Source organism: Clarias gariepinus, chromosome 2 (assembly GCF_024256425.1).
Source record: "Clarias gariepinus isolate MV-2021 ecotype Netherlands chromosome 2, CGAR_prim_01v2, whole genome shotgun sequence".
Lineage (NCBI taxonomy): Eukaryota > Metazoa > Chordata > Actinopteri > Siluriformes > Clariidae > Clarias > Clarias gariepinus.
In genome coordinates, this window is record NC_071101.1 from 20,895,131 (window position 1) to 20,967,219 (window position 72,089).

At 37.4% G+C, this 72,089-nt stretch overlaps 3 protein-coding genes across 4 annotated transcripts; 2 read left to right on the forward strand and 1 right to left on the reverse strand.

The window, feature by feature from the left end:
* Positions 1–17,243: 17,243 nt before the first annotated feature.
* On the forward strand, positions 17,244–23,832 carry rag1 (recombination activating 1). Of its 2 annotated transcripts, none has more exons than XM_053515093.1 (4): positions 17,244–17,375; positions 18,414–18,761; positions 18,982–20,102; positions 20,816–23,832. In XM_053515093.1, the coding sequence occupies exons 2-4, from the start codon at positions 18,433–18,435 to the stop codon at positions 22,561–22,563; spliced, it is 3,198 nt and encodes a 1,065-aa protein (XP_053371068.1). In that variant the 5' UTR covers positions 17,244–17,375; positions 18,414–18,432; the 3' UTR covers positions 22,564–23,832. The 2 variants fall into 2 exon arrangements, with proteins under 2 accessions (XP_053371068.1, XP_053371058.1); XM_053515083.1 differs by having other exon boundaries at positions 18,417–18,761.
* Positions 23,833–28,371: 4,539 nt separating this feature from the next.
* Positions 28,372–30,984, reverse strand: rag2 (recombination activating gene 2). Its single transcript, XM_053512710.1, has 2 exons — positions 30,828–30,984; positions 28,372–30,123 (listed from the first exon to the last, which is right to left on the reverse strand). Exon 2 carries the CDS (start codon positions 30,107–30,109, stop codon positions 28,517–28,519), a length of 1,593 nt encoding a protein of 530 aa, XP_053368685.1. The 5' UTR covers positions 30,110–30,123; positions 30,828–30,984; the 3' UTR covers positions 28,372–28,516.
* On the forward strand, positions 30,374–46,981 carry iftap (intraflagellar transport associated protein). Its single transcript, XM_053512721.1, has 6 exons — positions 30,374–30,410; positions 35,809–35,945; positions 36,050–36,144; positions 40,672–40,714; positions 45,848–45,987; positions 46,265–46,981. Exons 2-6 carry the CDS (start codon positions 35,819–35,821, stop codon positions 46,373–46,375), a joined length of 516 nt encoding a protein of 171 aa, XP_053368696.1. The 5' UTR covers positions 30,374–30,410; positions 35,809–35,818; the 3' UTR covers positions 46,376–46,981.
* The last annotated feature ends 25,108 nt before the right edge of the window (positions 46,982–72,089 follow it).

The window sequence follows — 72,089 nt, forward strand, 5'->3', positions numbered from 1 at the left end:
CTTCAAAGTTGTATAAACTAGAACTTCAATGTAGAATTCGTGCAGGCAGGTTCAGGTTTAGAAAAATATGAGACATTTGCTTCTATTTAGCATTCTTTTATCATTTCATACAACTATATTTATTATGGCAGTGTAGTGATTTAGTGGTTAGCGCTGGCACCTTGCACCTTCAGGGTTGGGATCTGAATCTCACCCGTGCTGTGCTTAGAGATTGCATCTTCTCCCAGTGGATGGTTTAAATGTTTTTCTCCTGAAAGCTCACACAGTACAAAAAACATGCACAGTAGGTTGACTGGCATTTCCAAGTTATGTGTAGCGTGTGCGCATGTGTGTGCATGTGTGCAAAGATTAACAACATGAATAAAAAGTATATTTCTTTAAATATTTGCATGAATTGCAGAGGTCTTTATATGATAGAGAATTTTATATGCCTTCTTTTTGCTTTAATTACAGTGTGCACTGGAACTGGCATGGACTTGAAGTTGAAGTTGAGCAAAACCCTGTGATCCATTTTAGATCAAATCCCATTGGCGTGTACTCTGAACATGTCTCAATAAAAGAGATTAAGCATGAAGAAGATCTAACCTTTTGTAAAAAAAAAAAAAAGCAGTTAACATCAAAATCACAATTTTGCTTGTGATATCTCAAATAATCTCAAATATTAAATATTCAAGATATTGTACATTAGCATTCCTTGTGTTAAATATTTAAAAAAATGTGTGTCTCTATGTGTGCGTGTATAGTGGTTCTTTGAGAGAAATCTTTCTGTACTCTGTTCTTACTACAGCTACAAATAGATGATGCAACTAATGGTAAAATGTTTAATCAATATTTTAAAAAGCACCACATTCATGCGGTCAATCAGACAAGACATGCCATTGCAGCCAATGTGCCTTGTAAATTTGCATCAATTATGTTCTGTATTTTAATAACTATTATAAAAGCTGTCCTTCCTGGGTTTAAACCCTAGAAATTTTAATTTTCAATTTATGATAATAATTTGAGACAGACACTGAATTAAATTCATCCATTATAATAACCTTTCGACTCTATAAATGAAAATTCCTCTAGAAAATGTTACAAAAAATAAACAAACACATCAGCTGATACACCTCAAACATAAGCAAAATAGCTACCTGTTCTATCTGGGCAAATCTCAGCTATCTTAGACTTTCAGTTAAATAGCATTCTGGCCAAGAAAGATGAGCATGTGCTTTACATTATTGGTTTAAGGAGCCGACACATAGGCTCATACTGCATCTGAATGATTTCTATTGATAAATTAATTAATTGACAAATTAATACGTATGAAACAATCGAGTCACTGATATAATATTTCATAGTCAAAAATAATAGATCATGATGTGTCTAATTAGGCTGAGTCTTTGTTGTTTTAATGATTAAACCACAGAGCTGTAGAATTCTCAGTCCTGCACACCTCTCACAGTACTGCAGGCTATGATACAAATCACAGGTTTTTATTCATGGACTTATCCTAATACATTATGGTTTCTATAGTAACAGCTCAATCACAGAGGCTTGCATGGTGAATGTAATCCACATAATCTTACACTGGTAATAATTATTTTAAAAAGGTCTTGTGAATCTTTTTGTAAAAATCTGCCCTACCTTCAAGACCTTCTGAATAACATAATGTTGTACTTTTCAAGATAATGGAACCAACTTAAAGGAATAAAAGTATAGCATGTGCTGTGATCTTTAATAAATTAAACATTGTAATTGTTTGCTGTCAAAAATATACAGTACTGTGTAAAAGACCTTTTTGTTTGTTAAGCCACACAGTGACCTGGGAATCATTCAAGCATTAAAAAGTATACTTTTTAGTATACTGGTAATGCTGAATTCTGAAGGGGAAAGGGTTCCCTGTTAAGAGGATGGATTCCTGTGGGAAGGTGGCCTCCCTGTCTGGTTCCTCTCAACGTTTCTTCCTATTGTCATCTCAGGGCGTTTTTCCTTGCCACTGTTGCCCTCAGCTTGCTCATCAGAGACAAACTTATCGTTTTAGACAAGATTCTTTTCATACATGTTCTATTCCTTTTAATTCTGTAAAGATGATTTGCGAGAGACCATTGTTGAAAGTTCTATACAAATTAAATTGAACTGAATTGATTTGGAAGGGATAAAAGGAAAAATAAGGCTGCTGCTGAAGATGTTATACTGTATAAACAGCCAGCCACAGTACAACATTTCTTCTAATTTCTTTTAATTTAATCTTCATAATTCCATTCAATTTAAAATGAAACAATGATAGGTTTCACAGTACTGAAGGTATTTAATTCTGTGAGTCTGTCTTTATTCATTATTATCTACAGTATCTACTATGCTAGTGATGTAAATGACATGTCTCTTTTGCTGGTCCAAGGTCAGTTATATCGTTCCTTGTGATCCGTTAAAAAAAGAGGCAGATGTAGCCAGGGGCACACTTTTGTCCTCTGCTAACTCCCTTTTATTCTTGGGATTGTTACAGCTCTGCGTGTTCTTTTTAGGAATCTTAAATGTGCCTTTGCTCGTTAAAATAGGCTACAGCACTCAGTTCAGACTACCCTGCTGATTAGTTTTTCACACACACAAAAGACAGAAAAAAATGTTTCAAATGATTCAGAATCATGGGTCAGTTTGAAATCTATGGTCTATAATATGCTCTCCTTATTACTTTGGATCATTTTGACTTTTCATCAATATCATCGACTTGATGTCCGACTAAATTTTTATGTAGCGAGTGCGTATAAACATACCCAGTGTTAAATTAACTACGCCTGAGTGTTGATTTGATACTTTCAGAGTAAATTTGCGGCCATTTGGTCATAAAATATACACCCTGGACATTACTTACTGACTGGACAACATTGAGGATTTTGCTGTGCATGTATATTTATAAGCTTTAATACACGTGTGTGTCCAGGCATTCTCTCTGTGTGCGCTGCTGTCCGATTCAGGTCTCTGTCCCTTACAATAAAGCTATGTGTATCTCATTTTTGCTTCCCCATTCATGCTTGGACCCAGACAACCACAGCTGGTCTTCTCTCTTATCTCTGCCTCTTGTGACCAGTAAAATTAAATTACAAATATAATCACTGCAGACCAGGCTCTATTGTCATCACTAGTTTGCATATAGAGTAGCTTGTCTTTAGAGACATGCACTTGTATTGGTAGATAGCTCTGCTCAAATGTCCAGCCTGTACAATAGAGCCGGTTCTACCTTAAGCAAAGGCACTGCGGGTTTTACCATGCTGATGAATAGCAGCAAGAGGGAATGATTGTCGGGGGAGGTGGAGTAGGAGACAAAAATACACTAGTGCCAACTCGCTCATATACGCGGCTCAAACAGTCAGCCTGCATCCATCTTCTGGATTTGTGTGCCTGTGTGTGTTGGGATGTATCTTACATAGGCTTTCCTGTCTGACTAAAGCATATGATCAAACCTGATATTTTTTTTACCCTTTTTTCATCAACATTATTCTCCAGTAGCTCACAGTGCAAATGGCGGTGCTGTTTATCTCATCTCATCTCATCTCTCTCTCTCTCTCTCTCTCTCTCTCTCTCTCTATCTATCTCATCTAGGGTGTCCATGTTATGGAATAAAATGATTTTATGTGACTAGTGTTGCCACAGAGCGGCTGAGCCAGAGATTAAATGGTCCCTTAACAAAGACAAGCAGATGTCAATGCATGCTTATACACGTACACACTGTGTGAAAAATCTAGTGCTTGTTTCGGTTTACAATGACTGCTTAGGAAGCGTACCTAAAATCAAATTTACAATTATTACCTTTATGCTGAAGAACTGTCTATGTGGACTGTCTATTTTCTAGCATACCATACATTCGTAATGTACCTAATTTTATTTAAGGAGTTTAATGTTTTTGGCTTTTTCCCTTTTAAAAACAAAGAAAGAATAATTTGACATACTGTGTAATAGACTTTAAATAATTAGACACACATCAACAGGATAATAGACAGCAGGATGAAACAAATCAGCAATTTATGCAGCAATGACTATTCCCCAGGCTTGACATTGGCACTAAGCATGCACTGCATCTCAGTGGCTGGGTGTTATACTGTATATGGACATAGGGTTAAGATCCTTGCCAGCAGTGACAACTCAACAGTGGCAGAGCTCGAGTCCCTGATCCTCTGAAAAGCAACCTAGAGCCTCAATGGCCTGAGTCACCACTGCCGCATTCAACGAGTTAAACTTAAACGGGCTAGATTTTACCATTATTTATTTTTGTTCAACTTTCATAATTTACTTGCGTGGAACTGAAATATGCTGATACATGATTTTTTTTTTAGTGATGCTGCACTTTTTTACTAAGGGAGAATGAAAGTCTATTGAGGTTATATGTCTCCTGTGGAATTAGAATGGGCAAGAAAACTCACACATGGCTGCTCCTGTGATCATTATAATATACCTTATTATAAAAAGAAATAGAAGTATTCATATAAAGGCCTTCCAGTCCTCCCACAATCTTCATTTCATCTAGACATTTCAGTCCAACTCATAGCCAAATGTTAGTGTGCTTGTTCACTTAAACATTTTGTAAATAATGGAGTTTGTTTTACTCTTATGCCACTTTTCCTTACAATTAATCAAGTAAGAAACAATGATCATCCTTTTTCATCAAAGCCATGTGCACTAAAATGATTTATGTATCAGCATATTTAATTTAGAGGGAGACTTTTCATTCATGTAAATGATGTAAGCTGAACACAAATAATAAAATAAGCAATGGTAAATAATGGTAGAATTCGGCATGTTTAAGTCAAACTTGTATAATAGAAGGAAGTGCAGTACAGACATAAAAGATTTAGTTAAATTTACATAACCTCAATATGTAAAAGCTTTTATAAAAATTTTATACTTGTAACTTGGAAATGTGTAAATGTGTAATATTCTTTACAGATATTCAAATACCATTGAAGCGTTCTCTATGGGTAGAAAAGTAATGTATAATGTAATTTATAATGTGTTTGTAATTTATATTGTTTCCTGTCCTGTGACTTCTGCATTCATAAAACTTTAACATTAAAAAGCATACATATTTTTTATAATGTCTAACACAAGGTTGTATAAATGCATAAAATGCATAAGGCCCTTTTAAACATGAGCACACAACTTTACAATTTAGGTTTCAAAAAATGACAAGTGAGCTAGTTTGTCACAGAATTTATGTAAACCTCTGACCCGATACTTTAGTACATGTGCAGTGTAGTACAATGTTTATTGCAAAGAATTATTTACTGTCTGGGCAAAAGACCCACAAAACAAGTCGCGCTAATATTTAGTTGGACCGCCTTTTGCTTTGAATACTTTTTCCAATGCTCTATTGTTTATGATCCATATCAAATTAAGCATATTTTCCTTATTATCCTCACAAATGAGTGGTTTTCTTAAGGCTATACAGGTGTTCAATCCCAAGCCCTTTAGTTCTCTTCACATTGTGTGTGCATATGGAAATGCTCTAACTTTCACTATTAAACATAGCCACGAGTTCTGACATGGTTTTTTAAGATGTTATGGTTCAGTTAGGGTTAAATAACATTTTGCTAGCTGAACAATATTTATCTCTGCGGTAACTGTTCAATGGAAGGCTCTCAACTCACTCACTCATCTTCTACACCGCTTTGTCCTGTAATCAGGGTTACAGGGACCTGGATAACCCAGGAGACTTAGGGTACACCCTGGACAGGGTACCAAACCTCACAGACCAGCCTAACCTGGACTATGGGAGGAAACCGGAGTACCTGGAGGTAACCCACCAAGCATGGGTAGAACATGCAAACTCCATGCACACAGAGACGGGACTCGAGCCTAGCCGGGAATCAAACCTGGACCCTGGAGGTGCAAGGCGATAGTGCTAACCACTACACCACCCTGTCGCCAGGCTCTCAACTATTCTAGTTAAATCCATGTGGTAATTTTTTTTTTTTTTTTTTTTTTGCTGGGCAGTGTCTAATGACTAATTCTGCTTTAAGGAGTGCTCGTGGAGAGTGGAGTACACTGTAGATGAAGATAAAGAATGGTGCTAGGGTTGTAGATTAGTCTAAAAGTGTGTAATCTGTAGTCCCTAATGTAATTTGTATTCATCTGATTGTGCTCCACTTGTTCTTATCTTACATGTGTTTCTTTACTTCTAATTTATGTAAGCCTGAGCATTGTTTATGGCACAATATTGTTCATGTGTATATAAATGCAATAGACAATAAAAATTGACAAAACCAATATGCCAAAGTTAAATATATTCTGCTAAAGACATTTCAGGTGACCTTTTGAGTTGATCTCCTACTTACTCTCATCTCATAGAAAATTATTTCTGACTCAGTCAGTGATTTGACTGGTGGCCTAGTGTACTCTCACTATCATAAGCCAACCCTGCTTCAATGAAAGAAGTGATAGATGCTTTTAGGGCTCTATAGTGGCTGTTTTAGGGACTGGCTCTATATTCAAAATCCAGAAGCCTTTCCTATCCCTCTATTAAAAGTACAAGATGAACTGATTTAAAGATCAGTCTGCTTAAGTGCAGCTAGACTCCATATCAGTGTCAGGACCTCTATTGTTCCCATGGCAGAGGTATGACACACACACTATTGAAAAGGCCATAACTGCTCTGGCATTTCATATAATGGAATTTTAGTCAAAGGACAGAGAAATAATAAGCAGATCTATGCCAGAGATAGGCGTCCGTTTGTTCTGTAAGTCAACAGTGACCATTGAACAATTGAGCATTGCCGTGATGGAAATCACTGTTGCTCTTTTCACCAACGGACACACCGGGTCATATTTTGCGCTCTGCTAAACCACCCACAAAGCACTTGTACAAAAAAGAGATAAGGAAACTGGTGAATGTGGGTGTGATAATAATGCTCATTAATAGTGGGAAAATAGCTGGCTTTGTGATTGTCTCTTTTTAAGCATTTCTCTTCTATCGTTGCAACAGATGTGTAGGCTAAGACCAATGTACAAAAAAATCTCCTGATGGAAAGATACAAAGCTGATGATTAAACAGAACACAAATCCAATGAGGAAGCATTGCAGTGTGATGCATCTCCAGGCTTTAGCAAGCCTGAGACTCGCTGGGGGGAAACGGCAATTTAATTACCACAGAATTAAAGTGCATTGTTATTTTGATTAAAGACACACAGCTCCATTTCCCCTGGATCTGGCATGCACTTTTCATTTCGTACAGTTTACTCAGAGTGCATAAGACCCATCTGGAGATCATTTCCCTTCTTTACACACATGCTTCTTAATGTCGGTTTATTCCAGGGAAGACAAACAAAGCCATTAGGAAGGCTTTCTTTGCAATAAAGACATGTTTCCTATTCTCCATTACCTTTGGAACATGCGCAATCTATAGTATTTTTCAGTGCATAAGAAGCATCATATCTCTGAGAATTGTTTTTAGTATTACAGTAAACAGGGAGTATGCAATAAAACATAAAGATATTTCCTATATTTTATGATGATAAGTTTACTGGACTGAGGTGCATTGTGTGAGGGTGTGCTTATGGGAAAAAATAGAAAGAGGCCCCTGGCAACACATCGGTTAGGGTTTATGCTTTATCGCATCAGTGACACATGATTATTAATAATAAAATGGGAAAGTAAAATTAAAATACTACTATCAGTAACTATTGGAATTCATAATAGTGATTCAAACACATTGTCATTTCTCATTTTAAACATTTTATCGAATGGAATTAATAGCAAGAGCTAATTAGTATTTAATCAACTCTCCTGACAAAACCTTAACAGCTTGGTTCATACCAGTGACCTACTGTATATTCTCAATGTGAAATTGTGTACACTTAAAATTACCATGAAAAGTAAGATAAAACATGTGTTCTTCATTTCATACATCATTTAAGCTTACTATTTAAAATCTACATATGAACCACAACCATAATCCTATGCATACGTTTTTTAGAACTTGGTCAGCTTTTATGTCAATGTTGATCAGAGCACATTTCTAGCTTTTTTTTTTTTACATATAGCTTATCTTGTGAGTTAGCAGGTAATAAGTATCCTATAAATGGGAAATAGTAAACAAGTGAAAAAATGTACGAGCTTTTGAAAATAAAAAGTGACCTGATGTATGTAAGATTCAGTCGGGAGAAAAACCAGCATTGAGTCTGGCCTTGCATGTACTGCGATTCATCTGGTGGGGTAATCAGAGTTTTATAGTGGTGATGTATCAGTAACATGCAACCCCTCCCCATAAAAAAAATGGAATCAATCTCTCATGCTTTTGCTTGCTCACTCATTTGCTATGTGGTTGAATGTGTTACACCTAGACATTAAAGGCATGTAATACAGTAAAGGCAGTTCTTGTGCATACTATAAAATATAATAATGCTGGTTCCCGTGTTCTACAGCATCTACTTAGACTATCATTGACTTAGTTCATTGGTGCCAAAGACACCTGACCATCTCACCCACATAGCCTTTTTTACATTCCATTCCAGGTTTAGAGGATTTTTTGTTGCTGTTGTAGTGTAACAATAACCTTCACTTTTCTGGAAAGACTTTCCACTGGGGAGGCTTAGATTTTGAAGTGTTACTGTGGGAATTATGTGTCCATTCAGCTGCAAAAGCAGGTCAGGCACTGATGTTAGGTGAGGAGACCTGGGGTCTTTTCACCATCCCAATTCATCACTAAGGTGTTTAATGAGGTTGAATCAAGGTCGAATCAGGCCACTCAAGTTTTTTCACTTCAAGCTCAGCAAACCATGTTTTAATGGACCTTGCTTTGTGCACAGGGCATTGTTGTGCAGTAACAGGTTTGGGTCTCTGGTTGGAGAAATTGGGAATGGAAAATTGTAGTGCTACAGAATAAAAATACACCCTATATAATTATGTGCAAAGTAGACTGCACAGCAAAAAGGAGAAGGGAGTATACATTGGTACAGTGCACTGTGGTACAGACTGCAGGAATCCGGCAATCCGGTGCTCTTCCTGTGATATCCTGGATGTGTTTAATAAGTCTGTTTAATTTTGGCAACCTGAATTTGTGAGGTTGAAAAATAATAAATTTATTTTCCACATTCTAGAACAATACTGGATCTTTTTAAAACTATGAAATAACACATGTGGCATTAACAACAACAGCAACAAAAATAGTCAATTGCTATTTTAGGACACAAAAGTCAGCTATATTGGCAGAGGTTCTTCAGGAACAGTATTGTCAAGTCCATTTGCAGAACCCATCAAGCAGCATGATGAAACTGGCTCTCATGAAGACCATCCCAGGAAAGCAAAACCAAAACTTATCTTTGCTGCAGAGCTAAAGTTCGATTAAAGTTACCAGCCTTAAAACTCACCAATTAACAGCAATATATAAAGGCTTTCTTAATTCTTAATTCTGTTCAAATTTATCTATGTTAATTATTGACATTATTGCATATATTGAATACATTCAGTGTTGTTTTACAATGTACAGTAGGAAGAGGTAAAAATCAGGTAAGACCATGGAATTCGAAGATGTAGTGTGTATACTGAATATGTATGTACAAATGTATGTATGAATGTATTTATTTACAGTACTATATGTGTGTGGGTGTGTGATCAGTATGCATGCAATTTACATTTAGTTGAGAAAAAGAAGCATTTACCACCAAGGAATGTCATTACTCATTAGTAGATTCAAACCTATATTTCTCATCCTGGTCAATTATTCTTACTCATTTCATTGTACATACTAAATAATGCACAATCTTAGTCAATCTAGTGACTATTATGAATAACTACAGTATTCAGCTGCAATAAATTTTCCAGTGGGTAGTGAAATTATAGGGCCTATAAAACCAATTTACTTGAATAAAAATAAAACCTAAAGAAAAATAAAGACTACTTTGTTTACCATTTTGTTTTGCTGAGCTATATTTCATTTCCACGAAAATATTCTTCACATCTTTCAAAACTTCAGAAAGTAACCAACAAACAATGAAGAGATGAAGAAGACATGTATTGTAGTTTAGTGTGTTTAAGAGTGCTGACTGAATAGTTTGATCCTAAGCTCAAATGGACTGACTGTGTTGGGTTTCTCACTGTCGTCCATGTCCATGTGAATTTCCTTTGGATTCTCTGATTTTCTTCTACCTCACAAAAACATACCAGTATGTGAACACAGTTGGCAACACGAGGACTGCTACTGAAAGATTTCCCTAAGTGATCATCTTGACAGATAGCTGACAGAACACATAATAAGAATATAATGATATACTGTACATAAAAGCAGGCTTTCTGATATGTAGCACAACATTAATTGAAAGTCTGAAAATAGAGAAGGGAGAAACTTAGATACTGACCTCAGGGAAGAAAGAAGCATAAGCAATAGAGATAAGAGTACTGCAACAACGTGTGTCTGTTCTAGAACATTCCCCATCTGTCAAAGACAAGACAGATCAGCCCTGGACCACCAAAACTAATACTTCACATCACATCAGTCAGCAGCGCTGTCCTGTAAGAGTGAGAGAGAGAGAGAGAAACACAGAAAGAGAGATGGAGAAAGGATGAAAACCTAGCAGATTATCTCAGGAGGAGGACATGCAGCAGCTGTTGCTACAGAGTAACTTACAGCGAGTCATAGCCTGAGGAACAGAAATGTTTTTTGTCTTGAATTTATTTTTTAAAATATTGCAAATATTGCAAGTCATTGTATCTAATACCAGTGCCTTTGTTTAGTGCCTTTGTTTAGCTGTACCAGGAGGAAATTAATATAAGATGATGAAAAAGGGTAAATAAAATAGTCTTTGTTATTTGTCATTTATTTGTCATCTTTTTGTTTGGTTGTAGGTTTGTTACTTTTGGCAAACCTGCAAAGGAAGGCATCAGACCAAACACTCGAACACCTTTCGAAAAAAAATGAAAAATTAAAATGTAGGACAAGTGATGAGAGTGCAAGAAAGAAACAAATTTGAATTGTAGATCTGAGCTATAATTAATCAGGCAGAGCTTAATCGGATCAGGGAGGAGGCTTTTGCATTCACATCAGTCATTCTAGAGAGACATAGAATAGCAATTTACTGCAGCTGCAGGCAGAGTACTGACACAGACAGACGCAGGACTGGTGACAACAAGTGAAAAGAAGTGAGGGACGTGAGAAACTGTCTTTAAGTGCAGAGGATCATGAAGAAAAGATAAGGTTGAGGTGTGGGTTAGGCACGGGCCAGTAGCTCGATGCGGCAGAGGCAGGGCTGGGCTTCTTTCAAGGACAATGGGGTTGGGTGATCTGAAGTATCCCATGCTGCAGGGGAAGAACATTGCTTGTCTTTGCTGTCTATGGGAGAGCCGTGCCCGAAAGAATGGGTTCTACTGCTCAGTCCTCCTCGAGGTAGTAGTCAAGTCAAGTGTCATGAAGCCAGGTAGTAGCTGCCTTGCTCAGGTTGCAATGGGCCAGCAGTTTGTCAGTGGCTGCCCACGTCAAGTAGATGTTTTAGAATAGGGTCCATGGAGACAAATAGGTCTGAATCTAGGGTCATATCTGCATTCTCCATGAGCAAAGAAACTTGCTGCAGCAGCAGGTAGAACACAGACACGGACATCCACAAGACTGGTGATAACAAAGGCTTTTTATTTTCATGTCTCTTCCTTGCCCTACAGCCATGTGCTTCATGCTGGTCCACAACAGTAGTGCTGAAACAGCGGCAGTAGTGTGAGGAGTGTGCATTGGCTTGTGGGTAAGGTTCAGAGGCTTGCTGTCACACTATGAATAGATGCAGAGAGAGAGAGAGAGAGAGGGAGAGGGCGAGAGAGAGATGGATACAGACAGACAGGGCGGGTAATGAATCGCCTGCATCCTGATAATGGCATTAATGATTATTAGACAGGGCCAAAGGGAGGGTGATGTGAGGTAAAGGAAAGTGGGAGTGAGAAAGATGGATGAGCAACCTAAAAGTGGATAGGACAGCGAAAGAGGCATTCCTGCAGCTCCTTTTGACAAATAGCATGGCACTAGGGGCCGCAGTTTTGAATGGTAATTTACAAAATAAACTTTGAGTGTAGACAAAGACCAGAGAGAGAGAGAGAGAGAGAGAGAGAGAGTGAGAGAGAGGGAAAGAGAGAGAGAAAGAGAGAGAGAGAGAGAGAGAGAGAGAGAGAGAGAGAAGAGAACATGCAAGAATAATGAGGCACTGAACGTGTTTAATCTGCTGGAGTCTGCCATTCTTTTCCCCTCTAGAACAATTATTCATGATTTAAAGTGATGAAACCTTCATCGATACGCTGTAACATTAAGGGAGATATGATCCTGTTCCAGACCTGCTGAAAAGATAAAAGGTACATAAGTTAAAACATGACAGGCAAGAGTCTATGAGAGTAATTATTAAAAACACAGAGATAGCCGACCTGTCCAGTGCATGAACTCTTAGCACACACACAAAAAAGATATATTTACAGTATAATATAAAAGATTAAAGATTCCCCTAGAGATACCAAGAGGTTCCACATTTTACCACTTTTCTAACAATGCTTGATCTCACTGAATGTTTGATTCCCACTAATTGTTGAGAATGTCGATTTTCTGAAATTGCAGTAGGATTAATATGCTTATTTAATTTAATTTGTTAATATTGGCCATTTTTCTGTAAGTACAGTATATAGTCTTTAGCATCAGTGTTTAAAACAATGTAAAGCTATTTCTTTAAATTTTTCAATCAAAATGACCTCAGGACAGATGTCTGTTTCTTTGTAATATGACAAGCTGCATTTTTTCTTATTAACTGAGAGAGAGAGAGAGAGAGAGAGAGGGAGAGAGAGAGAGAGAGATTTTCATTTGTATGTTCTTGCCCTGTAATAACATGCTTTTTTTTTTTGTTGCACATAATATTTTTGCACGTACGCCATAATTTTCCTATCACAGCACACCATAATCTTTTGTTCCTTACTTATTACTTATACTGTATATGCAAGAAAAAGAGAAACATGTATTTGCCAGTGGTTTACATTTGATCCCTCAGATTTTTTTTCACCCAACAGCACTCACATTATATACTGACTAAAGCCATTACAACTCAGTGGCTTTTATCTTAAGACTACGTGTTGATTTACTCAAGACCCCTTTTATATTTAGGGAAAAATTTACTGTTCTCATTGCTTGACTTTGGGAAACTTGCGTGTAGTTTCTCTCCCAGTATGTATCAGGTATCATTGCTTATGTCTTTTTTGTTTTTGCTTATCTAAGCCTTGGCTGAATCCATTACAAGGAAAAAACATAAACCTGGCCTCAGATCAGTGAAAGAGTGCATTGTTGAGGAGCTCCACTATCACTCAGCAGGTGTGCTGTTCAGCTGGTGATAACTGTAACAAAGCCACCTAACCAACGGCACTCCCCACCCTTCCCTCCCATCTACATAGAAATTCAACCACTACACAATAACTCTCCATGTTATGCCAGGTGGCTGTCAACAACAGACACTTTTCCTCTAAATCAAACTGCCACTGTGTTTATCAATAACAAGTCAATTAGTGGATAGGAATGCTGTGATGAGGTCTCTGGGGGTCATTGCCAGTTTGTTACAGACATCTGTAGCTTCATCCTGTACAGGTCAACATGAAGCCACTTCAGGAGTGAGGAATCTGTTACTATATCTGCACCGACCATTTCAAACAAGCACATGCTTTGCCTTTAATAATCACCAAGTCCTCATTATAGTCTTTGTTTTAATCAATATCTTTTAAATTGAAGTTCAATTTTGATTTACTGTATGGGGTAGGGACACTAAAATGCTTAATGTATAAATACTAAGAATGTGGTAAAGTGTTACATTCTCTCTAAATACAGAATTCCCATATACTGTACAGTATGTGTCTATACTAAGGATTGCATTAACTCTAATTAGATAGCATGCTAAAATGTATTATATTAACTATTAATTACATAAAAGGTATAAGATTATTACTAGACAACATGTACATATTGGGTGCAAATAGCTAAGGTACAAGACAATATATACAGTATGTGCAAGTAGACCTCTCTCTTTATGTAGTGTTTCCCTATTAGTGGCAAATTCCTTAACATTTAATCATTTATGGAAATCTTATAAATAATATAATAAAATGTTCTCAGAACAGCCAGAAAACTTAACAATGTTGTAGGATCTAACATGTTACAACCTATTTTTAAAAATGTAGGATATAAGACAGATTTTGCTATATTCAATTTGTTAATGCTATTCTCTCAGTTTCTCTAATACTGTAGATGTGACTCTCTCTCATTTGCATCTGATTCAGCATCCGTCTTAGCTCCACAAATATCTCTGAGGCATCTTTTAGATGTCTGACTTGTCATTAATCCCCGCTCCTCATGTACAATAGTAATCATGTGTGGCAGTAGCTGACACTAAAGGAACGAACTGTACCCGACGACTGGGCATTTAATAAGTGGACTGACAGATCTAGTGCAGCAGAGCATGGTCCTGCAGAGAGCAGACCAGATTAATCCAGAGCTCAAATTCAAACAAGGCTGATTCTTACGCAAATACGCTGTCGATCTATAGAGACAAACTATCAAGCCATTCTCATTAGCGCTCATCCCTGCCTATCTCAACACAGACTATTCCACAAGGGGCTGAAACTGAGCCTCTCACGAATGAAATTTGACTTCAAGGAGCCCATAACAAAGATAACAAAGGCAGAACTACATCAGCTCACTGAGTGCTGGGAGACACTCAAATAATCTCTCAGATGGAAAAAACTTGAACAGGTCATTAGAGTGCTGACAGTCTTTCGGGACTTAACCCATCCTTTGTGAACAGGCCTAGAAACCTGACTGCTGTATGTAGGGCAAAGCTGTGTGAACATAATTGTTGTAACTCCAGGAGCTCTTTCTAGTACTTGTCTCACTTGCAGTGCAGCAGTTCTGTTTTTGTTCAGGTACAGAGCTGAAAAATGGTTGATCGTTTCTAGACGACTGGTGTAGTATTGTGCCTCTGCAAACTAATTTGCCAAAAGGTCAGGTGTTCTTGTATGCATTTATGTTGCTATGCATATTTCAGGACCAGAAAATATGTATTCCACAAACACAGTGTGGACAAATATGTGAAATATCAGCACATAATCATACAACATATATGACATTTACAAATACATCACATGCCATATACAGTATATAGTATATAGATACAATGTTACTCTGGGCACTGTTTTGGATGTAGGGACCACTTTAAAAATCCTAATCCAAATAATGTTAGGATACCAGGACATTGTAAAACAATGCTGTATTTTTTTTATTCACAAAGTGTTTTTAGACTTTTCACCCATTCAAAACATTAAATTAAAATTAGCATAAAAAAAAAAACATTGCAAGAATTAGATGTTTTGTTCCCAATCAAGACTTGGAGAAACTCGTCCATGCCTTTATCACCAGCAGGGTGGATTATTGTAATGGTCTCCTCACCGGCCTTCCCAAGAAGACCATTAGACAGCTGCAGCTTATCCAGAATGCTGCTGGCAGAATTCTGACTAGAACCAGAAAATCTGAGCACATCACACCAATCCTCAGGTCCCTACACTGGCTCCCCGTAACATATAGGATCGATTTTAAAGTACTTTTACTCAAGTATAAGTCACTCAATGGCCTTTGGACCTGAATACATTGCAGACATGCTCAATGAATATAACCCTAACAGACCACTCGGATCATTAGGATCAAGTCAGTTAGAAATACCAAGGGTTCACACAAAACAAGGGGCGTTCGCCTTTAGCTATTATGTTGCCCGCAGTTAGAACCAGCTTCCAGAATAAATCAGATGTGCTAAAACATTAGTTACATTTAAATCTAAACTTAAAACTCGTCTGTTTAGCTGTGCATTTATGAAATGAGCACTGTGCTATGTCCACTGACTGCACTGTATTTTATGTTTCTTATACTTGCAACTGTTTTATTTTGATTCTAAATCAAATTTTAAGTAGTTTTAAAAGTTCCACTACAAACTGTTTTTATGTTTATTTTAAATCAAATTTAAATAATTTTAAATTTTAGTGCTATTATATTTCTTTTTATGATTATTTTCTTATATTTTATGTAAAGCACTTTGAATTACTATTGTGTATGAAATGTGCTATACAAATAAACTTGCTTTGCCTTGCTTTGCTTTGCTGATAAATATGATTAGATGCTCAATGTTATTTATAGACATTACTGTTACAGCTCTGGAAAAAAGGTAAATAATTAGTTACTTATGTGTTTTTTTCTTTCAGATGCATGTATTGGTAATATGTTTTGTTTTATTTTGTGAACTGCTGACAATATTTCTCCTAAAATAAAAATATAACTATTGTTATTTAGAGTGTATTTTTTTTTAATGGGAAACGACATCACAACACATAAAAAATAACCCAAGATCATGCCATATTTGCAAAGCTTTAATAACTCAAAACAAAACAAAACAAAACAAAAAACAAAATGCAAAACAAATTGTGTTAATGCTTTGGCTAAATAACGTTAAGAAATCAGTATGTGGTGAAATAACCCCCATTTGCAGTTACAGCTTTCATGCATTTTTGACATGCTCTCCACCAGTTTTTCACATTGCTGTTGGGTAACAGCTCAGCTTTGCCTGATGGTTTATGACAATCTATCGTCCTCTTAATGAGATTACAGAAGTTTTCTGGAGTAAATTAAGGTAAAATTCTTTTTTTTTCAGAACTGTATATTACTGTGAGTTGTGATTTATTCAATTGTAAAAAACAAACAAACAAACAAAAAACATCATAGCCTTACTGAAAATGCCTAATTGATTCGTGAAGGTCTTCAGACTTTGAGAACCATGAGCAAAATATACCATGTTTGTTTGTTCAGTTTTGTTTGTTCGTTCATTCATTTATTTGTTTAATCATTCATCTTCAGTTAATGCTTTAAACATTTTCACATGCTTATTTAGCCAGTCCACTTACAAGTTTTTTGGGTGGAGGAATAAAACTAGATAACATAAAGAATAACATCAAGATTGAAGCAGGGACTGGAGTTGTCTGGTGGTATTGATTCACACGATATACAGAATACATCTATGTTGACAATAACTGTGAGGATCTGTATGCGTGTGTGTATGTGTATGTGTGTGTATGTGTTTGTGTGTGTTGTGGTTAGTGCTCTAGCACTCTCCCTCCTCCCCATTTACCCCATACCATTTGGGTGGCATGGGGTGTCAGTTATGGACTCCCCAGGTGTGGTATAAATAGGAGTTTCTCCCTCCTATGGAGAGACGCAATTCTTGGTAGGAGTCCTGAGATCCAAACAGACATAGTGAGAGAAGAGCAGAGACACTCGAACATCCAAATACACTCATCTCCGCATCTGTGCTCCCATGCAGAAAAGACCCCAGGGGACACGACGCCAGCTGAGCCTCAAAAACAAGGTAGGAGAACGCAGCTGACTGCAGAGTGAATCTGCCCAGCTGTTTGTGTGTGTATGCTTGTTTTTGTGAGCCAATGTGTATTAGTGTGAGCTTTAAAGGATGCTAAAAGTTAAAGAGACACAGGACGCAGACAAAATCTTTTGAGAAGTGACAGAGATACTGCCAATATGTGGCTACTACAGGACTGCTATGGTAAGCTCTAGTTCATTTATTGATAGAGATTTTGATTGAAAGCCTTATAGTAGGAGATAAAAGATTCATGTCAAAGTTGTTTTGGAAGACTGTCAGTATTTGATGCCTCATGGAATTCCTGTGGTTTAATATGGTTGTAATCCTTGATTATTTCTATCATTCTGTATTTATTTAATTTACAACTCTAGTCACTTTTCCTTGACATTTTATTTACGTACAACCATAGCCCTTAAAACTTTTTCGGTGAACTCTTTTCTTCCTTCAATCAATAACCAAGTATCATAGTTTCATTATTCTGCTGTTTGTGCCTTAAAATGCCATTGTAGTGCCCCTAAGGCCTTGACTCTAGTTCTACTTGAGAAAATGTCTAATATGAGAGATTGATGGATCTTAAAGGATAAAGGTGCCCATTTAGCAAACTTGCCATGAACAATAAAAAGAGACACGCTAGAAAAAAAACAGACACACTTACTCTTAGAGCAGAAGCTTAAAGAAGGGATGAAATGAAGTTTTCAGCAGCCAATCGATTCCTGAATGCTTGTCTCATGAATTTTACAGAGAAGCTAAATGCCACTTACGGAATAATGCAGCACTGTGGGTCAGAGCTTAACACTTCATTGTGTGCTGGGATTTCAGGACACTCAGTACAAAACATTCTCAAAATTGCTTGAGTTTGTTGCAAAACCTAAAGCAGAGATCTGTTTAAACCATTTGGATGGGTTATGGGTGTAAAACATTTAAATAATTTGTGAAATTAGAAATAACAATAATTCACAGTATTCAAAATGCATATTTTCACCTTCTTATTTACAAAGTGAACATTCTGCATTTACTCCCTTACAAAAGCAGAGACTGTGCTGATACCATGGATACCATGGAGACAGAGCTGTATATTCCACCAGATTCGCCGAGAGCCTCCATGCCTGATGAGTTGTGTCATCCTTATTCCAACTTCTCAAATTGGAAGTTTAAGCTCTTTCGAGTCCGTTCTTTGGAGAAGGCCCCCTTGCCTAGTAAACCTCCTCTTGATACAGAGGCTGAGATGAAGGTGGTTGAACAGGGGGACAGCCTGAGTGTTTCTGGCAGCATTATGAAGCTCTGTCTGGGGGGCAAAAATAAGGAGAATGTGGAGGGTGCTGGCAGACAAGTGGATCTCAAACTTCAGGAGATTGACACACACATGAACCATCTCAGGTAAATAGAGGATGCTGTGGTGAGATCTTGAAATTATTTTGTTTAATTTTATATTTATTAGAATTCAATGACTGTAAGATTAAAAATGACTTTTAAAGAAGACATGACGTAATGTTTTTTAACACAATATATTCAGTAGTATATAAGTGACATATCGATAACAATAAAAAATATCAATTATAAACTTACCAGTTTATACCACTTTACACTTCATCTTCAGGTCTTTATGTCGCTTATGTGGCATACTTCTGAGAAAAGTAAAGGGCCCAGAGCATGAAGTCCAGGGAGACCTGGATCAATCCAGCCGATATGCATTGCGCAAGATGGGTTGCAAGGCTTCTAGATGGCCTGATGTCATCCTAAAGGTATTTAAAGTAGATGTGAGTGGAGACATGGAATCCATTCACCCTTCCATGTTCTGTCATCGTTGCTGGACCGTGGCCATGAGAGGAGGAGGGATATGTAGTTTCTCAAGGACCAGGGTCCCTATATGGAAGCCCCACAACTCACACTGTCTGCACTGCTACCCCAAGAGACGCACACTTCAGAGAAGAGGAAGGAAGAGAGGCAAACCACTATACAGTCTTCCCAAAAGGGCAAAGAAAGAAACATCTACAGGGGGCAATAGAGTGTGGAGACAGAGTGCAGAAAACCCACCAGCAATGGGTTTAAGAGGTTGGGTGAAGCCAGCCACTCAGAAAAGCCTATGGGTAAAGAATATAACTCACTGTCAGAAGGACCACCTAACCTCCAACCTACTCCCTGGTGATTTCCCAAAAGACTTTGTGAGTGCTATTGTGTGCCAAGTATGTGATCATTTATTGTCTGACCCAGTCCAGTCCCCATGCCAGCACCTCTTCTGCCGCACCTGCATCCAAAAGTACAGCCATGTCATGGGTCCCCGGTGTCCAGCCTGTGGCCTGCTATTTAACCCATGTGAACTAAACAGCCCTGCCAAAACCTTTCTGTCTATTCTCCACTCTCTTCCTCTGCTTTGCCCAAGAGAAGGCTGTGGGGAGTTGGTAAGATTAGATTCATTTGCAGACCACTGTTTAAACCACTGTTTTGAGACAGATGGCATGAAGGAGCAGAATTTTCTTGAGCAGAATGTGGACGGCTACTTACCTGTGAACAAAGGTGGGCGCCCTCGCCAGCACCTGCTCTCACTGACAAGAAGGGCGCAGAAGCACAGACTGAGAGAGCTGAAGAATCAGGTGAAGGCGTTTGCTGATAAAGAGGAAGGTGGAGATGTGAAGTCTGTGTGTTTGACACTGTTCCTGCTTGCACTGAGGGCAGGAAATGAACACAAACAGGCTGATGAACTGGAGGCCATGATGCAAGGTAGGGCCAAGAGGCACATCATCTGTGCTAATTATCATTTCATCATTTTTTAAAAATAAAAATCTGATTGACAATAAGAGTTTGTGAAAAAAAAAAAAAAATGACACAATGTCTGAATTATATTTGATCTAAATAAAAGGTAGTATGCATGTAGGATTTTGCTAAAAAAAGGAAATTAATTATTTATCAGCTATACTGATATTTCACAATGCTTTTACAAAAAACTATAATGAGGTCTTAAAATAACCTGGGTACACATCTGACATTTGCTTGTCTGCCACCGTGTTAGTGTGACTTCATATTATGAATCATGTATGTATGTATGTATGTTAGCATCCAGTTCCTCTCTGCCCTCTCAATTACACAGCTTTAAAAAAAAAACTGTTACAATGAAACAAACATCAGCATCATTGGTATTTATGAGTGACACTAACTATGGTATTCCCTTTTTTGAGGACTGGGAAAAGCTGGTATCTGTTTTCCTCACTAACCAATACATATTTTTTGTCCATCCCATACATTACCCTTTATCATCATACAATTCAGATATGCTGTAGGGGTAAGCTTTGCTGTCAAAGAGTCTGGTCATTTTCCATATCTCTAGACCTCGTCCATAGCCTATACTGTAAATCTCTATAAATTTATTATTTGTACAATACCTGTGTATTTTTTTGTACCCTGTAGTAAATTTTCTCTTTTCTCTACTCTTACAGGCAGGGGTCTTGGCCTGCATCCAGCTGTATGCCTGGCCATACGGGTCAATACCTTCCTCAGTTGTAGTCAGTACCACAAAATGTACCGAACTGTCAAAGCTACAAGTGGACGCCAGATCTTCCAGCCTTTGCACACACTCCGTAATGCTGAAAAGGAGCTTCTTCCTGGCTTCCATCTTTTTGAGTGGCAACCAGCTCTCAAAAATGTCTCCAACTCTTGCAATGTAGGGATCATTGATGGACTTTCTGGGTGGACAGTCTCTGTTGATGATGTACCTGCAGACACCATTACTAGAAGATTCCGCTATGATGTGGCACTAGTATCAGCTTTAAAGGACTTGGAGGAAGATATCATGGAGGGACTTAGGGAAAGAGGATTGGATGACAGCACCTGTACCTCAGGTTTTACTGTAGTGATTAAGGAGTCATGTGATGGCATGGGAGATGTAAGTGAGAAGCATGGTGGAGGGCCAGCTGTTCCAGAGAAGGCAGTGAGGTTTTCTTTTACAGTGATGTCCATCACTATTCAAGCTGAAGGTGAAAAGGAAGCAGTCACTATCTTCCAGGAGCAAAAACCCAACTCTGAGCTTTCCTGTAGGCCCCTGTGTCTCATGTTCGTGGATGAGTCTGATCATGAGATGCTGACGGCTGTCTTGGGACCTGTGGTGGCAGAGCGTAAAGCTATGAAGGAGAGTCGTCTTATTCTCTCTATAGGTGGGCTCCAACGTTCCTTCCGTTTTTATTTTCGGAGCACAGGCTATGATGAAAAGATGGTGAGAGACATGGAAGGTTTGGAGGCTTCGGGCTCCACTTACATCTGTACGCTATGTGACTCCACACGAGGTGAAGCCTCTCAGAACATGGTGCTCCACTCCATTACTAGAAGCCATGATGAAAATCTTGAGCGCTATGAGATATGGAGAACTAATCCTTTTTCAGAGTCTGCAGATGAGCTGAGAGATCGAGTTAAAGGAGTCTCAGCCAAGCCTTTCATGGAGACCCAGCCCACCTTAGATGCCTTGCACTGTGACATTGGCAATGCTACCGAATTCTATAAGATATTTCAGGATGAGATTGGTGAATTGTACTTGAAAAGCAACCCAGCTCGAGAAGAACGCAGACGCTGGCGGTCAGCACTTGACAAGCAGCTGAGAATGAAGATGAAGCTAAAACCAGTGATGAGAATGAACGGAAACTATGCCCGACGACTTATGACAACTGAGGCTGTTGAGGCGGTGTGTGAATTGATTCCTTCAGAGGAGCGCCGTGAAGCTCTGAAAGAACTAATGGCATTGTACCTCCAGATGAAACCTGTATGGCGTTCTACCTGTCCAGCTCGAGATTGTCCTGATCAGCTTTGCCGCTATAGCTTCAACTCACAACGTTTTGCAGATCTCCTCTCCACCACATTCAAGTATCGCTATGATGGCAAGATTACTAACTATTTACACAAGACTTTAGCTCATGTACCAGAAATTGTTGAGCGGGATGGGTCAATTGGTGCTTGGGCCAGCGAAGGAAATGAATCTGGCAACAAACTTTTCCGCCGCTTCCGTAAAATGAATGCTAGGCAGTCCAAGACATTTGAGTTAGAAGACATTTTAAAGCATCACTGGTTGTACACTTCCAAGTATCTGCAAAAATTCATGGAGGCTCATAGGAATTCAGCAAAAGCAATGCAGGCCACCATCAACCCAGAGGAATGCCCAGATGACTTTGATATATCTCTTGACGTGACAGATTTTTAAAAATATGAAATTTAAGTACATTTACTTGAATATACTTGGACATTTTATTGCTTTACTTTTTATGATTACACCCTTGATATGACTCTTTTTTCACATAACTGCTTTTTTCTTTAGATATGCATCACCACCATATTGAATTAGTTTATTGTTAACCTTTTTATGTTCTATATATCTGTCTGCAGCTTTGACTTTATGACATAGATAAGATTGGGAGGGAATGGCTATATATTTTTTTGTCTCAGTCTCAGCTGCAGACAAGCATTTTTTCATTCATTGCTGCTGGTGAAATATGGGAGAATTTATTGTATTGCCAGGTTATGACACATTCATGAATTTATACAGAAGGATTATTTATGGAATCAAATGGAAGCACAGTAAGTCACAGAGGGGGGATTGCTTTAAAAGAGACCACTTTTACGATCTCTGTATTAATTTATCACAGACAAGGGCAGAGACAAAATGGAATTAGGGAAACTCAAATTGCCTCAGTTTCAGAAGAGATAATAAAAGACAACACTGCTGCTGAACACCAGGGACTTTGTGGGAAATAGCTTCAGGGCCACACGTTTGCACATCCGCCTCCCACCCCCCCTAAAAAAAAACACTTTCATCCTACCTTTATTTTCACGTTTCAAGGCTTTGCACAACATCTAACACTTCACATTTGTTTTATTAATTTTGCACCAAACGATACACCTCAGTATTTTAAAACATTACACAGTCAGCGTAGCCATAATGCTATATTACTTTTTGTATAAATGTGTTAATGTTTATTATAACTGTTTTAACTGTTGTGTTAACTGGGCAGGATGGACTGTGCTTTAATTGATTGATTAGTTAATTTACTTTATGTACTGTTTATAGTTGATTGATTTATTGACTAAGTTGTTATATTTCCTTAAAACGTGTGGTTTTACTTTAATAGATTACTTGATTAATACATTGATTACATTGTTATGTCTTTGATTGATTGCTTGATTGATTGCTTGACTTGATACATTAATACCCATCATGCTGTAACAATTATAATATGTCAGTAGAAACCAAAAGCAAATAGGTGTTCTCTTTTTATTGTTTATTTTTTTTTGGTATCCTATTGACATTTTACATTGTTTGTACTTTTGGGAATATGTGTCATTGAAGGCTAAAGCCCTCAAAGGATACAGAAACCTTCTACCTCCACAGATACAATGTTGCTAAGTCCATAACTGTTGTACCTGCATTTGTGCCTTTGTAAAATTTTACCAATTTCATTTTACTTTAAATAGAACTGCAATTACTCATTAAAATAAATATTTAAATAAATGAAGTAAACGACTACATATTGTTTTTTTTTTTACTAGTAAATCAGTGGCTGTTTGCACACGGAGCCCAGCACTGTGGGAAAATATTAAATGAATGCCAATTAACAACAATTTTCTTTAATGAGTTTCCTGGGGTAAATTTAGCTTCCATTCCACTCCTGATGAGTAAATTCCATGAGAACAACTCTTTCCCACCAGTCTCTAGCAAACTAGTAGAATGTTAATAGTTTCAAATTAAAACATTCTTAATAAACACAAATTGATTACAGTCATGTCAATATTTCTTGCACCCAATTGAAATAATTCTGATTTGTGGTTCCACTTTATCTGTTTTTATCTGCACTAAGGATTTAATTAGATTTAAACATTTTTGATGTGTGCAATGTGGTTCTGCCTGCCCACTTTTTTTCCTGATAAGTCCAATTAAAATAATTCAGACTCATTTGTGATTGGTTAGTATGTTGTAATACATATGATGGAAAATAAAAAGATAATTAGTGTGCCTTCCTCAGCCAGAGACCCATGGATAAAAGTAGAGACTAGTGGGAGTGAGTTGTTCTCATGGCATTTACTTATCAGGAATGGATGCAAAATTCTCCCCAGGAAACTCACACTGCTGTAGTCAGCCCAAAATTTTTTATAAACAGTTGAGGAAAAGAAAAAATAGTATATATAATGATAATATAATATTTAAAAATATTATCATATAATCATTATAATATTATTATAGTGTATATATTAATAAATAACTAATATTAAGTATAATGTCTGCATTTTATGTAAAAAAAATAAGTCACTTTTCCTGTTTCCAAACACAACGTAATAAATAAATAACATTACAAAAGAATATCTGCATGCCTCTAAAGAAAGCAACATATTACATAAGTGTGCTAAAGTTACCAGTGTAACTCTGCCATATTCTCCAGCACCCTCAGTAAAGTCTCCCAGCTGTTTTACCTAACAAATCTGTTTCTAGCATTGCTAATTATTTTATTAAGGTTTTTTTTTATTTTTTTTATTTTTTACATAAAATACTGTAAAATTCAAATATATTAAACTGATTCATTGAGTTGATTTAACAAATCTAAATAAATCTAGACTTTAACAAATGTGACTGCAAGTGTTTGAGTGCTTCCATGGAGCCTAATATTCCGGAATGAGAGGGTTGTGTAAAACATGGATAATCAATTTAATGGTGGTGTGAAAAACAGTGGTGTGAAAAACTATTTGCCCCCTTCCTGATTGCTTATTCTTTTGCATGGTTGTCACACTTAAATGTTTCTGCTCATCAAAAACCGTTAACTATTAGTCAAAGATAACATAATTGAACACAAAATGCAGTTTTTAAATGAAGGTTTACGTAATTTTTTTTACATTTTATTTATTTATTTTTTCCCGGCCTGTCAGTAACACAGATAACACATGACAATGCGTATGTTTAGCTATGCTATCATCATTCACAGCCTTTTTTTATTAATTAATTAATTAATCAATTAATTAAATTTTATATACCCTTTTATTTAACCATACTTGACAGACAAGACCAGGGAAAAACAGGAAAGAAGAAGAAGAAGAAGAAGAGAAAAAGTAATTATATATATATATATATATATATATATATATATATATACATACATACACACAATAATAATGTAGAAAGATAGAAAGAAAAATAAATAAATAAATAAATAAATAAAATAAATAAATAAATAAAATAAAGAAATTGAATTTGCTTCCATACTTGCTGAGAAAAAGAGAAAACACCAGAGGACACAACATCAGAAAAACTGCAGCAACAATCAACATCTGTATGACTCACGGTAAATACTAAATGTTAAATGTTTTTAAGCAACACACATAACTAATATAAAAAAAAATAAGTTTTGAAGCAACAGCAGATCAAGACAGTGTGTCCCTGTGCACCACATTTTTACACCAATGTGAATGCTTGCACACCTGTGTGTATGAGCGCGCTTATGTTCATAAGGTTCCTTCATGTAAATGTTTGATAGTGTGTGTAGGGAACAACCGCTCCGTCCCGCAAAGCATGAAGCAGACATGGAAAAGACATCCGGAGGCCCCCCAGGGCCCGAGACCCCCAGGAGAATCTCCGCAGGGACAACCGCGACCCCCACCCACACCAGGGCAGACCAGCTCTTGGGCCCGGACATCCAACGGAGCCCCACCCCCCAACCGGGGCCCAGCAAAGCCAGGAGGGCCAGGATCCGGCAAGCGATCACCGAGAGTGGGCCGGCACTCACCCGAGTATCCCGCCCCGGCAAGAGAAACCACCAACGCACCGGTTGCCAGGGGCATCCTCCACCGGCAGGGCATGGTGGTGGGGTGGGGGGCAATAAGATGATGAGTGAGGCGGAGTCTATGGCCCGACCTGACACATAGACGTAGACGAACAAGCACACACATACACAAGCATACGTTCCCGCCCTCATGTACGCAAACAAATATTCACATCCTCGCCCCACATATAGACACACAAAAATGGATACGGTAACCACACCCCCAAATCTACATGGCCCTGTGTGAAAAAGTGATTGCCCCCCTTGTTAAAAAATAACTTAACTGTGGTTTATCACACCTGAGTTTAATTTCTGTAGTCACCCCCAGGCCTAATTACTGCCACACCTGTTTCAATCAAGAAATCACTTAAATAGGAGCTACCTGACACAGAGAAGTAGACCAAAAGCACCTCAAAAGCTAGACATCATGCCAAGATCCAAAGAAATTTAGGAACAAATGAAAACAAAAGTAATTGAGATCTATCAGTCTGGTAAAGGTTATAAAGCCATTTCTAAAGCTTTAGGACTCCAGCGAACCACAGTGAGAGCCATTATCCACAAATGGCAAAAACATGGAACAGTGGTGAACCTTCCCAGGAGTGGCCGGCCGACCAAAATTACCCCAAGAGCGCAGAGACAACTCATCCGAGAGGCCACAAAAGACCCCAGGACAACATCTAAAGAACTGCAGGCCTCACTTGCCTCAATTAAGGTCAGTGTTCACGACTCCACCATAAGAAAGAGACTGGGCAAAAACAGCCTGCATGGCAGATTTCCAAGGCGCAAACCACTTTAAAGCAAAAAGAACATTAAGGCTTGTCTCAATTTTGCTAAAAAACATTTCAATGATTGCCAAGACTTTTGGGAAAATACCTTGTGGACCGACGAGACAAAAGTTGAACTTTTTGGAAGGTGCGTGTCCCGTTACATCTGGCGTAAAAGTAACACAGCATTTCAGAAAAAGAGCATCATACGAACAGTAAAATATGGTGGTGGTAGTGTGATGGTCTGGGGTTGTTTTGCTGCTTCAGGACCTGGAAGGCTTGCTGTAATGGATGGAACCATGAATTCTACAGTCTACCAAAAAATCCTGAAGGAGAATGTCCGACCATCTGTTCGTCAACTCAAGCTGAAGCGATCTTGGGTGCTGCAGCAGGACAATGACCCAAAACACACCAGCAAATCCACCTCTGAATGGCTAAAGAAAAACAAAATGAAGACTTTGGAGTGGCCTAGTTAAAGTCCTGACCTGAATCCTATTGAGATGTTGTGGCATGACCTTAAAAAGGCGGTTCATGCTAGAAAACCCTCAAATAACGCTGAATTACAACAATTCTGCAAAGATGAGTGGGCCAAAATTCCTTCAGAGTGCTGTAAAAGACTCGTTGCAAGTTATCACAAACGCTTGATTGCAGTTATTGCTGCTACGGGTGGCCCAACCAGTTATTAGGTTCAGGGGGCAATTACTTTTTCTCACAGTTTGGATTTTTTTTTCTCCCTAAATAATAAAAACCATCAGTTAAAAACTGCATTTTGTGTTTACTTGTGTTATCTTTGACTAATAGTTAAATGTGTTTGATGATCAGAAACATTTTGTGTGACAAACATGCAAAAGAATAAGAAATCAGGAAGGGGCAAATAGTTTTTCACACCACTGTATTTGACATGCAAATCATTTATATAACTTTTTCTTTCTTGTTTATTTGATTGTTTATTATAGTGATTAGTATATATTTGTATTTTGAAATCTATTAAGGCCAAAGGATTTATGTAAAAAAAAAAATCAAGTAAAGTAACTAATAATAAGTGGACAGAAAATGTAAGTATAGTGAGAAAATTACTAGCCTTAAACAATGTTGGATATAAATGTAATATGATGATGTGGATGGTGATGTAATATCTAGATTTAATGGCTGTGCCTTAGGGTTTAACAGTATTTAGCTTTTATTTATATGTTATAATATGACTCAAAACAATTCTATTCTTAATGTACTTTACACTTGGTTGCAATTCTATTGCATCATTGATCTTGCTTGTAATTTTAGAGATGTGTTGCTTTTCAGCTGTTATAATTTAGCTTAATGTAATACAATTTTGAGATATCATTCTTTGATCTTAATACTATTAAATGTGACAAGGATGCAAAATAATTGTTTTTTTTTATTATAAACAACTTTTTTGTGAACAACTTAATATATTTCTGAGGTATTCATTTTCATAAAACACTTATTTATACAAAGAAAACTTTCCAGTACATTACAAAAGTATAAACGTATGCATCATGTAAAATGTATCAACTATGTATTAAACACTTAGCATTAACGATAAAACAATCAATTTAGTATGAACAGCTCAGTCGAACAGCCTTCTGAAGAAGCTTTTCTTAACAGGAGTCAGTTTCAGGGTTACGGGGGCTTTGCGGTGCATTGTCTTCATTGGAACCTTTTTCAAAGGCATTATCTTGCGTGGAGGAGTCATCTCCTGCCTGGCAAGGCCTCCATGGTCCAGGCAATAGTACTTGCTGTTATCCTGAGAAAGGCGTACTAGTAGACTCTCTGAGAGCTCCATACATTGAGCATGGACCCAGTGTCCACCTTCACCTCTGGAACAGAAGATCATGGCTGGTCTGGTAAGCTCGGTGGAATAGAAGGGCTCCCATGTGTTGACATCTACCTGACATGTGAGGCAACACTTGATCCAGTAACCGGTCTGAGATTCATCCTCCTCATCCTCTTCATTGTAAGTGTCTCCCTCTCCATCACTGTACTCCATTTCATGGGGTTCTCGCCCAAAATACAGTTCTTCTGAATCTTCTAAAGGTGCTGAATCCTCAAAATCAGTGGACTCTTGGCTGCATGTCTGGGTTGGATCCTCTCTATCTACCTCCTGCTGGAAGCTTAACTGGTAGAAGTAATAGGCATCTGTAGGTGTGGGATTTGTCCCTGATGGTATAACAATTAATGCACTCCCTTTTTCCAGGCGTCCACCAAACCAGGTGCGACTTTGGCTGATTTCACTGCTCCATTCAGGAGGATCTCTGGGCTCTATGCGTATCCCGACATCATCTAGTGCAACATAGGTGCACAGCATTCTCTTCTGGGAATCTGACTGGTAACCACCAAGAATAATGTATTCGTGAGCAGGGCCTATGGGAGTCGCAATGGCACTTGTGATGGAGAAACCATCATTAAGAATCTCACAGGAGAGTAATGGACTGCCTAAAAGAAGCTCTACACGCACTCTAAACAGACGAGGTGGTCGACAGTCAGTAGAAGCAATGTGGCCACCCAAGAAATAAACACAATCCTCTCTTGCCAGTGCCATGTGAAATGACTGGCCATCAGTAAGCTCTGGGAGGGTGTGTGCTGAACAGCAGCCAAACTCCAGGTCAATGAGGAAAATCTGAGGTGGACAGTCCACCATGCAGTTCCAGTTTTCTGTGGTTCTCTCTGCAGCAGACATGTAGGATCTGCCACCAAAAAGAACACAGGCAGTTTTCCCTCTGCTGTGGACTACACTAAGTGTGTGGCCATATCGTGCTTCTGGACGATCTCCGACCAACTCTTTCTCGTGGCATCTCAGTGTGACCTTTCGATTACATCCACGATTGTCAACACTAAGTATGTAGAGGCTTGAAGACAGCTCATTGTTGGGTGTTCGCCCTCCATGAATGAGGTAACACTCAGGGTTTTCATTGTGAGGCTCTAAGTGAGCAACTGCAGGATAACGCAGAGGTGGAAGATAGCAGGAATTGTTAGAAAATGAGATAGCACGCAATTTGAATTCCCCGTGTTTGATGCGTACACCAAAGAGGCCTGTGGGGCAGGAACGTTTGGGCCATCCTTTCTGACCAAAAAGATAAGCATCGCCTTCTAGATGCAACAATGAACAGCCGGGCTGCAGAAGACTCGCACAGTTTACGGCAGTCAGGTGCTGCAAGGACATTTCTCTGCACAGACCTGCGGGATTTAAAGAGAAAATCCATTTGAGTTAATCTGCAATCTTTTAAAATGTATTTGAAAGGGGTTTGAAAAAGAACGAGCATTTGCTTGTACATTCTATAGGAAACGGTGGAACTTTTCTTTCAAAATTGTTTTTTCCCGGGACACTAAAACTGGGCGCACCATCCTGACTCAAATGTTGTAGTTCTTTCCGCCATCTTTGCTTCGAAGCAGAAATTTAGACGCATCATTACCCAGCATGCTTTGCACAACGCGGTTGCCCGAGGAACGTATGCTTGTTCGTGGTAGGTAGACTGGTCTTCCAGTACCGTTTATTGATTTAGTTATTACGCCAGGAATTCCAATATATAGAAACAGCGTACATTACGTATTTACGGAATTAGATGAATTAGATTCCGTTCGAGCCAGAGCGTGGTTAGAGCGTAGTTTGCGTAAATACGGTCTACTGATAAACATACTTTCGAAGTACATACGTACTTTCGTCAGTTAACTTTATTATTTACAGCGATTAGTTGTCAGCATCATAAAGCACAAGACACTTATCACGTACCTTTTGGTCATTTAAGCTATTAGTCAGAGTGTTAACAAACGTCCAGAGTACTGTATATTTAAAATCTACATTAATAGATCTACTCGTATTTCTCTTAAATATATACAATGATAGTGTATATAATAGTTCACGCCTGGTATCGTGTTCTTACCTCTCCTAGTGTAATCCTTAAAGAAACTCTCCAAAGTGTTCTTGCAGTAGTAGTAATTTGTAAACTAAGTTTAAAGTAAAGAGTATAGTCACAAAGTATAGAGTATAGCTGTCTAGCTAATAGTTTTGAATGATGAAGAGCTGTAGAGGTTGTGAAGCTCGGCTGATTCTGATCAGACTTTAATATTGAGGTCAACCGCCTGTGACTGTTAACTTCAGCAGGTGGCTGAGCAAAACATCATCACAGCAGGAGCATGTTTGAATGAAAACAAGCTTGAAGCTAGTTATACACAAGGGAATGAAAATGTACAAATATAACTGTGGAGGCAATAAAACTGATAAAAAAAAAAGAATACAAATAAGAACACGTTTGAAATGAGATGAGAACTTCATAGGCAATAAGACGAATGTACTTACAGGCAACTCATTTCATAGCAAACCCACGTAGATGTGTATCTTAACACAATTTTAGTGTTATCAACACTATTGAATTATGAAAAGTCTGTGAGTGTATTATACACACATTTCATATTAGATTAAATCTAGATTCTACAGTGAGACTTGCATATCACTATGCAGCCTCGACAATGTGGAAAAAAAAAACTAAATTGGTAAATGAGTCAGTTTAGTCATGTTACATTTAGATAAGATTGAACAAACCTTGATTAATCTATTATTGGGGAAATCATTAGAGCTGTATGATAAGAATAAAATGTGAAAAGCTACATACAAATTTAAATTATCAGTACTATTATAATGACAAGAAAATAAAGAAATAATATTAGAAGGATGATATGTCGGTAAAATTTAGAAGTGATGAGCTTGATAATCTTGTTGAAAAATACAAATAAATGACTGCATCCTGAAACAGGCCTATGGCGTCATCCCTGCTGCTGGAGGACATCTTGTCCCGCACATTTAAGTGTTTTCCCCTCTCTATCATGCCGACTTCAACTTAGAAAAGGCTGTTAATTATCTGATAAGTTAAATCAGGTGCGCTGGGGCATAAGTAAGAAAACATCTAAACGTGCAGGGTAGGGGGGTCCTTTAGCAGGGTGGCGGACCACTGCACTAAAGTACAAAATAAAAGTGTAATATACACTCATCATCATACAGTCCCATCTTAACGGTCATGAGTCGTCATTGTACTCGATTCTATGCTGAACTTTTGCATTGTTCATATAATGTGTGATCCCAACATAAAATGTTATCAAGTCATTGTATTCTAGGTCTTCCTTTGCTTCTTTTCCCTCGAATTTGTCCTTCTAATACTTTTATTTGAAAATTTTCATGTTGTATATTTTGGATAGGTGTCAAAAATTTTTTTTTTTCCTTTTAATGATGTTTATACACTGATGTAATATACACTGATCAGATAAAAAAAAAAGATCCGATTGGAAGGTGGGACGGTGGCCTCTGGCTCTTTACGTGCTGGGCCCCATTGCGTGAAAGGCTGTGGTGCATTAAGTCTTCTAGTTTCTTCCTGCCATGGCCCTGTACGGGGCATTTCCTTTTTCACAGTTTCAATACTTCAACAAAGTATATTGAAATAGCAGGGTAGGAGAGGGTTAAAGTGGAAAATAGGAAAAGAATGAAATTTTTATATAACTGCATCAGACCTGCCAACCTTTATGCATTTTAACATCACAATACACTGGAATGCGTAAAAGAGCTGTCTGCTTTTTTTTTGCCTGAATAAAGTGGGCAAATGAGCTAGTCGACATATGAGTTTTGAATGACTGACAGTTAAGCATTTTTCGATTCTCCGAGCAACAATTTGGAGGAAAAAATAAAGTCAGCTTCACTTAGTTAGCAACAAGCCTACTAGCTGTCATGAAAGATGCATGATTTCATGGTCTTGAATCTCTGAACTGTATAATGGATATATATATATATATATATATATATATATATATATATATATATATATAATTATGGCAAGTCGATTAGGAAAATATTTATGAAAGAATCGAATGAAAACTCTATATATATTGAAAGGATTCTGAATATATTGAATGGATTCCAATTATAATGAATGAAACTCTATATATATTGAATGGATTCTGAATATATTGAATGAAACTCTATTGAATGGCTTCTGAATATATTAAATGAAACTTTATATATATTGAAAGGATTCTGAATATATTGAATGGATTCCGAATTTACAGTATTGAATAAAAAGTCTGAATATATTAAATGAAACATGACGTCATCGAAACACAGCGCCATCTTTAGGAGGAATGAGCGAGTCCCCAAAAAACTTGGTTGCTGCGATTCTGAGAAATGAAGAGATGGTCAACACCACGGTCAACACGTTAATGAGCGCGTGTACGGCCCAAAGTCCATTTCATCCTCTTTTCCCCATCCGAGTACTTACACTAGTGTTGTATAAAGTGATGTTTGGTAGCGAGAGTGAAGACGGTTACACCAACTGATTCGTATTCAAACCAAAAACAAAGGCAATCAAGCCGAAGCAGTTAAGAGTCCAGTTAATTTGCAAACAACAAAATTAGGCATAAGGCGTACTCGTAGCCAAGAACATTCACAGAGGGCGAAATTAATTGGAGTAAGCCACGAAGAAAATGACCGTAACAGCCTACCTCACGACGAAACGCTGGGCTTAAATAAATACAATGCAAATTAACTAGGAAAACCAAATGCAGCTGTGACACATTAGGGAGGAAAAAGTAATAACAGCTTGTGGCGGGTTTAAACGTATTCAAATGTGGAAATCTGATATTGAGTGCAGGTTACGGGCCGTACACGCACTCACTAACGTGTTGACCATCTCTTCATTTCTCAGAATCGCAGCAACCAAGTTTCTTGCTGACACACTCTCCTTTCTAAAGACGGCACTGTTTCCATGACGTCATGGTTCAATCAATATATTCAGACTTTTCATTCAATATATTCAGAATTCATTCAATATATTCAGAATCCATTTAATATATATATAGAGTTTAATTCAATATATTTGAAATTCATTCAGTATATTCAAAATTCATTCAATATATATAGAGTTTCATTAAATATATTTAGACTTTTCATTCAATATATTCAGACTTTCCATTCAATATATTCAGAATCCATTCAATATAAATAGAGTTTCATTCAATATATTTAGACTTTTCATTCAAAATATATATAGATTTTTTTATTCGATTCACTCATGAATATTTTCCTAAATGGCTTGCCATATTATACTCAGCAAAAAAAGAAACGTCCCGTTTTCAGGACTGTGTATTTTAACAATAATGTTGTAAAAATCCCCAAAACTTTACAGATCTTTATTGTAAAGGGTTTAAACAATGTTTTCCATGCATGTTCAATTAACCATAATCAATTAATTAACATGCACCTGTGAATTGTGCGTTAAGACCTTATCAGATTACAGAAAGTAGGCATTTAAGGTCACAGTTCTAAAAACGCAGGACACTAAAGAGACTTGTCTACCGACTGTGAAAAACACCCAAAGAAAGATGCCCAGGGTCTCTGCTCATCTGCGTGAACGTGCATTAAGCATGCTGCAGGGAGGCATGAGGACTGCTGATGTGGCTAGGGCAATAAATTTACATTTACATTTAGGCATTTGGCAGACGCTCTTATCCAGAGCGACTTACATTTTTATCTCATTATACATCAGAGCAGTTGGGTGTGACTTAATTTTGCTCAATGTTTTAAGTTAAAGAATATTATAGGTATAGTCTTATAGTGTATATTATTTTCCAATAATACAAGTATACAGTTAACACTATGTAACTATTTTATGTTTTTTTTCCATGGTAAAAAATATGCTTTATTTGAGTTTGGGATTTGGTGTGGAATATGGAGGAAAATTTTGGAAAACTGGGATTCAAACGGAAAAAGTTTTAATGCAAAATGTCATAGTTTTCATGGAGTGTATCAGTGACTATGCAGTTATAATATTGAAGGAATGTAGGTACAGTGGCTGAATTACTCATTTTTCATTACTCATTTTTCCTTGAATGAGCAGAAAAGTAATGAGAGAGCGTGAAATGATCAAGAGAGAATAAAAGACTTTGAGAAAGTGGCTAACAGCTGTTTTGAAATCATTAGCATAATGTTTGAGTATTTAGCGGCTGCCTGTATATGTGTTTGCCTGAATATAAGTGTGAGTGTGTGCGTGTGTTTGGGGAATGAGTATGTGCAAAACAAAGTGCTGTAACCACTAGTGCCTGGAAGAGCGTTAGTGCAAAAACACAAACACTTGAGCACCTGCGTCTCAGAGCTGCTGCTAAGTCGCAGGGCAAAAGAGAGAGGCTTAATTGACTCCTCAGTGCCAGACTCGGTAAAACATGATGCCTCTGGCTTTTTAATCAGCTGTGGAGATATATAAATGTGTTAAAATGCATATATTATCATCACTTATTCTAGCTGTGTAGCCTAAGCTTGTATTCATCTATACTCGAAGCAGGAAGGCATACTGCCATCCTGAAGGTGACAAACGTTCAGTGAGTGGGATGTAGAACAGTATAGCGCAGGCCTGAGGCCATGCTGGTGAATTTATTAATTGATAGCACAAGGTAATTACACTGTAGTGTGCCACCTGTTTCCTTTCCTTGGAATGGTATTCTAGCCTCCACTGGAGGAAGAGTTTGATAAACGACAGGGTGACAGCTCAGATGTTCGGATGATCATTTTGCGTGGTCATTCATTACACTTTAATGCCATTGTAATCATCACTTCTCTCTACTAATTGTAATTGAACTGAACTTCGAAATAATAAGTTCACCTTAATCAGGGCTAATGTGACCATAATGTGTATTATGTGATTAAGTATCCTAACAAGTAGTGCAGTCTTAGTCTCTAATCATCTATCTCACTTCTTTATTGTCTCTGCACTCACATCTGCTGCCCTTCATCCAAATTGCCACCGAGTTGGTTTATTGTATTTAGTTTTTTTAAGGTATTGATTTTGCTTTCTCTTGGGTGCAGTAATTCCCTTTCTTTCTTTGTAGGTTTGGCGAGATGCCTGGTTTACCGGATGATTCAGGAGATGTTCCTCAATCCATGGTGGAAACACTTGAGCTGTTTTGCGACTTACCAGAGCAGTCATATGAGCAGTTCCTGTCCACCTTCATACACATGAGCACAGGTCAGTCCCTATAGATATCGCTTGTGCACAACAAAACACAACAAATTGTACAGTGTACATTTTACACAATAACTCTTCTTGTTTTTTTTTCTTCTGTGCTGCAGATAACGTGACTATTGGTTGCTTGGAGGCACCTAAAGAAGAAAACAAAACCTGTTTTGTAGAGCTGAAAAAAGACGGTGTAAAAATGGATAGAAAGGTACATGTTGTGACTGTGAAAGCAGCGATCAGGAGACGGTTTCATGACGAACTATTAAAATATTTAGGTGTCCAGCCAAATATGTCAAAACAATTATAATACTTTTATTATACACTACCTCGCCAAAAAATACACAAGGGTCAAATTATTGGCTGGCATCAAACGGAGAAAACTCTAAAATTACTGGAATTAAGAAATGTCTAACAAATTACAAGGGGCATTCAAGTCCAACCGGGACTTTTGATTGTGCAAAACACGGTTATGAGGTTATGATCTTTATTTCTCTATGTAATCCCTTGCTACATTAATACACTTAGCATGTGTGGATACCATCAAGGTAGAAAGTTCTCTTAATACACCTGAGCCATGATTAGACTGCCTGCTTGATATCTGCAACTGGCCTCCCAGGAACTCCTCTAGAAACACCCAAACATGTGGAAATTGCTTGTGGCATAGTGATCAGAGGTCACTTAAATGCTTGGTAAAATTGGATCATTAAAAAACACAGTATATTGTAAATCATAGCTATGTTTAATAGTGGAATTATAAGGATGTGCGAATGCACAGAAGTGCATGAAGTGATGCACCCATCATACATAGTGACCACTGTACAAACCTCTGGAGGCAGTATTATGATATTATGATATGGGGTTGCTTCAGTTGGCCAGATCTAAACATTTTGCACCAATAAAATGAAATCAGCTGACTACCTGAATGTGCTGAATGACCAAGTTATCATAAGTTTTTTTTTTTTTTTTTTTTTTACACAATAACTAACGCTAAAGGTGGTTAAACGGAATGTTAGAGTGTGCACATTTTTAGCCATGCAGTGTATATTTATTCTATAAAAGTATTTAACAAGGACAATTATGGGAAACCTTATTAAATATACAATGCTATATTTTAGCCTAAATCCAATGAGTATACTTAAATATACTTATAATTAAATCTCATAAAATGCTTATAATATATGCAATCATGTCCAGTTATACAGTAAGGAAGGATTTAACAGTGTTGTGGTTACCAGCCCATAATTAATATTTCTCCGATCATATCTAACTTTGAAATGTTTAATTTTTTTGACAACCCCTTATATAATTTGACTGAAGCACTCACTCACTCACTCACTCACTCACTCATATTCTATACCGTTTTATCCTATATTCCGGGTCATGGGGATCTGGAGCCTATCCCTGTGGGCTTAGGGCACGAGGCAGGAAATATCTTGGTTGTTGGTTGTTGGATACCATTTTTATGTGGTGTGACTAAAAAATAAGTAATTGGACTAAATGTTTCTCAGTGTTTTTGGATAAATTATAAAGCATTGTAGAAGACTGATGATAAATCATGTTGTTCACCTGCCAGCCAACATAAGTAATTTTGGCTATGTAATGACTGCAGTATTGGTTAGCTAGCCTCAGTCTTTAATAATGGGGAATTTATCTGCTAAGATATTTATTTTAATAGTCTTATTGGCTGTTGCATGGTCTAACAGTAGGCAGTATGGAAACAGCATTGGACAGTATAGAATCATGACAAGCAATACATAGACAATAGTATGGGTAATACCGAGACATGAAACATTGCTTACTTTTATTTATTTATTTTCCTTTATCATATAAGCAAAGAGGACATGCAAAACTTGGAAAGTACATACACAGGAACTCAAGCTAAGAAATGAACCGGGCACCATGGAGTTATCAGGCGTCAGTGGTATTTGTGGTACCTATTAAAATTGCACAGTGCAAATGGCTTGTTGAATGTATGTACACTTGTGGTTAAGAAAATGAATAACTCTGTACTAGTTTAATAATGGGTTAAAAATGATCCTACTATGCATAAAGTAGCTGTTCTTGTACCACTGGCTAAACAGCATCAACTTAGAGAACTACTGCTTGGGCTGCTCATGATATGTCTTTTACTGCCATACTGAGGACACTTTTTACAGTAGCTGTAGAAGCAATGAAAGGTTCAGGAAGACAGATTAGCTTATTGAATCTTTCTAGGTAGTACCGTATATGGACAAGGTAAGGTCCTTCGAGATATAAATCTGCTACTTGAAGTTGGCAGCCTTCTCAGTGGCAGACCTGCAAAAGCAGGGAATAGTCTGTCTGCTTTCTCCTAAAGTCAACAACACATTAATTGGATTTCTGAACATTTAAGGAGAGAATGTTGTCTGTGTGCCAGGCGGTAAGAAGGTCAAGTTTGTCCTTGTAAGCTGAATATCAGCACCATGACAGCAGTGTCCTAAGAGAATCTCATGAAAACATTTTCACTGTCTGTAAAAGCATCGTAGTAAGTGAATAGAAAGTACAAGAGCTACAAGTTTAAGTTGATGTGTGTGTGATAAAACAGCAGGCTATTTGCAGCATGCAAAGATTCGATAGGATTTAGGGTTAAGTAAATTTGCTGGATGGATAAATGAACAAACAAGCAAAAAAAAAAAAACAGACTATAAAGGCTACAGAACTACAGTTCTACTTAAAGAACCTCAGTCAAATCCTGTTCTAATTCAAAATCAAATTTTCTCTTTCCTGCTCTGTCTTTATGTACACACATGTACCAACATGCTCAAGCACAAGCACGAGCAAATGGACCACCTCCAGCAACTAATGACTTCCCGCCGATGTGTGTTTGGTTCTTGTGTGCCTGAAAGGTACCCAAGACCCCCTGCTATGTTACATATTGATCCCTCCAGGGCTCTGGTTAGCAGGACATCAATTGATGTCGATACCATCCGGTACTTACAGTGCTAGACATGTCAATGCAGAGAGCGCTGGTGCCATATTTATCTGAATGGAATAAAACTGTTCAATAAGATCAACAGTCCCAGTGTTATAGGGCTGTCAAGTTTAAATATATAAAAAAATCAAAAGACTGCTTCTGATTATAGCTTCAAATTTAGCTCTGAATTAATTGCTTTAAGCTTTTTGTACAGATAAATTTGACCACACATAATGTGATCATGTAAAGATATAATGTAATCTTTAAATTGTGCAACGCGTCTTTGTCAAGTGTCAACAGCTTCTTTGTTGTATTTTCTTTGGTGTCTTTTTTTGTTGTCAGATTAAATGGATCAAATGCTTTTTAAAATGCAACGTGAAGATCTAATCTATTTTCCTCAAACATTTTCACTGTGATCACTAACTGTTAAGTGTCTGTTAATATCTTCCTAGACTGTGAATTATCACACAAGTGGCTTGATCTATTTGGAAATATTTGATGCAGATATGGTTCTTGTTAACTAGATTAATAAAATGCTGTGTTATTGTTTTGTAGCACATACATCAATGCAATGGAATTAGCACAGGACCACAATTGCCCAGATATTTTTTAGATGGTGGTCTATTCTCAGCACAGCAGTGACACTTACATGGGAGTAACATTATAGTGTGTGCTGCTGTACATACTCACATTGATCTGCCATATCATTAAAACCACCTGCCTAATATCGAACATATCTGCCTCAACAATATGACAAATAAGCACATTCAGACTTACTATTCATGTATCAAGAGCCTCTGATAGCTGTAATTAAAATATGGCTATTGTCTGATTTTAGAGCAGTCTGGTAAAGCCACCTGGATGTAATCAGAATACTGCATGTAAACCGTTAAACAGAAACACTGCCTGGCACAAAAAAGGTCATCGTTTGGATTTAAATAAGCAAATGCTTAAGATCTTTTGATTTGCTAATTACTGCAGTAATTGATATGTGTCAGCTGGCATCAATTATATTAACAGATGCACCCATCATTTCAGCACTGCATCCATCCTGCATAGTGCCCTTTGTCCAAACCTTTGCTGTGATCTACTAAGTACTTATACTGTAGCAAGGATTATGATGTATTTCAATTTTAAAATTGTGTGGTTATCAAGTTTCCAGTAACATTGTTCATATTTATATGCAGTGTTTGTCTTATAAAATAAAAGTGAGAGTCTGCTGTTTAAGGTAGTTTTACTCTTACAGATAATTGAAAAAAATGTCGAGCCCTACTTTGCTTCTCTCTGCACAACACTTTTTTAGCTTGCACACCAATCGCAGACTGATCTTGTTGCTACGGTTTCACCATTTCTACCCATACGAATGAACAGATATTACACAAAAGATAAACTAGATGAACCAAAGCTGCAGTAGGTTGGTAAAGACCTAGATAAAGTGCAGTGCCATTGCTATTACAACATTTTGACACCATGTGTAAAAAAGAGAGGCATGGGACAATAAAACACCTGTATGATGATGATGATGATGATAATAATTCTCCTTCTTCATCATCTAATTATTTAAAGTTTTACTTCTGAATTAAATTTACAGTGTTCTTAAAATGGCAAGAAAACTTTTAAAGATACACAGGCGAATAAAGACTTCCTATATTTATGGTTAAAGGATAGAATGGGAAATGTAAGATTTACAGTCAGGAACTGTGAAGGATCTTGAAAGCTCAGCCCTTGAATGGTCAGGTTTTAAATAATTATGGAAAAATGCATGGTAAAGAATTAAAAATGTTTAATTCTCATTTTCAACAGGTTGAAACAGAGGAAGAGAGTGAAGGCTTGCGTTACATTGAAGGTAAATTGTGGTTTATTTTAAATCTTGTGTTCAGGACAGTTTGACCCAATAAAATGTCTTATGTAAAAAATAATATAATGAATATTTATTTCACACCTCTGTGTCCTTGGCTTTTTCTTTGAAGATCATGTAAATGAACTAATTTTTATTTGATGCTCATTCCACACCCCCTACCTATTTACAGCATCTGTATTGTGCTCTAGTCAACTTGACCCACTTAAGTTGTGGGAAATCGTCAAAACAAAGGTTATCAAACAGATACAGACAGACAGACAGACAGACAGACAGACAGACGGACACACACACACACACACACACACACACACACACACACACACACACACACACACACACATTCAAAATATCTCAAATGCAAATTGGGGTGAGTTGTCAAAACCACTTTGTGCGGGGTGGTTTTTACACTTGCATTGTTGTCTCTGTGGTACCCAACAGGCCTTTGAGCTAATATATCAGTATGTATCAGAATAAGAGAATCATGTAGAATTGAATTTTGAATATAAGAGTACAATAAAATATATCCTGTGATTTAGAGCACAGACAGAGAGACAAGCCACAATAAGAAGAGGATTGCTTAAGTCCAATAAGGGTCATTATCATAAATGACTGAACCACATTGATATGCTTGTTTTATATTACTGAAGATGTGTTTCCAGTGAGCACTGGAAAGACATGGACACACACATTTGCATACCTACTTTGGGATTTTTTGAAAATTTTTGTACATTTTTGGGAAATAGTATTTTTGTAAAGTAGAGCATGTAAAAACATGATTTAAGCTGAATATAGTGAATAATAGACACTTTGAACTGTTAAAAGTGATATAGCAGGTTAAAAACTCAATTTAAAATAAATATATTTGTATGGTGTGGAAGGCTTCGAGAGACCCCAATTATATTTCTGTATTGCTAAGATACGACAGATATGATTCCTTAATATTTTCACCCAATAAAAACACTACCAATAGGTAGAAAAATTTAAACACAGTACAAGGGTTAAATGTGTGAAATACTTCACAACATTGTATTAAAAGTAGGAGTGTTACTTTACCCAAGAACCAGAGATAGGTACACATTGATGTCTTAATTGTGGGTGAAAATACAGTATATCATTAAGTTATGCGTCTTTTATTGTTAGTCAGGAAATTCTATTTGGATATTTACAGATATTCTGCTTGGCACTGCAGTAGAGTGTCATACAGTAACAGCATAGTCAGTAATGTGCACATACTGTATAAAAAGTATTAATGGGTTAAACTTAGATTTGATATGGCTTATTGAGAATCATGTGAGCACTGTTTTTGTAATTAGGGCCTCCAGCAATCCAATTTAAATGCATTACTGTTTATTATGCATATTCAGTCTCTGCAAATTACGAGTGACTGGCTTGTTCTTAAGAGAAGAGGTAGCAGCTTTACTGGCATACTTTAATATGCTCACCGAGCAGGTCTATAATGAGAGAGGACATGCATCAGCCCTGCTATTCATCTCCATGAGCCTCTGTTTTGGTGCTAACGACCTCTAATTAAAGAAGACTGGGCCCCCGAACTCTCCACAGAAACCATGCATGTAAAGAGTAAGCTCATAGCAAGCATGCCGCTCAGTGCACACAGAGGTAGGCTTCTCTAAGATGTTTAGTTGAATGATAGGGATGAGTGTCAGGGAATATTAAAAGATGATATCAATTTGTGTGAAAGCCATAAGGTGTGGCATTTTGGATGTCATACAGAGGCAGTGAATATCAGGTAAATATTCTGAACTCCGCACTAATTAGTTAGAGTAATTATGCAGCTACTGTGATATGTAAATGTGAAAAAGAGAGTGAGAGAAAGAGAGAAAATGAATGAATGCAGAGCTCAGGCTGACACAGAACACTGTGTAATTGCCCTGATAGCAGGGTTCAGTGACACATGGCTGGCATACAGATCCTAAACCAGGTTGGGAAAAAGGTGCCCTGACAAGCTTCTGGACCAACTGGAACAAGGCTCACAGGAATGCCTGGGCTACATTTGTTTCTTACAGCTGTTTATGGGCAGTGAAGTCTTTATGAGATGAGCTAACAGAAGCTTTTCCGTTTCATTAGTAGAATGTAGATTTTTCCTTGGGTGCTTTATTGTGTTTGTTAATGGCTTTGCTTTTGTGATTTTGCATTTTCAATACAAGCAGAGAAGAAAAATGTGGATATAACCAACTAGTGTTTATGTACCCACGGGTCACACATACAGACACGCTTACAGACAGATGCTTGTTTCTCTCTCAGTAAAAGAAAAAAAATAATAAAATGACATTCACTGGGTGAGTAATTAGCTTTAATTACGCTTTAAGATCAGCCTTGTCTACACTCCTGCCAAGTGTTCTCACACAGCAGCGCACACAGATACAGACACATATAGATGTGCTATGAGGGGGTGCAACAGGATAAGATGAAGATGGCATGTGTATTTCATGTGTCAGCGAGAAATTTTCATTGCTGGTTAATGTAGAAACATTCCTTACAGAACATTCTGAATACTGATTTAACAGTGGTTGTTAGCATCTAAGTTGGCCTGTTATATACAATGAGGTCAATAAGTATTTAATCACCCTGTGATTTTGCAAGTTCTCTTACTTAGAAATCATGGAGGGGTCTACAATTTTCAGCATAGGTGCATTTCCACTGTGAAAGACAGAATCTAAAAAGAAAAATCCGGAAATCACATTGTATGATTTTTTTAACAATTTATTTGTGAATTACTGTGTCAAATAGGTATTTGATCACTTGCTTATTAGCCAGATTTCTGAACCTCAAAGACCTGTTATTTTGCTTTTAAATAGTCCACATGCTTCTTACGGAGCCACTCCTTGGTTTTCCTGGCTGTGTGCTTTGGGTCATTGTCATGTTGGAAGACCCAGCCACGACCCATCTTTAATGCTCTGACTAAAGGAAGGAGGTTTTTGCCCATTGTGTCACAATACATAGCCCCGTTCATCCTCTCCTTTATACAGTGCAGTCGTCCTGTCCCCTGCACAGGGACCAGATCATGAATGCTTTCAGCCCCATGCTTCACTGTAAGTATGGTATTATTGGGATGAAACTCATCATTCTTCTTCCTCCAAACACGGCGAATGGAGTTAAGACCAAAAAGTTCTACTTTGGTCTCATCTGACCACAGGACTTTCTCCCATGACTCCTCTGGATCATCCAGATGGTCCCTGGCTAACTTCAGATGGGCCTGGGCTGACTTAAGCAGGGGAACCTTCCGTGCGATGCAAGATTTTAAACCATGACATCTTAGTGTATTACTGATAGTAGCCATGGAAACGATGGTCCCAGCTCTCTTCATGGCATTGACCAGCTCCTTCCGTGTAGTTCTGGGCAGATTCTTCACCATTCTTAGCATCATTGATTCCCCATGTTTCTACTTAGACTTTGACTGATTGTGGGTTAACAACAGCTAACAACCTCAAACAGGTGCTACTAATTTAGAATCATGAGCAGAGTGTAGCTGGACTATTTAAAAGCAAAATAACAGGTCTTTGAGGGTCAAAAATCTGGCTGATAAGCAAGTGATCAAATACTTATTTGACACAGTAATTCACAAATCAATTGTTAAAAAATCATACAATGTGATTTCCGGATTTTTCTTTTTACATTCTGTCTCTCACATTGGAAATGCACCGAAATGCACTGAAAATTGTAGACCCCTCCATGATTTCAAAGTAAGAAAACTTGCAAAATCACAGGTTGTTTAAATACTTATTGACCTCACTGTATACAGTATGCAAACACATATATATGTATAAATAGACACACACTAATATTTTGTTTGACTGCCTTTAGCTTTAATTCCAACATGCAATGTGGTGTAAAATTCATGTGTGAAAATGATTTCTTATGCTCCCATAACGAATTTCACAATTTCAGTTTTGGAATCCACTATCAGGAAAGAAAAACTCAATTGATAGAATACCCTGGTCATTCAGTACATCCACATAGTCAGCTTACTTTATTTTATTGCCACATAACATTGCTAAGTCTAGTCCTGACCAACTGCAGCAACCCCATATCATAACACAGCTTCCAAAGTCTTGTACAGAAGGCACATTATACTGTACATGATTGGTGCATCGCTTCATGCATATCCTTTTTTACACTAACAGGTTGGTCGCACTGGGATAGGGTGTACAATATATAAACACATACACGCATTGACCAGTCATAACATCAAAACACCTGAGAGGTGAAGTGAAGGTGGCAAGGGGAGGCATATATTAGGCAGCAAGTAAACAGTCATTTCTCAGAGTCAGTGTGTTGAAAGGACATTGTGATAGGCCAAATTGTAATGGCTAGCCTGTTTGGTCAGTGCATATCTAAATTGGCAAGGGATTGTGAGGTGTTTCAGGTATATAGTGGTTAATAACTAGCAAAAGTGGTTGTGGAAGGGCAGCTGGTAAACTGTCAACTGGGTCATGGGTGCCCAAGGCTCATCGATGTGCATGGAGAGTGAAGGTTAGCCCATCTGTTCCCATTCCACAGGCAAGCTATAGCACAAATTGCTGAAAATGTAATGTTGGCTATGATAGAAAGGTGTCAGAACACACAGCGCATCACAGCTTGCTGCATATGGAACTGTGTTGCCATGGACAGGTCAGGGTGCCCATTTTGACCCATACAGTATGCACTGCCAAAAGCTCCTATGCTGGGTGTGATAGTATCAGAATTGGTCCATGGAGCAAAATTGGCCTGGTCTGATAAATCACATCCTTCACGTGATGGTCTGCTCTTTTTGTTTTTAAGTTGACCAAAAGTACACATACTGTAATAGAACAGTTCTTCATAAATTTTAGTAAACAAAATGTAATTTCTGTTGCAAATACATATAAAAAAATCCTTAATTGTATACCTAAAATAGTTGATTCAGCTATAAATATGATAATTTAAAGAGGTTTGTTTATGTAGTGGTACATTACCGTTTTTCCTTTTGACTATCGCCCCAGACTCTGACCTCATAAGATGCATCTGTTTTAAGTATAATACAGTTTAGGTTTAACGTGTGAGTGATGTTTAAGCATTGTATCTTTTCGTGGCATGCATACATATACACATGCTGTATTAATGTTATTCTCGTCTTGTTAGCTTTGTGCGCGGTTCCTGGAGAGGTTATGGAAGAATTGACAGCCAGCACCCCTGCTTTTTGTCACCACACACAGCTTGACATCTCCTCTCCTGATGTGGAACACAGGACACACACTCTGCCCAGGAATACAGATAACCAGGTATCCAAACAATTGATCGAACTTTCTAACTTTATATATTCCTTTAAAGTTATTAACTTTTCAGTTAGACTTGCTTAAATCAGTGCAATAATTGGTTTTCATCAGATAGTAAATAGCACTGAAGTGAAATGGCAATTAAACTAAATTGACTCAAGCTACTTGAATTGGGTTCAAGCAATGTAATTTAGTTAATTGCATAAACAAGCAGTGAAATTGGAGCAAAGCTTGTGTTTCATGTTTAAATATGTAGAGATGGGACATCATTTTCTCTCCCTAGAGTGAAACCGAGGAGGTTGTGCCTTTCAGTCTGGATGACACCTACGATTATGACAATGTTGTGCTGTCTCACAAGTACCTTGTCAAATCCAGCAACTGTGGATCGTCATGACTTGTTAGTGCCCACCACTTTTGTAATGTAATAGCTCCATAGCTGTTGAGTAATCAAAAAACAAGTTTGAATCTTTAGGACGTTTACCATGAATATTAAAGAACACATCACGCTGATTGAACTCTGGCTGTCCATTTTTTTTCAGCGATTTATTCATGGCTGTCCTTTCTTTTAAAGTCTGTTCCAATAACAATGTAGGCCATAAGTGAAAGCAATGACAGTTTGACGTGTTGCTGCTTTAACTGTATGTATCAGCACAGGGCAAAACAACAACAAAACAAAAATACGACAACAAAAAAACATCTGTGCATAAAGGCCCAGGGCATTGCAAACAGCCAGAGTATAACATCAACGTCACTTTTCCTGTATGCGAGAAACTGTAGCTGCTTCTTTGGGCGACCCACTGAGTATACTCTTGGGAGAGCAATTAAGTACATGCCGTTACAGGATGCATCATACTGTGCTTTATTCACTGAAACAAAATGCTTTTGGATTTTTTTTCTGTTTTCCCTTTGTAAGCGTTTGAAGCTCACATTAAAAGCTGTGTATTTCCATCTCTGACTCAGTTGTGCCCTTGTATTTCTAGTTTTCCATTTTATGACATTAAAAAAAAATATAAAAATGGCTGTTATTGAGTAGTATGTGTTATTTCACAATGTGCTCTGTAATTTATCCACCCTTACACCTATGGCTTTTTACCTTTAACCTTTTAGAGTATTTGAGAGAAATAAGGAACTAAAGTAAGATAGCTGAACTATGACTGTTCATTTACTGTTCTTCTCTAAAACATTAAGAAAATTGTGTGCATATATTGCCTGCTTGCTCTGTCCATGGCTGTGCATTTTTAATGACCTTTGCCATCACCTTGCTTTTAATTGGTGGGTGAAAGTGTTGGAACTTGCCAAAAAGGAAAACCTTCTCATCATAAAGAGACAATCAGTTACACAGTTTGAAATCAGACATGTAAGTGGAAAAATGTGCAAATTTGACTATTTGAACAATTATGCCTGTGTAGTGCAAAGCTGAAGAATTACCATTATTGCTAAATACCTTAATTTTAATTGACGAACTTGTATGAATTAGGTTAGTCAAAAGTCCTTGCTCAGCTGTGCAAGCAAAGTGCTTTCTAAAGCTGTAGGTGTTGAAAGCAGTTGATATTCAAAATGATGTAATAGCTCTTGTCAAAACATGACATTCATTCCATAGAGTTTCAAAGTTCTGAGTATAGATTAGTTTTTTTCCCCTCAAGTTCTCTTAATTAATTGCTCATGATTCTATATTTATTGCTATTGTAGTGTCTCACCACTGGAAAGGAGAAAATCTCCATTCTAATGGTAGAAATGTGCTCGACAAAATGATCAGCCAATGTTCTCTTGGGTTTTCCAATCTGATTACATCTCTTACAAGGTAGATTATATACAACTCCATGGTGATGGATGAAGAGCGATGGGTCAATAAAACCGATCAATCTCTCTCCCTCGCTCATTCTCTATTGCGCTTATCCTATACAGGGTTGCAGGAAGCCCAAAGACAGGAGACTCTGGCCATTAGGCAGGGTACACCCTGGACAGGGTGCCAATCCATTGTAAGGTAAACCCAGTACAGGCAATTTGGAAATGCCAATTAACCTAATCTGCATGTCTTTGGACTGTAAGAAGAAACCAGAATAGCCGTAGGAAACCCACCAAGCACAGGAAAAACATAAAAAAAAAAATCTATGCACACAGACCCGAGGCACTAATTGAACTTTCGACTATGGAGTTGCAAGGCCACAGTACTAAACACTATGCCCCAAAATGACCATTGACTGGTAATAAAAAATATATATATATCTCAGAAATAATGATAATTATGCTTAGCTGAAAATTTATATTTTTTTCTCTGCACCATTTGTGTAAAAAAAAAAAAAAAAAAAAAACTCCCGTGGCTTTTGTGTGTAAATCCTAGGAAATAAATCCCTGTGTAAATCCCAGGAAATAATTTTTATCAATTGTTTTTATCAATCTGAACTTTAATGTGAAAATCAAGTAATCCTCTAGATCTGTTTCTGCATAAATTTCATCATTGCTTTGCTGCTACATGATAGGCTGGTGGAAAAATGGAATGCATGAAGAAGCAGCATGTACAGATGATACAAGATGTTGCACCTTGAGGCAGATGGGCTACAACAGCAGAAGAAAACATCAGGATCCACTCCTGAACAGGAACTTGAGGCTGTAGTGGGCACAAGCTCACGCAACCCAGGCATTTGAAGAGTGGAAAAACATTACCTGGTGTGCTTTCTGCTGTGATGTGCAGGTGGTAGCATTAGACATTTCATCAATATCATGAATCTGGGGATGCAACCTACTTTGTACTTTGTGTACAAGGCTGGTGGCAGTAAGGGTGTAATTGTGTAGAAAATGCTTTATCAAGTGAACCCCTTTAGGTGCCTCCAGTTATGAGTTCAGTGGACTTTAGTGGCCTTCCCAATCACCAGATCTAAATTCAATCGAGCACCTTTGAGATGTAGCAGAACTGAAGAATCTCGGTTTGAATGTGCAACGACTAATATATTCACTGAGTTTTAAACCTCTGAGAGCATTAGTGAAATTTCTAGTCTTTTCTACCATAATACAAACAATTTTCATTAAAAATTATATAATTGACAACAGTTTATGTCTAAGTTAGAAACTTGAAACCATAAATTTCAGTTTATACCTTTCTTGATATATCCTCTTTTTGCTTGCATAGACTCCACAAGTTGGTATAAAACCTTGTGGTTCATTTTTGATTAAATTAAAATGACTGATGTGCTTCAATAATGGAGGTTAGGTGCCTGCATAGGAAAGTCTGCTGATTTCTCTTCTTAAACTAATGTGTAAACTGTGTGTGTGTGTCTCTGTGTGTGTGTGTGTTCACGCGCATGCGTGCACACATTTACATTTGACATTTCCAGTGTGTACTGAGGGGGTCCCAGCAGGTGGAGGTGGTTGCTGTTTGCCATGTGGGCAACCTCACTTTTCTTCTGTTAGCCCATGTGTGCCATGACCACAGCCTTTCAGTTAGAACAACTTCAGAGAAAGAGATGTGGAGCAAGATAAAGAGGGCACCCCTCTTCTTTCCCTGTATTTAAAGAATACAAGTAAAAAAAATGTAATTCCTAGGTTGCAAGCCTTGAAATTGCAAGGCTATCTAGAAAGGATACGAATGTATACAGTGTTATATTTTTTAACAAAATTAATTCTACTACTATTTGGTTGGATCTTAAATTGTAGAATTGTTTAACTGTTAAACGTCTCATGGATTTTGATTCAAATTTACACAGCAATCCCAGAGTGAAGTGCAGAGATAACCGGGGCAACCCCCCTTTCTGCCCCCGCATTCAGAAACAGGTGTATCCATGTACAGATGTACAGTAGCATTAACCGTATTTCCCAGTCGATATATTTGAGAGAGATGAAAATGTACTATAAATGAAGCATCTATTAATTTATACCATTTACCATGCTGATGGCATGACATATTTAATTGGCTTCTATACAGTATGTCGTCCTATACTTTTCAAAGGAAGAATTGTTCCAGATTCTCATTCTCATCATGCTTGTAAGCATGTTTAGAAATTCCTAAATATGAATATGGGATAATAAGCAATTAAAATTTTTTTTAGTTCACCTGCATCTGTATTTGCTTTTAAGGTGCAAGCTTCCCTATGGTTCTGTTGCCTACTGATTATTCATGGCATTTATGTCATCTGTTATATCGCAGGAAGTTTTGTATTATATTTATCAGGATAAAAACTTTTTCCCTGAGGGGGGCACTGTTGCATTAATAAACTAAGATTCATGAATCATGAACTAAGAGCTTGCATTTGCAGTGCTGTCCACCATATAGAACAACACACTTGCAGCTATTTTTCTTCTCTGCTGTTTAAAAATAATGATAATATTAGCTCAAACATGCCTGTTATGATTGACTGTAGAAATGACACTTGTATCCACAGTAGTTAATTGGTAGTTAGAATTGATGCTCCTTTATTGGTTAGCTTTGCTTCCTTCCTCAATGGTTAAATAAAAAATGGAAAATCTTCAAAATTAATATTAGATGCTTCAGTGGCTTTAGTATTCAGTAAATCAGTAATTATTCATTAAATGTTTAGTCAAACACCTATAGTATCACAAAACACATCTGTGCCAGGAAGTGCCATCAGAAGGGAAGATTTTCACAGAAAATACTGTATGACTTATAGTGGCAATCCAGTCCTCAATAAAAATTTGTTCATTAAGTCATCTTCCTCTTGTTTTTTTGTTTTTTTGTTTTCTGCTTTATATATGACTCAACAGAGTCCCCAATAATCAATGACACTTCTGCGAACACGTGTGTACAATATCAGGATATAGCATTTTTAAAAGGCTTGTGAATTTGTTGTGAATGCTCTGGCACAGAATACTGTTTAGAAGTTATGACTTTCAAACTTTAGCTGGTTAACAGCTGTGAACAAACACTGATGAGCAGGAGTATAAACAAAGCAGGCTTAATCCAAGGTTGAGAGCTGTTTAGCCATGAGGGCTGAAGACTGTGGATGAGATGTGAATTAACCTTCCCGTTTCGTGCACATGTGTTGTGTAACCAGCTGTGCACTGCATTATTCCTGTAATAGATCTTTACTCTTTAGCCCTTGAAGGATTTCAGAAGAGAACATGGATTAATGGACGTGTGGTGGTTATATTTGCATGCACATTTCTGTCTTATGGAAATCAGGACTTAGCAGTGTCTCAGTCTTATTAGATTATTACTCTTTTCTTGTGCACATGTACATCCCTGTGGACAGCACTGAGGATTCATTGATTTACAACAAGACAAAATGATGCCGCAGTAAAAGTGTGTGATAGTAAAGCCTTATGCTGCAGAGCGGGAGGGAGAAGGGACAGGGCTGTTGATCTCTTGTTTATGCAAATACCCCCCTATTCTCCTAAGGGCTTGTGTTCACATTGCCTAAGCCGAGGTCTATAGTGATGCTGCTTTCAGTGCTTTCACTGGGAAAGAGAGAAAGAAAGAGAGGAAGAGAGAGAGTGAAAGACAGAAGGACGTACAGTAGCAGGTAAACAGAATGGGGCACTGAGAGCAAGCTGGAGGGAGAGACAGGGTTTGGGTCCTAGATGAAGTAGGATTTTGTGCTGGATTAGATGGATAAAGAGAATGAATCATGCTGCATCTAACTAAACAGAACTTGCTCCATTTTGGCACATATCTCTTTCTACTCTAAAACCCAGACATTGAAATTATGATCATGCAAATAAAAAGGACTATACAGTTATGGAAAGAAAAAGTTGCATGTGGGTTTTATTTTTAAATGAGTATTCCGATATGACTAGTATTTCAAAATGAGATTTTTACTAATTGTGGCTTATTATGCATAATTAATTTAAATTCTCAATTATTTTTTATTACTCAAATAATTTATTTTTCTTTTCTTACCTTTATTTTAATTTTAATTTTTTGTTGTGAGCGTGGTGTGTGCTCTGGTTTTGTTTGAGAAACATGCTTGTATCAATAGTTCAGTAAATTTGATCTCACTGGTCGATTTCCTTCTTAATAAATCTGGTTAGTCTGTTTGACAACCATTTATGTCAGTTATTTTCAGGGATTTATTATTATTCAATTTCCTTGCCCATCTCCTTTATTAGGAGGTGCATGGTTGGCTCATGAAATTTAAGAAAATGAGGTATGCTCAAAGTTTCTCCAAAATTATAAATGAAATAATGGTTGATTATGGTATGGTTGAATTGATATATGGTTTGACCTTAATAAAATAAAATGCTTCAAAGTATATATCACACATATAAAAAAGAAAAAACCAAAACAAGAAATGCATTACATTACATGTGCGAGGATGTTGATAAAGCTAAGGTGTTTTTTTCAGATTCAGTTAAAATATTTCTTTGTTGCAGATATACAGGTTACCATATATCTGTCATAAACCTGCAATTTTGATGTCATATGACTGTCATAAAAAATTCAAAAATGTAATCTTTTTTCAAATCAAAAGTTGTAATAATATTGATGCCTATTTTTTCTCAGGTTACAATATTATGACAGATGCTGTAACATATACTGTGTTGCAAATATTCTCATATTTACAGTATAATTAATGCCAAAATTCATGTCAACTTATAAAAATCTTTTTTGTTGAACCAAATCAAAGTCCCTTGTAATCATAAATTATTTTATCATAGCCAATAAAGTATATGACAATATGAGATAAGAGTTACTGTACTGCTTAAACATTTCTTTTTCCATATTTGGATCCAGTGCCTATCCCTGGAACATTGTCAGTGAGCTGAGACCCTAGATGAAGCAGTGGTTTCCTATTTTTATCTGTCCTGCTCTCGTCCTTGTTCCCTCACACATTTATTATCTTTCTCATATGCAATCACTTAGGGAGGGATTTATTTAAGCTTCAAGCTACGTTTGTTAATTTTATAGAAGCCAAATCCTGTTGATAATTCATAATTATACATAAGGAAAAGGCTGCTCTAGCATTTCTTCTTTGTTTAGAAAAGTAAGCCAATATGATTTTGGGTTACTATAATTATTTTACTAAAAAACAAAACAAACCTAAAATACTACCTCTTTATATCTATGCTCATTTCATAAAAGCGCTGATTATATGTTTTTACAGTTGTCATTATTGGGTTGCCTGTATGTCATGTAAGGTCAGCATATTTAAAAGGGCCTTTCTTCATTTAATCCATGAAAAATTTAATTATTGCATCATGTCTGTCATGAAGTGTCAAAATAGTTACAAGGTTAAAGGATTGGCTAATACAAAAATGAAATTAACTGGTGATGTGTCTGTCCCAGAATTAAAGGGTTACTAATCAAACATTACTAATAAGATATCTTACAGAATGTTAAGAACTACTGTACATTACATTCGATTAAATGTAAAGAATATTATATTATATATAGTATTCGATTTAATTGTAATAGAATATTATATTACAATTGTATTGCTAGGTATTAAATAACACAATTTAAGGCAATGTATACATAGATTAAAATAGCGAATTTCATGATGTGATTTGAAATTGTCAGTGTTATGGAAGTTATCCATACTGTAAATCTGCATATTGGAAGTTATCTGTTTTAAATCATTTGCTTACTAGCACATGTTGAGCAAAAAAAGTATATGACACAAGCTGCAAAAATGTCATAATTTATCACCTATTACAACAATTACCAAAAAAAAAAAATTAATGAAATGTTTAATTTATGAGACTTTAGCTGCTTAAAACCTTAATTATAAAATAATGTACAGAAACGCAAAACTGCAAGTTGCATATTTCAGTCAGGTACAGTACTTAAATTTAAACACTATATGTTTCTTTTATTTGAGAAACAGTGAAGCAAATATTATCTGTAGCTATGCCTTTATACTCAATTTGAAAATATTACATAGATCTTATATCCAGATTTCGAGGAAAAAGCAGCAAACAAAACATTGTATCGCACATAATGTTTGATGTGTGAGTGCAATTTCGACTCATGCTTGACAGTTTTCAGTGCCTGTTCTGAATGATATGCATCTTTGTGGAACAGCATCCAAGCAGTCATCCAAGCACCACAGCCACCTGCTCGCTGTAGCATGCAGGAAATTAGACTGCCGGCTTTTTCATTTCCCTTTCTGCAGTCTCGTCTCCTGCAAAGCAAATATGAGCTCCTATCTGACCAGTTGCCTTTTAGATGTCTCCTTTGTAGTCTCAGTGGTAAAGCAAGACCAGCACCATAGTCACACCTTTAGTCTGAATCATACATTTTATATATGTAGGCAATATCTTTTGGTAAATGTCACATTCTCAGACTTCCTGATTGAGTGGCCTGCAGTGAGGACGGTGCTGTGATTGATCTCCATTCTCGCCACAGCAGCAGAATGATTGGGGAACATAATAACGTCTGCGGGAAAGGGGTGGGGGTGGGGGTTGTTTAAATGAAGCCAAGCTGAATTATTTGAAGGGAAGCAGTGATGAAATGGAGAAAAAATGTGGTAAAAAGAAAGTCACTGCTTTTACCAGTGTATATGCTGTGTATACACACACACACAGCATATACACCGGTAAAATATACATTATATATATATATATATTTTTTATTTACAGGATCACATCTAAGCCAACAGTTTTTCTCTCTCTTGCGCTGCAGAATTGTGGGTAATCGTCCCCCTTGCTGGGTCTTAGTGTGTCTCTTACTGGTATAATCAACATCCGTGCATGTGTGTACTGTTTACTACACCACTGCGACCACATGTGCGCATAAAACATATCTTATTTTGATTCTGTATGCGTGTGTGTAAAGCAAAAGCAAGTCTTATTAGAGACGTTAAAGATCCATTTTCTTTCTCTGCTCAAGGCTCAGCCTGCTCTTTGCCTGCTGTGTGTGTCTGTGTGCACGCGCGTCATTGGCCCCCGGGCCCCCCCCCCCCCCCACAGCCCCCTTCTACTTTCGCCTTCAAGGACACACACACACACTGTTTCTCTCATGTATTCATTTTTTAGGGCTTTCTTATAGAAAAATTTAAGTTGGTTTAAGAGTGTTTTGGAATATGCTTGTAATCCAAGGTTCCACTGTATATACTATATATATATATATATATATATATATATATATATATATATATATATATATATATATAGGGTGGGTAAAAAGTAACTAGGCATATATAAAGTACATATCCACATATATAGGAAAATTAAAACAAATCCTTAAATTTCAACGTAGGCACCAGTGGCATCAACTCAGCTGCAGAGAGACCATAATACCCAGTGTCTATATTCCCATTAACCTTTTATTAAACCCCTGTACCTGTAGAGTGCTTTGTCCAGTTCACTGTCTCTGTGTAGTGCCATCTGCAATGCTATTAAACTCCACAGTCGAGTTGGATGCACACAATTTGACATTTTTGCCCCCACAAAAATTTAATCGAATGGATATGGCAGCGGTCCAGAACAATGGACTGGAGACTTTTTGCTGTGTTTACTCCTCTGCTCAGTGAAATGCACAGATAAATCATTGGGAAGCTACACTGCCTGGCCAAAAAAGTCACACACACTATGATTGCATTTAATCACCTTTAGCTTTCATTACAACACACACTGAAGACTTGACCGAATGAAGCAGATTGTAATACTGCTTCCAGAGGCGTGAGCAGTGAGTAGTGTGTATGATAAGTGCATCGCTTCATGCACTTCCATTCTTAGCCTGACGCACACATCGCTCTTGAATAGTGTCAATCAGAACTCATCAGACCACATGACCTTTTTTCATTGCTCCAAAGTTCAATCTTTATGCTCTCTATCAAATTGAAGCTTTTTTTGTAATTAGTCTCACTAACAAGTTTTTATATAATGGCACAGCTGTTTAGTCAAAATCCTTTGAGTTGTGGTCACATGTGCATGTGTATCAAAATGCACATACTTTTGCTATTAGACATAGCCACAGTATATTTACTGTGTATTTTTGTTTTTGTTTTTTTTGGAGAGGGGGGAGGGGGGGAAATTAAGCTAGAATAAATTATAATTTTCTGTAAATTGACCTGGACTGGGCTGGTTTGGTACACTTTCTGCCTTTAAAAGTCATTTTTGATTCTCCTTGCTTATTAACCTTTCTGCAAGGATTGAAAAGGTTACTGTGTCATATGTTTCTTTTCTCTGTACTTTCCTTGTTAATTTTTCTTTTAAATTTTACCTATATTTATATATTAACTCTCTGGATGGCCTGTGGCTGCTTGATGTAATTGAATAATACCTTGCTTGTTATGTTATTTTCTATCTGCACATTTAATTGCATTTAAGGTAAAATCGCCATATCAACCCTTAGAATTATCTAATTACAAAAAGGTACAATGTATTAGGGGTAATGTATGTAATTAGTCAGTAATTATTTTAAAGTGTTACCTGAAATATACTGAACATGACCTATGGACTCAGAAACTCAAGCTCAAACTGTCCTTTAAAGGGCTTAATTAACTGCTGCATTATTTGTTTTAAATTAGTGGTGTGTGTCTGTTTTTTTGACCAGGAAAGACTAATTTGGCTATATAAATATAAATAAGTAATAAAAAGCACTTGCAGGCATCATACCAAATTAGAAAACATTGGGGGGAGACAAGAAAATCACAGATGCTGTCACATATTACTTACTCTAGCAAAGGTCATAGTGGACATGTTGTAAAAGAGGGTTTTTTCAGAAACCAATAAACACATACTGTAAGACTACAAATTTAAGATGTGTGCATGCAACTACTTCTGGTGCAATTATTTGCTTCTAGCCTATATTAATACATTAAAACATTTACATTTATTCAATTGTTAAATTTTGTAGTTTAAATTTTATTGTGTGTCAAATAACGAGAGAGTATACATTAAAGTGGTTAGTGCTGTTGTCTTGCACCTCCTTGAGTTTGTATGTTCTTGCTGTGCTTGGTGGGTTTCCTCTGGGTACTCCGGTTTTCTTCCATAGTCTAAAGACATGCAGGTTAGGCTAATTAGCATTCCCAAATTGCCTGTAGTGTGTGAATGTGTACTGTATGTGCACCGCGATAGTTTGGCACCCTGTCCAGGGTGCCTCGTTCCTTCTACGTTTATGCTCTACGGCTCTGTGACTTTTTATACAGGATAAAGCGGTTTAGATGATGAGTAAGTGAGCATGTCCCATAGTATAAAGTGTTTTATTCTTCAAATATGGCATTTATTGTAATTAATACAATTCACAATTTAAATTCGAGAGTGGCGTGGCATATATTTTATTCATTTGTAAGTAATAGTTAATGTTGTAGAAGGTCCACAAGACAGATTAATCCCTTTTACAGTATGTATGTTCCAGCAACTATTAACATAGCAAATTATAAACATTCTCTCCCCAGGGTATTACTTTAAATTATTAAGACAAAATCACGGCCTGGAATCTTACAAAAAAAAATCTGTAGCCAACATTAAGCATTAGTTTAGGCTTTAATTACCCTACTAAAGTGCATTTCTAATCTTACTGCAGAATTTGTTCTGTTTTGGTTTTTATTCAGTTGATTGATACATACATTGATTGGACATGGCGATATTTGGCGTCAGGGTGTGTGTGTGTGTGTGTGTGTGTGTGTGTGGTCGAGGGGTGTGCAGACTGGCAAGTGGATGTGGTGAGAAGGGTGTGAGGATGCAGCAGCCCCTTATTGGGAGTAGATGGAAATCAATCAGCACAGCTTTTTTGATTGACAGGGCACTGTGGTGTTTTTTGTGGAGGTGTCAAACACTGCACAATTTCGATTTCTTCCACACTCCTCTTCCCCTCCCTTACTTCATCTCACTCTTGTCCATCATTCTTTCATTCACCCATCATTATTTAGGCCATCTCTTCCAAATTTCACTCAGATCTTCCTTTAGTATTCCTCTATCCACACTAGCATTGTGCTGTCTGTCTGGATTGACGCTCCCTCCATCACTCCCTCCCCCTTATTTTTTTTTCTGTTCCCCTTTTCTTCCATCGTATTTTTGTAGAAGAAGTAGTTTTGCTCTTAGTCCATTTAAAGCTGCTGGCTGACACTACTTTAATCTTCCTCTTCCATAACCTTCACTGCAGAGAAAACTATGTAGGGGTTGGATGCTCTACACACAGCACACTAATAGCCCTCTATGGTCTTCTGATGTCTGAAGAAACGGGTTTGCTCTCATTTGTTTTCATTAGCATCAATGCATACAAATGTGCATTCCTACATGGAAAGAGGAGGCAGGAGAAATGGCGTTATACCACTTTACTCCCCGTGGCCTGACTTTTGAAATGTTACTCAGGAAAAGGAGAGCAGCCATCTTCACACAGCTTTTACACAAATTGGAATAGAGGCTTTCATCTTGGTAGTCAATTCTCGGAAGGCAATACACTTTATGAAGCTTCAATTTTTATTAGATACCACAGAAGTTAACTACATCTTATACGTATACTACAGTACATCTTATATTTAATTTAATTTAATTTAATTTTTTTTAGGGGGGGTGCATATTGTCAGTCACAATTTTTTAGTGATTTAGTACTATTGGTCTAGTTAGCCAATAGTTAATAGTACTGGAATAATTGAATTAAAAAATAAATTTAAAATTAAGAAAAAAATGTCAGTCACTATTTTTGTTAATTAATTATTCCAGTACTATTGCAGGACTATTGGTCTAGTTAGCTTTTTTTAATTGGTGTTTATTAAGATTATTAAGCCTATTTTATATATCTTTTCATATTTGACATTAAAAATGCAGATTTCTATGTCTTATTACACATGTCTGGTCTTATTCTGTTTGAGGATACTTTTTTGCTTGATAAATAATAATAAATTATAATATAAATCCATATTATAACCTGAATTGTTTATCTTTAGAAAAACATATGGAATGAGTAAATAAATGTATAATAACAAAATCTGTTCTAATAAGAAATCTTAGATAGATATCAGCAGTATTTAAGATGACTTCACTGGCTAAAATATTTTTTATGTGCATAGCAAAATTGTAATCAGTAACTAAAAAACAAAACATTTGAGATCATGCTGTTATGAGAAAAATAATCAATGATGTGGTTTCGTGATATGATTGAGTTGATTGGTTTCCAATAACAATGTGTCCTGGAGAGCTTTATTTCAATTATAACACAGTGATTTGCAATTGTAATTTGTAATTATACTTTTTTATATCTACTAATGAATATACTTTTTAATAGTTTTTAGCTACATTTAATGTTAGGTATGTTAGTTCTTTGTATAACATTGTTTCCACAACTGGTAAATGCACTTTTGTGTCCTAATAGATAACCTCTCCATGTTGTGCAGATTATCAATTCTTTGTTAAATATTTTTTTCTTAATCCAGTTATTATTAGGCTTTGGTTATGTGTAGTCTGTGCCATACAAATCACTGTAAATAAAGGTGTAAACAATGATCTATCAAAATAAAATTATTATTCAAACAATTTGAGTTACAGCGGAGCCTACTGTCACAACTGACCAATCAAATTTAATAGTGACTGAACCTAAAAAATCACATGAATCACATCAATGTGGCACATTTTATAATTCTTGATTTTTTTTATGCATATCTATTTATATTGTCTTTTTTTTAATGATGTGCTCTAACACATTCGGTTTCCTTTTGTGGCCCCATTTTACTCATTTATTTTCATCCCCGTGAATGCAGACTCCATGACTCTTTCTGCAGGAACCACTGGCAGCTGTTCTCGCTCTGCTGTTTGCATGAGAAACCTCTGTGGCTGGTGTACAGGGACACAATCTGTCACTCAACCCTAGCTTTAAGACAAAGAGAAAATTAGAGTGTGCCCTTGCTATCTATTCTTGAGACAGAGTGAAAGAACCTTGGAGTGCTAATTGTGATGGGAAGTCACCGTCTTCACAGTGCAGGAGGAGAAAAAGTAAGGCATATTTTATCTTGATGCCTGACAAGAAGGATATATTTTCAAGAATACAACATTTATCTTTCCCTAGGTTTTTGGGGAGTTATAAAGTAAGCAGTCAATTTGACAGGCGGGTAAGAAACAGCATTGTTTAAAGCAGTACAACCTTGTCAAACACTTTACAGTGCTTTCCTCAAGACATTTGACAAGTGTCTCTTTTATTGTGGGAGAACATGGAAACATCACTCCATTGAGATTTGAAAACATACTCCATTGGGTATTTTAAAGCATGCAGTTTTTAAGCCTGTGTACAAAATAGAATAACTAGGCCACAAAAGTTGCCATGCCACTAAGAACAGTTTAAGTAAACAAAAAAAGGCTTTGGAAATTTTATATATATATATATATATATATATATATAATACTTGAAACATAAGCGACATTTGTCAAAGCTTTGATCAATAATGAAAGTCATGAGCAGGGGCTGAAGAAGTTCTACACTGCTTATTAAAAAAGATAACGGTGAACAAATGTCTACAAGGTAGGTTACCCACTCTCTGCTTGATTTTTACATTATCATTTTAAAGTCTAAAATAGAACAAAGAAAATAATGACTAACATAGTGACATTTTAGTGTTATTTTATGCCAATCTTGTGAAAAATGTTATAGATTTTGATTTATCGAGTGCCTCCATGTTTAATATCTCTTAATTTGGAAGCTGTGGGTATGGTGGTGAGAGTGATTATGGGCAAATGCTGCCTTGACAGAAATGATGCATAGCTAGCTTAGAGCTTAGAGATGTTCTCTAGCAACTAGAGGATTGCAAATTTCATCCATGTTGGGAATTGTGGGATAGTGCCCTTTTGACATAGAGGTTTTTAGAACTGCAGGCCCTTGAGCAAGACGCTTAACCTCAGTCTGCTCTAAGGCTCCTAGCTATGCATTTATGTACCTAGGTATTTCCAGGCTATACATTTTAATGAGAAAACAAGAGATTTGTGTGAGATATATCTGAGCATACCACCCCGGCTATTTTGTGACAAGTAAGGAAAAAATTATAGACGTTTATATCATTTAAATTCAGCAATTATATCACTGTATAGTAGTTGATGTCATTATTTAACTGATGCTGACCAGTACAACTGTTTAAAAATGAAGCAAATTTTAAAACGGTGAATGTAATATTTATATGAGGAGTTCTTATACAGACAAAAATAAAAATCCTCTCAACTTCATTAAATGCATTTATTTAAAAAGAACATATTATCTAGTAATTAAAATAGCTTTTGTTTAGTTGTATAATTCATAGTTTTTTTTTCAATGTAATCAGTCAGCAAAAGCTAGTTTACCTGGCATTTTGCACAGTATTCTGATGATCGAAAATTATGACTTTGTATTTATGTCCTTTATCTAATTTTAATCTCCTGATATCATTTGCACTTATCTGCAACTATTGTATGGGTGAGCCGAATGTCATTCTATAAGAGAAAAAGTTTTGGAAATTTTGGATGCTGTAACTCCTTTTGCCACCCATACAGATTAAACAGAATGATAAAGGGTTAGCTGACATCCATGCCTAGCTCGCCAGAGAATTGCACAAATTATCACCATACGACCTATTTTAATTCTTTTAAATTCTGTCTTTAAACAGAGTGCAATCTCAAGTTATTTAATGTAAAAAAAATATTTAAAACCTCTTAATGTTAGTAAGCTTATTCTGGATCTGGTGGAAATTTCTGATACATCATTTGTTGTATTACATTAAAATAATTGTAAATTATTGTTTATTATTGTCATCAGATTTAATTTTTAATTTTAAAACATATCAATCAGTATTAACAAAGAATTAAGCAGGAGATGCAAGGAACAAAATAGGAATGTGTATGTACCTGAGGTTAGCAAACCACAATGTTGAATGACACCTTTAAAAACAATCAAATTTTACCGTAATAGTTACAATATTTTTCTCTTTACTTTAGGTCTTTACTCTTTCTTTGATGACAGAAAATGAATGAGCTGTTCAAACTGCTGGGGGAAATTTAATCTGCCACCTGGGTGCCAGGACAGAGAAAATCTTCATGCAGATCTTTCTTGTACCATAAAGAATGGTGTCAGTTAAGCCATGCTAAAGGCTTAAGGAGAACATGTACAGAGCAGAGTGTGATACATGACTTCAGTTTGGTTAGGGTAGGTTGGTCTGTTTAAACCTTTGTTGCCTTGAAGTCAGTTGACACATGACCAAGGAAGTAATTTGCCAATTTGCCATTTTTCAATATGGAATTGGCAAGGAATCTGGTCATGGGCTATGATCTTTGTAATGGAATGTGAAACAGCTAGCAGTTGAAAAAAGAAAATCAGCAGAATCTGGTCTGTAGAAAGAGGAGAAGAATTGTGTTAAGGTGACAGAAGGGCAGAAGTGAATGTGCAGCCTAAAAATAGAGGTTGGATGAAAGATTTGCTGATTTGATAACCTTCTCACTAATGTAGGGTTCATAAGATTACCAAAGTTCTCTGTTCCTCTTTCTCTTACCAGAATTATGTTACTGATATTAATATAACTCTAAAATGCTTCTTAATGAAATGAGTACAAATATGTGTTTGTATGAATAAATTATAGAGATAACCGTTGGTGATACTGTACACTGGGGTTATGATGAATGAGCCATCACACAGGTAGGGAACTGATTGAATCATCCCCAGATTCCTCACAGGAGCCCTAAACAAATGGTGTATATATTGTGCTTGGGTGTGAATGTGGCCATTTCCTTCCTTTTTTAATCAGGTTTTAATATTTTCACAGGCTGTCAACAAATTTTATGTGTCCTTATAGACATTTTTAAATTGCCCATAATGTTTGAGTGAGTGTGTGTGCTTGTGCCCTGCGATGTACCCCACCTAGTACCCCGAGTTCCATGGGATAGGCTTCAAGGCTTCTGTGATCTTGTACAGGAAAACAGTGTAGAGAATGAGTGTGAGAGAGAGAGAGAGGAAGAGTTTTGAAAATAACCAAAGTTTTGCCAGTGGTTGAACAAGTTCCCCCTCCCTCCCACACAAATGCCACCATGGATGAGAAACATCCTGTTCTACATAACGTGAGTGATCTAAATGGAAAAATATTTAGAAATCCATGTCTGGCTTCACCAACAGATTCTAGTTAATTTATGAATATCACTGAGCAGATATTGCCTTTCACTAATTCTCTCTCATGAGACTCTGCATGACATGGAAGTACAAAAGTTAAAAATATTAATTTAATATTAATAATGATTTTTTTTTTTTATATCTTACCATAGCAGTATCCCAGAATCATGAATTGATACTCGTGTTAGTTGTGTGGGCTGAAATGTTCTGTTCTTGTGTTTCTCTCTCACTTCCTTTGAGTGGGCTTCCTGGCCTTGAAGCTGATAGGCAGACACTAATTGCCTTTCATGGCTCTTAAAGCTAAAATCACAAAGTCTGTCTGCTGTGAAATCTTTGGCACCACACTGTTATTTAGGGTGTGCTGAATGTTGGGATGAAAGTAGCCTTTTACAGAGACTCACTGTGAATTTCACTTTAAAGGCAATTATTTGTCAGACCTTATATGGCTGCCTCTCTTGAAAAGGAAGTTGTACAATTTTATTAAAAAGTTTACATTTACATTCTTTTAAAAACTTTAACATAATTTTTCTTTTACAATATTTATGATAGCAGGAACATTGTGTGCGTAAACAGAGCGGGAAACTAAAGCACTCTGGGTTAAGGGTAGTCAAACACCTAAAGGAATAAGATCACATTGTGGACCCTAATGTAATTTACTGTTCTCATCAACTAATGCAGCACAAATCTATTTTCGGCTAAGAGGGAAGGGCCACATACATTAACTTGATGGTGAGCCAGAGTCAAGAGGCCACCAAATGCAATTACAGGCCACCTCTTCCAGTGACACGACTCTACACTGGACAACAGAAATTAACATTAACACCCACAATCTGTGTAAGCTTGGAACCCATGTGTAGTTTTTTTGTTTGTGCATGAACTTCTGGATATTTGAGCCTTTAGCAGCCCCCATCTCTCTCCGTCTCTACAGGTATAGAATAAGAATTTCAGTTGTTCAATATTTCAACCTGCAAGTATTCGAGACCAAGCTTATCTTATATTTCAAACTCCAGAGTCAAGAACCAGTGGTACATATAGTGCAGTACAATGCTTATTTTTTTTTAATCCTGCCAATATCAAGGTGGACCCTTATCTGCCACAGCAGTGCAATAATCAACTTACAGTATTATTCTGAGCAAAATGTTAAGGTGAACTCTAATAAATTGCATTTCTTTTTGTCCTGTAAGTTTAATGGCAATTAGAAATTGTCATCAATCATCAGCATCCACTAGTTCTCGTTTAGTTAATAAAAGAACAAAAGCAATCTGTGTCTATATTATATTCAGTAGGGGTCATTTCATTTTAAATATATCTTAGTCATTATATTTACACTTTATTGAGAATCTTACAGATTTATTTACATTGATGGTTTTCTCTTTTGACCCCAAAGAACTTGATAAATTAATTGAGCATTGTACATAAGCAACAATTCATACAAGATAATTTTGCCCCACTTCAAATTAATACGGGAAAAGTCCAGCCCCTTAAATTACCACATCCATTTTCTACACATTTTCTTAAACAAATCAAAATCAGATTTATTGCTATGTAGGTTTTTCACATGTGAGATATAAAAATGCTAAATAAAATGCCTAGTACAGAAACAAAAAAATGTTTTTGTAGATTAGTAAATGTATATACTGCATAATGTCTGCAAAGTAAATGTATGTAACATCATGAAGATGCAACATGCAAAGACTGGTTATTGGGTCATGGGCCTTCTATTCAAGGGCATCTGCAGTTGAAAATAATCTATTGGTCCTGAATGCTACATCCTCTTACCAGAAGGATGATTTTTAGTGTCCTGGAAGGCAGAAGTTGAAAACAATCTTTCATACTTGCTTTATGGCCTTAGAGTCATGCAGATTCTGAAGTGATGATGCACTGCATGCGGTCACTCCTGTTGAAGAGCAAATTTTATGCTGCTGTCTGCTATTGTTCTTCGTAGAGAGAAAGCATACTAAATGGTAATGGAGATGGTCAGCATAGACATAATTCTGGTGATGTAGAAATGCACCATAATTGACTGTAGCAAGTTGCACTTCTTGAGCATAGTAACTATATCCTCTGCTGGGCCTTCTTTGTTAGGGAGCTAATGTTCGGCTACTACTTGAGGTCCTGGGCAATGAAGCAGAAGGATCCCCAGTAATAACTAGCCACACAGAATGAAGGTGTAGGTTGGGTTGAGTTGGGCTCTTCCAAAATCCATTAGCATCTTCACTGTTTTAGGGTGCTGAGCTCCATGTTGATTTGTCCGCACCAAGTCACAAGATTTTCCCATCAGTAGGCAGATTCTTCACCTCTGGATATTGCCTCAATCAGGGTTGCATTATGTGTGAACTTCAGGAGCTTATTGGCTTGATAACAGGAGGTGCAGCTCTTTGTGTACCTCCCTAAAACTTGTGTACATAAAGAATTGAAATGCAGGGACACAACCTTATGGAGAAACAGTGCTGGATAGAAGATTGTGAGAGATGTTTTACTCCTGCTTCACATGCAGGTGACATCTGGCATGCTCAGCTAGGGGAGCTTGTCCTGCGGCAGTGCTGGTGTGACAGTGTTAAATGCGAAGTCCACAAAGAGGATACTGGCATACATTTCTGGGGAGTCTAGGTGCTGGAGGATAGAATGGAGGGCATGTTTCCAGTGAGGTGTTAAAAAACGTTTCTGACCAGTACAGTGTTCAAGGTGGATGGAGAGGCAATGCAATTGCAATAAAACCATTAAAAATACCTTCTTAGCATGTCATCTTCACTTAAATTCTGTAATACAGTAGAACAGAACCAAGTATTTACACAGAACAAAGAATTCTCCATTAAGCCATCTTACATTTGAATTCTGCTCCCATGTCACGTCTATTTACTTAAAACTTGTGCGCTGGGCTGTCTGTGTCGCTCTGCAATTACATTGCCTATTTGGCAGTGGGGTTCTCTTTTTGCTAGTCTCTGGTGAGTTGTTTCGGTGTACCACAAACAATTGTGAAAGAAACTGAGCGGATCTTATTGGAGTTGAAGCTAATTGATGTTGAACAACAGTTACTTTCACTAAAATTAGTGCAACACCGAAATGAGAGAAGATGACAGAAGACATGGTCAGTATGATGTTCAACTCAGTTTAAAAGGAATAGAAGCATAGAGGCTGATAATATGTTGCTACCAGTTCAATTAAAATTGTTGCACTATGTGGGACCTATGATGTAGACTTGTTGCAGAAGCATAAAATGGCTTTAAATGTGTTTTTTTAGGGAGAGTGCCAATGTTTCACAATCAGAGGAGGTGTGATGTTTAACATCCAATAGTGTGACGTATAACATGCATCAGAAATACAGTACCATGCCTACTATTGCTTTCAAATTACCTACAAGGGTGGGTGAACTGAATGTGAGGTGATTTGATAACATTTACATCATTTACCCAACACAGTGCTCTACTTTGAGATTGCAATCTCCCCGATTCTTAGCCATTTTGCACCGATTTCGTGGTTATGTGTTTATGTCCTTACTTTTTGTTCTAGGATTGGCTCAAGTGCTTTTAGTACTGTACTTTTTTTTGTTACAAATGACTGACACTGTTTCTCTGTCTCAATCTCAGCTGATCCTTTGCTCATTGTTTTTAATGCCTTATATACTGTACAGCGCACCCAGAAAGTATTCAAAGCGCAACACTTTTTCCAGATTTTGTTATGCCACAGCCTTATTCTAAAATGGATTAAATTATTTTTTTTCTACACACAACACCCACACAACACAACACACAACACTGGAGAGAGAAGAACAACCATCTCTGCGGCAATCTACCAATCAGGCCTATATGGTAGAGTGGCTAGAGAGTCTCACCAGACCTGAGAATTTTGTTTCTCATGGTCTGAGAGTTCTTCAGGTGTCTTTTGGCAAACTCCAGACAGGAGCTCTGACAAAGTGACCATCGGGTTCTTGGTCACCTCCCTGACTAAGGCTCTTCTCCCCCGATTGCTCAGTTTAGATTGCCGGCCAGCTCTAGGATGTCGTGGTGGTTTTGAACTTCTTCCACTTACGGATGATGGAGGCCACTGTGCTCATTGGGACCTTCAAAGCAGCAGAATTTTTTCTGTAACCTTTCCCAGATATGTGCCTCAAGATAATCCTGTCTCGGAGGTCTACAGACAATTCCTTTGACTTTATGCTTGGTTTATGCTCTGACATAAACTGTCAACTGTGGGACCTTATATAGACAGGTGTGTGCCTTTCTAAATCATGTCCAATCAACTGAATTTACCACAAGTGGACTCCAATTAAGCTGCAGAAATATTTTAAGGATGATCAGGTAAACAGGATGCGCCTGAGCTCAATTTTTAGCTTTATGGCAAAGGCTGTGAATACTTTATGTACATGTGCTTTTTCAGTTTTTCAATTTGTAATAAATTTGCAAAAATCTCAAGTAAACTTTTTTTCATGTTGTCACTATGGGGTGTTGTGTGTAGAATTCTAAGGGATGCCCTTAATTCTAAGTGATGCGCTGTGAATACTTTCCGGATGCACCGTACAAGATATATTGTTTTTTTTTAACCATCTTTTTAAACTGACAGCAGGTCGCACACATCACATGTCACAAAATTCTGTGATGGTGGTCTGCCTTTTACATAGATTGTCTCATTTTAAATTCAAATTCAAATTTTATTTGTCACATACACAGTCATACAAAGTACGATATGCAGTGAAATGCTTATACGACCACCAGTGACCTTAAAAACTAAAAAACTTACACGTAAGAAATAAATATGAATAAAAAGAAATCCGAAAGAGAATAAATTTAACTAGTAAAATAAACTGTACAAATAAGGGCATAATAAAAATATTACAAAATATAGAAATATAGAAGAAAAAAGTATATATATAAAATTTGAAAGTGACAATGGTTGTGCAAATATGCATAAAAAGTGACTTATTAAAGTGTCTTATTCAATGGTCCAGAAATGAAAATATAAATATATAGTGCAAGTGTATATGAATGTGTCCATAGTGTCCATGATTGTCCAGTCAATGTTGGGAGTTTAAAAAGATGTTATTAATCCTGTGTGGTGGTGTGGTTAAGAGACCTTATCGCCTGTGGGAAGAAGCTCTTCCTCAGTCTCTCTGTGTTGGCCTTCAGGGAGCAAAATCACTTCCCAGACCACAACAGAGCGAACAGTCCATTGTTGAGATGGCTGAGGTCCTTCACAATCTTCCTGGCCTTGATCCAGCACCGCTTGCTGTAGATTGAGTGTAGGTCAAGAAGTTTGTGTGGATGATGCGCTCAGCTAATCGCACCACTATCTTTAGAGCTCGTCTGTCCTGCATGGTGCTGTTTCCAAACCAGGTCGTGATGTTTCCTGTCAGGATGCTCTCTATAGTGCAGGAGTAAAAATTCCTGAGCACCTTAGAGGGCAGTCTGAAGTCTCTCAAGCGTCTGAGGTGGTAGAGATTCTGTCGGGCCTTTTTTACCACGGTGTTGCTGTGACAGGACCATGAAAGGTCCCGCGTGATGTGAACACCGAGGTATCTGAAGCTGTTTACTCTCTCCATTGGGCTCCTGTTAATGATGGGGGTCTGGTAGTTCCTCTTATGCTTTGTCCTAAAGTCCACTATCAGCTCCTTGACGTTCAGGGAGAGATTGTTCCTCTGGCACCAGTTCTCCAGATTTCCAATTTCCACTTGGTAGGCCGACTCATCATTGTTGATGATCAGGCCAATCACAACCACGGTCCAGAGATCCCAGGGCCCCTCCACCCCCCAGCCGGTGCCCAGCCAAGCCAGGAGAGCCAGATCCTCCCAGCGACCGCCGCGAGTGAGCCAGCGCTCACCCGAGCACCCCGCCTCGGAGCGAGACACCAACAACCCACCAGCGGCTGGGGGCACCCCACAGCTGGGTGTGGTGGCAGAGCAGGGGGGGCCTGGGATGTTGAGAGAGGTGGAGTCTAGGACCTGACCTGACACCTAAACGTAGACAGCCAGGCACACATATACACAAACATGCATTTCCACCCTCATACACACAGACAAGTATTCACACACTTACACATGTAGACACACAAAAATAGACACAGTATACACACTCACACTCCCCATATACCCACTTCCCTCCGCCGTGGGGACAGAAAGACCCCCCCGGTCCCCGCAGCAGCGGAAAGGACCACCAGCCCAGACCTCGACCGAACGGCCAGCTCCTCCTCTCAGCCCCTGGCCCTGGGCCGCGGATAGAGAACGGGGGTGTGGAAAAAAAGAAGACCCCCGCTTCGCTTCTCCTGCTCTAATGTAGTGTTGGTGTTTGTTGTTCTAAAGTGCTTTAAAACAAGGGAGGGGCAAGACACTAACCACCCTCCGGCAGCTCGTGTCAGCTCTGGCCCTCCCCCCCCCAAAAAAAAAAACGCCCAGGAGCCATCCGCGCCCCATCCAGGCCAGGACCGCAGCCCCAGCGCCGGACCCCCCAAGAAACCCACCCCCCGAGAACACCTAGACGCCCCAGGCCAGCATGCCCCCCGCCGCATCAGCAACCAGGACCAAAACCGGACAGAACTGCGGCCCCCACCCGCACTAGGTAATGGAGCCGATCAAAGGAGCCCAGAGAGATTGATCTAATGTGGCAGCAGACGCCGTGTCAAGACTAATATAGTCTAACAAACGATCTCTATATTGGTTGATATTAAGATTATTTTTATTTTTCCAGTTCATGAGGACAGTCTTCTTAGCAATGCATAAGGCGGTAAAAGCCATGTGGATTGTGTTGACCTCTGTAGTGACACCCTCTAGGTCACCCAACAAGCAAACTGAAGGAGAGGCTAGAATGGAACATTTAAGACACTTTGATAAGTCTTCACAAATCTCATACCAGAATTTCTGAACAGGTGGACAGAACCATAGAGCATGTATGTAATTGTCAGGTGTGTTGTTTCGACAGTGTGAGCAGTTGTTAGAAGCTGTAAGACCCATCCGGAACATCCGATGACCTGTGTAGTGCACGCTATGCAGAATTTTGTATTGTATTAATTGTAAACTGGAATTTCTAATCAGTTCAAAAGGTTTTAAACATATCTGAGACCAGAAATTGTGGTCCCAGCTGACTGATACAGTAGATCTGCCTCCCATTTTGCAATAGGAATGGATACTGATTCATCTATTTTGGATAGTGTCCTGTATATTTTAGATAATAATTTGGGGGTCCTGAGATTAAGGAATTCTGCCACTCTTGGTGGTATTTGTAATTTGATACGATCGGAATTAAATTTCTTTTTTACTATAGATTTAACTTGTTGATATTCTAAAAATCTGTTCTTGTTAATCCCATATTGATTGACCAATATATCAAAAGGAATAAAATCTGTCCCTTCGAATATATGTTCCAAGTATTTAATACCTTTACCACTCCAGTCCATGAAGTTTATCATATTATTGTTTTGTACTATGTCAGGGTTGTTCCATATGGGAGTGCGTTTGCATGGAATTAGTGAAGACTCAGTCATTTTAAGAAACTCCCACCATGCTGTCAGAGAGGAGCTGATACTGATGCTTTTGAAGCAAACATGTCGTTTGATGTTTGAGCTAATGAATGGTAGATCTGAAATCTCTATATTATTGCATAGTGCCTGTTTTACATCTAGCCAAGGCTCATCTAAGAGGGTGTGTTTTAACCACCCTGATATGTGTTGAAGCCTGTTGGCTAAGAAATAGTGGTGAAAGTTCGGCAGATCTAGTCCTCCTTTGTCCTTGGTCTTTTGTAGTGTTTTTAAGCTAATACGCGGGGGTTTACCTTTTCAAAGGAATTTAGAGATGGAGGAGTCTATAGATCCAAACCAGTCAGTTGACGGTTTGCTTGGGATCATTGCAAATAAGTAATAAATTCTTGGCAAAACCATCATTTTTATGGAAGCTACCCTTCCCATGAGTGATATGGGTAGAGACTTCCATCTGGTTAGTTAATCTTCTATCGTCTTCGAAAGTGGGATGTGGTTTAATTTTGTTAAATCTGCCAGCCTAGGTGAGACATTAATACCTAAATACTTAATATTTCCAGATTGTAGTGGAGTGGAGTAGGAGGACTGAAAGGAGCAGTTAATCGGAAGAACAGTAGATTTTAACCAGTTTATTGAATAATCTGAGATTCTTGAGAAAGAGTTTATTAATGTAATTACCTCAGAGAGAGGGGGGTTTGTGAATGCTGGAGAAAAAGTAACACATCATCTGCGTAAAGACTAACTTTATGTTCTATATTCTTGCATTTAATACCTTTAATCGCTATAGTCTGTCTAATTGCTGCTGCTAGTGGTTCAATAAAAATTGCAAAAAGTGTAGGGGAGAGAGGGCATCCCTGCCTGGTGCCCCTCTTAAGACGGCTAGCTTGTTGGCTAGATGCAGATTATTAAATGAGGGACGGGTTTTATATTTTTTATTGCTGATCTGTTGTTTAGACTCTTAAAAATCTTTTTTTTTTAGTTTTTAAAGCATATTTATATTTAAATACAGTTTATTTAGACTGCTTAAATTTAGTGACCTTGCCTCACTCCCAAATGCATAAGCTGTTTCGCTGTAAACTAGAGATTGTCATTATTGTAACTCTTTCTGGTGTGTATTGGTATACAGCAAGACATTACCTAGGACAATAACTAAAGAGTAGCTATTAAACAGCACTGGGATTGACTTTGGAGAGAAATATACCTATATGTAATAATATGTTAAAGTGCAAAGCCCTCACTGTCTGAAAGAGTGCAAGTGCATGGAACATATCCCTCTCCTCCTGCACCTCATTGTATGGCCAACAGTGAGAGCATCTTTTACTAGAATTTTCAGTAAAACCACAGGTAGTGCAAGAAATGTGGGAAAGTAGTCCTCAAGAGTTGTTTACGCTTTATTGAGAAACTCCACACTGGTGTAAGTGCTTCAGTAACTACAGCAACACGCTAAGTTGAAAGTTGAAAACAGTGTGCACTGACACACCAGGCAGCCATCTCCAGCACCATCTTATGCAACCACAGTGTTACCAGAAGCAATTAAACCGCTTTGAAAAATAACGAACTCCTCCCTTATCGTTAGCTTTATAAATCTTTCAAATGAACAATTATCAAATTACTAAAAATCTGACCTTGACCCTATGAAAGTTATTAATTTATATATCAATATTAAACCTTCCATTTATCACTATGATTTTAGAAA

Excerpts from the sequence above, each read along its gene's own strand:
- iftap (XM_053512721.1), top strand. The coding sequence starts at position 35,819 with ATGCCTGGTTTACCGGATGATTCAGGAGATGTTCCTCAATCCATGGTG. Across the intron at positions 40,715-45,847 it reads AGGCTTGCGTTACATTGAAG|CTTTGTGCGCGGTTCCTGGA; the intron begins GTAAATTGTGGT and ends TCGTCTTGTTAG. Across the intron at positions 45,988-46,264 it reads CCAGGAATACAGATAACCAG|AGTGAAACCGAGGAGGTTGT; the intron begins GTATCCAAACAA and ends TTCTCTCCCTAG.
- rag1 (XM_053515093.1), top strand. The coding sequence starts at position 18,433 with ATGGATACCATGGAGACAGAGCTGTATATTCCACCAGATTCGCCGAGA. Across the intron at positions 18,762-18,981 it reads ACACACATGAACCATCTCAG|GTCTTTATGTCGCTTATGTG; the intron begins GTAAATAGAGGA and ends CTTCATCTTCAG. Across the intron at positions 20,103-20,815 it reads ACTGGAGGCCATGATGCAAG|GCAGGGGTCTTGGCCTGCAT; the intron begins GTAGGGCCAAGA and ends CTACTCTTACAG.
- rag2 (XM_053512710.1), bottom strand. The coding sequence starts at position 30,109 with ATGTCCTTGCAGCACCTGACTGCCGTAAACTGTGCGAGTCTTCTGCAG.